General features: G+C 37.2%; 1 protein-coding gene across 1 annotated transcript; it reads right to left on the reverse strand.

Moving 5' to 3' along the window:
• Window positions 1–10,150: 10,150 nt before the first annotated feature.
• EPYC (epiphycan) lies at window positions 10,151–53,934 on the reverse strand. The gene is made up of 7 exons (XM_036252414.1): window positions 53,900–53,934; window positions 51,475–51,652; window positions 28,628–28,799; window positions 22,339–22,497; window positions 21,276–21,478; window positions 19,906–20,001; window positions 10,151–10,668 (listed from the first exon to the last, which is right to left on the reverse strand). Exons 2-7 carry the CDS (start codon window positions 51,637–51,639, stop codon window positions 10,498–10,500), a joined length of 966 nt encoding a protein of 321 aa, XP_036108307.1. The 5' UTR covers window positions 51,640–51,652; window positions 53,900–53,934; the 3' UTR covers window positions 10,151–10,497.
• Between the last annotated feature and the right edge of the window lie 18,155 nt (window positions 53,935–72,089).

A 72,089-nucleotide genomic window follows, 5' to 3' on the forward strand; every position in this document is an offset into this window, starting at 1 on the left:
TTATCCAACTCCAAAGAATGTACATCAAGAGTGCACCCTAATGAAAACTATGGGGTTTGAAAGACAATGGTGTTTCCATGTAGGTCATCATTGTAACAATGTACCACTTTAATGGGGGTGTTTATAATGGGGAGGCATGAATGAGTGGGGGGAGGAGGTACAGAGGAAATCTCTGTACCCTGTGCTTGATTTTGCCATGAACCTAAAACTGCTCTAAAAAGTAAGGGGTTTGGACGGTTTGACTCAGCAGTTAGAGCATTGACCTGCGGTCCAGAGACACCCAGGTTTGGTTCCTGCTAAGGGCACGTACCTCGGTTGCAGTTTGTCCCCGGCCCTGGTTGGTCATGCAACTGGCAGCCACTCAATGTGTCCCTGTCACATCAATATTTCTCTCTTCCTCTCTCTCCCTCCCACTCTACATGAACAAAAAATGAAAAATGTCCTCGGGTGAGGAAAAAAAAAAAAAAGTAAGGGGTATTAAACAATAGAAGTGCTTCAACTTCAACTCACCAATTATTAACCTCTGTCGGTTTCCAGCTCCTTACCCATGCTGTGAATATAGTTATAATATCTATCCCACAGGGTTGTGTACAGATTAAATAAGATACCACATTAAAGCACTTAAGGCAGGTGCTCAGTAAGCACTCAGTAACCGTGAAGTTATCATTATCATATTTAAATACTCTAGGACTTTTAAAGAAGTTGATATAGTGTACATGAAAATAACCCTGTGCATGATGCAAATTAGGCATCCCCACACCTGTGTCCTTTTCCCGTCCCCCTTTTTAGAAATATAAAACAAGTACTACCAGGCTTGATTATAGACAAAACTGCCCCAGATTATATTCCCCCTTATTTACCTTCCTGCAGTGAGTCAAACTGTGCAAAATGGAACACTTCCTACTGGGGACCTGAGTCTACACATGCCTCCGTTAAAGGACAGAAAAAGTAAAATGTGGGGAAGCCCTGAAGCTTGCAGAGGTCATCTGTGCATTCCTGGTTGAAAACAGAGAACAGTGTGGGGTGGCAGTCCTGCATCAGGACTCCAGCCATCCCTATGAGGCCTGTAGAAGCCACAGGCTTCATTCAACTGTACTTGCTCTGTGCTCTGCTGAAGTCAAGCCTGCTTGACTCCAAATGCAGCGTGTTAACGCCTTCAGCCTCCGGGGTCCCTTTCTGGATGTAGACTCACGCCTTGGCAGTTATGCTCTGCCTACTCTGCTTAACTCAGAACTGACTGGTGATATTCCAGATTTATTTTTCTAAGGACGTGACATATACAAGATTGGGTTTTAATTGAGGGTTTTAGAAACTGACCATGTTGCTATAGTGGAATTCCCATCAGTTTCTTTGTTTTAAAATAGATGATTAACTGACAGATAATTAAGGGCATCGTTTTTTTGATAAGTTGATGTGAACTTTATACTACAAATAACATTGGCTTTCTACATTTTTTGCATGGTGATATGTGTATATATATATATATATATATATATATCTTTAATTTTCATTCTATAAAAACATTAATGCAGTATTGCCTCACCCATTCTTTCTCTTTGTAAGAGAAGCAGCAAATTGCAATTTATGATTTTTCATTTTTTAAGGTATTGGCATTATAATACAAGTTATTCATGTATGTTTAAGAAAATTAGCACCAGAACATGTCACATACACCCTTCAGAAATATAGTTTAGGTATTTTTAAGACATATTTTAATTGAACCATATTCTTTACACACCGCAAAATGAAATGGTCTGATTCAACATTAAAATATAACACATTTACCATGATTTCATATATTGTATTAGTTTTCTGTTGCTTCTTTTAAAAATTCCCACAATCTTAGTTACTTAAAACAGATTTATTATCTCGAACTTTCCAAGCGTCATGGGTGCAGGAACAGCTTACTTGTGTCCTTTGCTTAGGAGCTCACCAGGCTGTGATCAGGGTATTCAGCAGTTTGGTTTCTCATCCTGGGGCTCAACTCGGGAAAATCTACTCCCAAGATGATTTATGTTATTGGCAGAATGTGTTTCCTTGTGGCTGAATAATGGAGGGCCCTGCCTTTTAGCTGCCTGTTGGCTGGAGGATGCCTTCCGGTGTAGAGGCCGCCCACAGGTCCTGGGGAACAATCGTGGTCCCTAGAGGCTGCCTGCTGATCATTGCCACCAGCTTCCTCAACACAGCTGCTTACTCCGTCAGACCAGCAAAGAGGATTGCCTTAGAGCTTTCTATTACAATAAACACACACACACACACACACGTATGTATCATAACCATGGGCTTGACATTTGTACATCCATCACCTTTGCCATATCCTGTTGGTTAGAAGCAAAGCCCAGGTCCTACCAGCACACCAGGAGAGAGAATTAAGAAAAGGGATGAACACCAAGAGGCTGGAAATAATGTGGAATCAACTTCGAGTCTGTTTGCCATACACATCAATACATTTATCAAAATTTGTCCTTCATATTTACTGGTTACAACTTTATTTGGTAAACTTTGATGTCATTGTTGCATTTGAAATTCTGATAAGTGTCGTATGATGGGATGATTTTGCTAAATACCTTGCAATCTTGGAGTTGGTTTCTGTGCATTTGTGTGACTTGAATGCATTCTAACACTTGATGGCAGTAGTAAGTCATTCAAAATTTAGTCAGCAGGACTATTAAGCATACCATATTTAAACAATTCCAGGCTGCCAATATTAATTGCTATGTATTCTAGTTCAGTGGAATTGGGTATATTTGTTAGATTTTAATATTTTTTCATTGGGTTTTGGAAAGCAAACATCAGCTAATTAAACTTGTACATAGAATTTTTTAGAAACAAGTTGCATATACTTGATATATTTGGTCAGAGAAATGAAGTACAACAAATATTTTTAGATTCATCTGTGTAAGCAATGCACTGCTATGTACACAAATAAATGGGATATGCTATGGGATACAAATAAATACCAATAATATAAATAGAATTCATTTCATGCACTCCTAAAGACTTATCTTTTTCTACCCCCAATATATTTACCTATAACAATGATTTTCTACTTTTTTTCATATCATTGTACACATAAACTAATTACTAAAATTTTTCAGCACACCAAAAAATATTTGTTTTTGCCAGTCTGTCAAAAAAAATAGGTATGATTTTGATCCATTCACACTAGATGGTTACATTGTATTGGTTGCTGTCATTTTTTAATTTGACAATTAAGGGAAAAGAGAGTAGTGCCCCCAACTAAATAGTGAAGCATTGCATGTTTTAAACATTCTTGGGGCACACCAGTGTGCTTCTCACAGGGCACTGGTTGAAAATTGCTGACCTATAGTAATTGAAACCAAAAAGGTCGGTGCCATCTAATGGTCACAGAGGCTAAGCACAGGTATTAACCTTTCAGACTTTTCCATAGTGAGATAAAAGGATTTAAAAGTACTCATTCCTTTTTCTGGATAATTTGGGAAACTGTGGGGTTAGTTTCCACATTAGTGAAGTGTGTTGTAGATCAGGAAATACCCATTTTGGTATTTTTTATTTATAAATATAAACCCTCATATTATTATAGCAAATTACAAAAGAAGGTTAACTTTGTAATGAGATAACTGTAAAGACAATGTTTCTACAGATTTAAAGAGAAAGGAGGATATGAAATTTACACTCATAATAGTACTATGTGTAAATATTTTTCACTATTATTCTTGGAAAATATAATTAATCCTCTAACAAGTCAGAATTTTCACAGGATTCACACAACATGTACTCATGTCATCTGAAAAATGTGTACTCGGTAGTAATTACTTAGGAATTTTAACATGGAAATGTTTGCTTATCAATAGTTTTAAAATACACTACATTATAGGGCAAGAATGAAGTGTACTTCCACATAGAAGATAACCTATAATATATAGAGAAAATAAATGTGTGTAACAAATAAATAGAGAAAAAAATGTTATTTTAAGAAAGACTGTATTCAATCAGGGATCAGTTTTAGAATTACAGATATTAATTAAGAATGTGAGACATTTGAAAGGGTCCTTTAAATAACATACATTTAGCAGGAATACTAAGTTGTTACCACATTTTCAGGGTTATAGCAAGCACTTTGTCCTAGAGTTCATGGTAAGTTATACCTGCATAGTAGCCTTATCAGCAGGCAGTCATAATGCATGTGAGAATGTCAATTGGTGCTATAGATTTGCATAATAATACTCCTTCTGGTATTTTTATCATTTATTTATTTTTTTACTACAACTCTGTTCCCCCCACCCCCATGATTTTAAAATAATGGTGTCCTGAGAAGGCTGTGAGAAGAGAGGTATTCTTTGTTATTTGCTGAGGGAAACTGACATCATCGATAATGTGCCTGTAGGGTAGGTTATGATGACTTTCATGGTCCCTTTCCTCCATAAAAATAAAATAAAATAAAAATTATAGTTTATGTCTTGTTGTTATAAAGATTAATATATTCTAGCCTAGATTCTTTATTGCATGTACATTGTTATTATTGTCATTATTGAAAAAAAAATGAAGATATTTGCATAGGTCCCTAAAATTATCATGGGCCACAGGCATGATGCTTACTGTGCTTAATGAGGACATCAGCCCTGCCTGCTGGAGTTCTCCCTTTACCCTCATGGTCCTAAGCATCTCATTTCATCCCTCTGATCTCCCAGAAGCTGGGTATCTGGAGGACTACTCTCAACCCCAGCAACATTTACTCAAACGTGACTGAAAGGTCCTTGGCCATTTGAAAGGCACAATGATATGCAAAAAGATAATACTGAGCATGGCGTGTATATCTATTAGTCTATTTGAACTGCCATAACACAATATTATGGTCTTGTGGCTTCAACAATAGAACTTCATTTCCCCAAGTTCTGGAAGCTGGGAAGTTCAAGATCAAGGTCGTAGCTGATTTCCTTCCTGGTGGCAACTTTCTTCCTGGCTTCCAGAGGCTGCCTTCTCATGATGGCCTCAGATGGCCTTTCTTTAGTGTACACACACACACACACACACACACACACCATCTCTTTTTCTTCCTCTTCATATGAGTCCACTAACCCCATCATGAAAACCCCATCCTCATCACTTCGTCTAACCCTAGTTGAACTTCCAAAAGCCCCATCTCCAAATACCATCACATCGGTGGGTAGGGCTTCAACACAGGAACTTCGGGGAAACACAAACATTCAGTCCTTAGTAGCTTTTCTGTCCAGTCTGTACACCATTTTCTTGTATTACAAAACAGAAACAAGTCATGTCTAGGGTATTTGAGGCAGAACAATGGAGTGGAATAAAGTAGGACTTTGACATCAGCCCTTAAGCCCTTAAGAGAACTTAACTTCCTTAAGTTCTCTCTCTCTGGTCTGTGACTTGAAATAGTTGTTTGTATCCCCAACTTCTAGGCTAGGATGTTGTGAATAAATATATGCAGAACACCCTAGCAGATGCCTGATATATAGTTTGTGTCCAAAAATTGGTTGCTATTATAACAATGTATGTAAATTTATGGACTAGTTTTTTTGTTTGTTTGTTTTTTTATCCTCACCCGAGGATATTTTTCCATTTTTTGTACAGATAGAGTGGGAGGGAGAGAGAGGAAGGGAGAAAGAGAGAGAAACATCGACGTGAAGGGACACATTGAGTGGCACGACCAACCAGGGCCGGGGACAAACTGCAACCGAAGTACGTGCCCTTAGCGGGAACCGAACCCAGGTCTCTCCGGACCGCAGGCCGACGCTCTAACCTCTGAGCCAAACTGGCCAGGGCTATGGACTAGCTTTAAAACAACATTTAGTATGCTTCAAAGTTAAACTCTAGGCCTAAAAATCATTTGGGACACTACTGGCCAAGATATATGCTCCTATAGTCTCCTGTGCGTTACCATCTTCTTCTTTATAGCCATGGTAGTCTGTATCTCTTAATATTTTAAATAACTTAACACTGTGCAGAGTTGCCATAATAACTCTGTGGGCATTCTGAGAGCTACCAATTTGTCTGTTGTCCATGTTAATCATTTAACCTCATTAAAATACATAAATGGTGATACCTAGCACATGATTTTTCTTTCCTCCATATTATTTTCCCCAAATGCAAGTAAAAGTAACACTAGAAGATAGTTTTGACTAGAACTGTATGTTTGTATGTTAAAAATAACTTAGCAATATGTTAGCATAGAGAATTTTGCTAAAGATGTATACAGTTTCTTTTCTTAACCTATAACAAATGATTCAAAAGCAAATCGCCTATTTGGCTGCCTCCTTGGCATACAGAACTGGCAAAGTTACTGATGCTCTTAGTCTATCCTTTTGTTCATATTGGAGAATAACTTATTTTAGAAATATAATAGTAAAATGACCTTGTTAAATGTTACTAATGTTTTATTATTATTATAAATGCCACTGTTGATATTTTCTATATATTTCTAGGAAGAGTTAAAGATAGAGAAAGAAGGTCATAGCCTATGGGGAGTCACCATTTGCTTGATTGTACTAGGATTTCAAGAGAGTGGTGGGCAGAATTTTCAAGATCTGTTTTCTAGATCTGTGCTCTATGGTTATTTAAACCTTTATTGAGGTACAAGAGCAATACCTAAAGGAATGTTCGAATAACGAGTGAGCGGGGATCTTGGAGAGCATAGTGGTACAGCCACTATGGTAAACAATATGGAGGTTTCCTCAAAAAATTAAGAGTAGAATTACCACATGACCCTGCAATTCCTCGTTTGAGTATCTACCTGAAAAATGTGAAAACAAGCATTCATAACAATATACGTATCCCTATGTTCACTGCAGCAGATGTGGAAACAACTTAAGTGTCCCTCAGTAGATCACTGGATAAAGAAGATGTGTACACAAACAATGGAGTACTACTCAGCCCTAGGAAGGAATGAAATACCGCCATTGGCAACAGCATGGATGGACCTTGAAAACACCATGCTAAGTGAAACAAGTCAGATGGAAAAAGTCAAGAACCATATGACTTCTCTCATGTGTCATATATAAAACTGGAAGCAACAGACAAATGATAAGCAAACAAAAACTTAGAGGCAACAATATGGTGGTTAGCTGAGGGAAAGTGGGGATAGGGGAGGTAGAAAATGGTAAAGTGGATCAAAAATATGATGATGGAAAGAAATTTGACTTTGGGTGGTAAACACACAATGCAATATACAGGTGATGTATTATAGACTGTATACTTGAAACCTATATAATTTATTAACCAACGTCATCCCAAAACATTTAATGAAGTTTTTTAAAAATTGCAGGTATACTTAAAGTCTAAAACCAGTTGACTTTAAAATATGGAGACTGTCCAGGTGGACATGACTCTATCAAATGGGCAGTGGAATAGTAGAGAGGTTTCTCTGGGTAGCACAAGAGGACATTAGAAGCACAGGTGAGATTCAACACGCTACACTGCTGACTTTGAAGATGGAAAGCCATGTGATGAGTGTGTGCCTCCTCTAGAAGATAAGAGGTACCCTCGGCTAGCAGCCTATGACTGCAAGAAACAAAGTCTTCCAACAAACTGAACGAGCTAGTGGAGGTGGGTCATTTTTCATATCTGCCATGAAGAGCCCAGATGACACTTTGATTTTCTAAGCAGAGAACCCAGGGGATGAGTCATGACGGATTTCTGACCCACACACACTGTGAGAAAATAAATGGATGTTGTTTAAGCTGCTAATTTTATGGGCATTTTTTTTTAGACAGATATAAAAAATGAATATAAAGACACAATGTTAGAATTAAAGACTGATTTTAGTCTGATTCACAATAATGTAGTTATGAGGGAGTTTATCTAAAAAATTAGAGCAAAAACTCTTTCAATTTCTAAATGTCACCAGATTGCAGAGCTTGATGACTTGATGGTTATTCTAAGATTTTTTTTTAACTTTTGGGGTATATAAATTATGATTAAATGCATGATTAGTTTTTCTCCATATTTCCCAAGCTAATTAACACATACTTTTTGTTATTTAATATATATTTGTGTTCATACTTTTAAATTGAAACAAGGAAATTCTAATGCAACTAAAGTAGAGACACATCAGAACAATTCTCTTTAATTGCTACATTACAGAACTTATATAGATTTAGTTATTTTGTCTACAAATAATGGCATATGCTGAATGATAAGGAGCAATGAAAAAAATTTAGATAACTTAGATGCAGAAATATATTTGCCTAATAGAGATAGTTGAAAATAAAATTATTGTGCCCTTCTAAATGTTGACGATGTATTGCCAATTAATTGTCTGATTTTTACTTTATTAATTCAGAAAGAGATTATATAATAATAAAAATTGTTTATTCATTCATTTTTTTTTTTTTTTTTATCCTCACCCAAGGACATTTTTCCATTTTTTGTTCAGATAGAGTGGGAGGGAGAGAGAGAAACATCGACGTGAAAGGGACACATCAAGTGGCTGCCACCCACACAACCAACCAGGGCCGGGGACAAACTGCAACTGAGGTACATGCCCTTAGTGGGAACTGAACCCAGGTCTCTCTGGACCACAGGCCGACGCTCTAACCACCAAGCCAAACAGGCCAGGGCATACAATGATAAAAATTGTTTAGCTTGAACCATTTTAGCAAGGTTGTAGATGATGGTGCACCCTCCCACACTGTTGCTAAAAATGTAACTGGACATAACATTCTTAAGGGCAATTTAGTGACACTTATTAAATGTAAAATAATATACTCTTTGAAACAGAATTTCACTTCTATGGATTTATTTGTAGAGAGACTCTCACATGCACACAAAGATATTTATATTCACACAAGAAAATTCTTTGCAATTTTAGTGTAAATACAAGGAAATAAAATGCATATCTGTGTAACAGGCTGGTAAGTAACTTTCAGAATTGGTAGCGCTGCATGTGATGATAAGGAAAAAAAATCACTGAGAAATATTGAGTGAAACAAGCAAGGTTAAGAATAGTGATTATCTTTCATACTTAAAAATCCACGTTTAACCTTGGCCAGTTTTCTCAGTGGTTACAGAGTCAGCTGATGGACCAAAGAATCACAAATTTGATTCTGATCCAGGGCATGTACCTCGGTTGCAGTTCGGTCCCAGCCCTGGTTGGTGTTGTGCAGAAGCCAGCCAGTAGATCTCTCTCTCTCTCTCTCTCTCTCTCTCTCTCTCTCTCTCTCTCTCTCCCCCCCCCCACTCTATCTGAAGATAAATGAAAAAGTATCCTCCAGTGAGGATTTAAAAAAAAATCCAGTGTACGTAGATAGATACATAATGGTGATATGTATATACATGTAGTATATGAATATGTATATTTGTGTAAAAAGGGGGACATTATTGATATGCAAGTACTTGTTCCTCATGGAAAACTTCATAAACGTGTGCAGGAAACCACTGACCAGTTGTTATTTCTAGGAAGTGGAACTTGGGGTTTGCCACTGGAAGTAAACACGCCTTTCATGGTATGTTCTTTGTTTTCTTTCACTTTTTCACTATATGCCTGTGCTACGGTCATGCACTACAGAAAGATCACCTTTCCTTGGAGGGAGTTCCTCACTTCTTCCCCAGGGTGGTTGTCATACCATCATCTCTAGTCTCCATTTTTATATTTCATCTTTTCCCAGGAACAGAAATACAGCAAGTAACTAGTCGTTTAGCAAAGTCAGTCAGTTACTTACTCACTAGCAAGTAACTAGTCCGTCTAAAACAAGTTGACAGGTCTGTAAGATGATAAAGTATTATTATTCAAAAACTGAAGCTCTGTATTATCATTGTGATTATTTGCATGTTGTAATTATAGTGAATATTTTTGCACAAGACCATTATAATTTTTAAATACTTTTATTATTTTCTTCTATAAATTTTGAAATAGAAACATAAGCTAGTGAAAAAAAAGTAGAAAAGTTTACTTAATAACATCTAAATCTTGGTAATAAACCTAAAGTGTTCATTTAAAACAATTTTTAAATACATGTTTTTATTGATTTTAGAGAGAGAGAGAGAGAAACATCAATGTGAAACAGAAACATTGATCGATTGCCTCCTGTACACACCCAGACTGGGAGCGGAACCTGCAACCTGGGTATGTGATGTGCCCTGACCAGGAATCGAACTGGCAACCTTTTGGTACATGGAATGATGCTCAACCAACTGAGCCACACTGGCCTGGGCTGTTCATTTTTAATTTTTATTTCTTATATGCTTAATTTGAAATTACACAAGGTATGAATGCCTAAAACTTGCAAATTACACATGATGTATAGGAATGACTATATAATATTTTTTATCATTTCTGTTGCCCTTTCTGTATATCTTTTGGGTTATTCCTGACTCGTGGTGTTTGCTAAGATTACCTAACTGCCATCGTATCTTAAAACCTTGAGTTGTACTTTAATGATATCACCTGTCAGGACACAATGTGAACGTATTGTTATGCTGAGTTTTGTTTGTGACGAGAGAGCAGTACCCATTGTTTGGTTAAAGGAGGCATCATGATGCTAACCATTGCCTGATTTAGACAAGACTCCCAATAGGCAAACGAGGTAGGCATATATATGCTTGAGGAGTTTTGCTGAGATTGATGGGGTTTCCATCCAACCGGATATCTTCTAGAGCCTTACGGATATAAGTCACATTTTTCACGTTGCAGAAGGTATCTTCGTGCATCTCCAGAATGTTGTTATTCTAAAAGAGATGAAAGTGAACAATAAAACAAGATACAATATATTCTTAGTACTGACTAATAACAGAACAGTTTGCTTCACCCTGTTTTTATGTCTTTGTTTATTGTTTCACCCAAAAATCCATGTTATGTGATTATTATACATCAAGCACTTTGTAGGCAACGGGGATAAATCAATGAACAAAATAGACATGTACTTGTCCCTATGGAACTTATACTTCAGTAAGGGGACTATAAGATAAGGAAGTGAAAAAACAAATGTACAGAAAAAATTATTTTCAAAAAGACTAGAACTATGGGGGAAAAAAGAATGGTGATGGAAAAGTTATCTTAAGGGATAGCAGTGGAGCTCCGAATGGAACGACAAGAAGACATGGGCACGAAAGCGCCGAGGTGAGAATGACCCAGGCGCAGAGAACACCAATTACAATTGATTTTTTTTTTTTTTTTTAGAGAGGGGAAAGGAGAGGGAGAGAGAGATGGAAACATCAATGAGAGAGAACATCGATTGGCCACATCCTGCATGCCCCCCACTGGGGACTGGACCCACAACCTGGACATGCACCCTGACCAGAAATCAAACTGGCGACCTCTTGGTGCCTGGGTCGACGCTCAACCACCAAGCCACACCGGCCAGGCAAGAACACCAATTTCAAATTCTGAGTAATTAGCATAGAATGCTCAAGAGTGAGAAAAGGTCAACATGACTGAACTGAAGTGTAGGAGAGAGTGAGCAAATATCAGGAAGATAGGAGGCCCAGAACTCGGGTGGCTCAGTTGGTTGAAGTGCCGTCCCGTGCACCAAAGGTTGTGGGTTCGGTTCCTAGTCAGGTTACAAGATTAGATTTCGAGTTCAATCTCAGTTTGGAAGGCTATGAGAGGCCAACCAATTGATGTTTCTCACATTGATATTTCTCTGTATGTGTGTGTCTCTCTCTCCCTCTCTTTTTAAAATCAGTAAAAAAAACAAACATATCCTCAGGTAACAATAAAAAATATCTTTGTTGTCCGGCTGGTGTGGCTCAGTGGCTGAGCATTGACCCATGCACCAAGAGATCTCTGGTTCCATTCCTGGTCAGGGCACATGCCCAGGTGGTGGCCCCATCCCCAGTGGGGGACATGCAGGAGGCAGCCAAATGATGTTCTCTCTCATCAATGTTTCTCTCTCTCTCTCCCTCTCACTTCCTCTCTAAAATCAATAAAGGAAACAAATATTTAAAAATAGTTTTGTTGAATATATTTCACAAACCATAAAATTCACCCATTTTAGGTGTACAGTCTAGTGATTTTTAATATATTTACAGACTTGTATAAGCACCTCCACAATTTAACTTCAGAACAGTTTAAATATCACCCAAAGAAACCTCATCGATATTAACAATAACTGCCCCCATTCTCCTACCTCTAGCACTGACAGTTTCTAAACTACTTTCTGTTTCTATGAAGTTTTCTAATTCGGACATTTTGCATAAATGAAATCATGTACCACCTTTGTAACTGGGTTCTTTCATTATCAATTGTATTTTCAAGGTTCATACATGTTGTAACATGAATGAGTGCTGTTTTGTGAATTGCTCAATTATTTCCCATTCATCAGTTAATGGGAATTTGAACTGTTTCCACTCTTTGGCTCTCATGAATAATGCTTCAATGAGTATTTGTACACAAATTTTGTGGGGACATACATTCTCAGTTTTCTTGGCTATATACCTAAGAGGTGAATTGCTGGGTCATATAGTAAGTCTGTGTTTAACATTCTGAAGTTCTGTCAAACTGTTTTTCATAGCTGCACTATTTTACACTTCTACCAACAATGTATGAGAGTTCCATTTTTTTCTGTATCCTAAACAACACTTGTGATGTCTCTCTTATTTTAGACAATGAGCGGAGGTGATGTGGTATCTCATTGTGGTTTAGTTCATTCCTACTGTACAGAGGTTGGCAAAAGTAGGTTTATTGTTGTATGTAAAACACAGAGTTTATTCTTGTATTATCATTTATTAACTATCATATCATTTATTTGTTTTGTTTATTTGTTTGTTTGTTTTTATTCTCACCCGAGGACACTTTTTCATTTTTTGTTCAGACAGAGCAGGAGGGAGAGAGAGAGAGAGAAACATCGATGTGAAAGGGACACATCGAGTGGCTGCCACCCGCACAACCCAACCAGGGCCGGGGACAAACTGCAACCGAAGTACGTGCACTTAGCGGGAACCGAACCCGGGTCTCTCCGGACCACAGGCTGACGCTCTAACCGCTGAGCCAAACCAGCCTGGGCTCGTATCATTTGTTTGTATTGCAACTGTAAACCTACTTTTGCCCAGCCCTGTACAGAAATACAATTGATATTTTATATTGACTTTGTAACCTGCTACATTGCTGAACTCATTTATTAGTTCAAGTAGTTTAGTGAATTCTTTATGACTTTCTATATAAAATATTTGTAGATCAATTTGGGGAGTATATTTATCTAAATATAGTCTTTTACCCATGAATATAGGAATAGCACCCCTTTATTTAGATCTTTTTCTCCCCAGCTATACTGAGGTACAATTGACAAATCAAATGATATATATTTAATGTTCGCAGCATAAAGTTTTTTTGCTTTGATTTTCAAAATATGTTTTTATTGATTTGAGAGAGAAAGAGGAAGGGGGAGAGAGAGACATTGATGTGACAGAGAGAGCTGCCTCCCATATGCCTAGTATGTGCCCTGACTGAGAATCAAACCAGAGACCTTTCGGTGCACGGGATGATGCTCAACCAACTGAGCCACACCGACCAGGGCAGTATAATATTTTAATATATATTGTAAAATCAAGCTAATTAACATTTTCTTCACCTCACATAATTCCCTTTTATATGAGTGCATGGTGAGAACACAAGGTCCACTCCTAACAAATTTCAAGTATACGATACAGTATTATTAACTATGGTAGCCATGCTGTGTTACATCCACAGAAATGATTCATCCTAAAGAATTGAAACTGTATACCCTCTATCAACATCTCACCATTTCCCCCATGCCCCAGCTCCCAGCAGCCACCCATGTACTCTCAGCTTCTATGAGTTCCACATATAAGTGAGGTCATACAACATTTGTCTTTGTGTCTGGCCTATTTCACTTAGCATACTGTTCTCCAGTCTTATCCATATCATTGCCACAGGCAGAATTTCCTTATTTTTAAGGCTTCTAAATTATATTTTTACTATATTCTATTGGGTACACATACCATAATTTATTTATTTATTCATCCACTGATGGACACGTGGGCTGTTTGTCTTGGCTGATGTACACAGAGCTTGATTGTGAACACGGGATTGCAGAGACTGATTTCTTTTCCCTTAGACATATACCCAGAATGGGACTGTTGGATCATCTGATAGTTCTGCTTCTAATTTTTTGAAGAACTTCCATGGTGTTTTCATAATGACTGCACCATTTACATTCCTGCCAACAGTGTACAAGGGTTCCCTTTTTTCCACATCCTCGCCAACACTTGTTTTTGGTCTTTTTGATATTCACCGTGCTAAAAAGTGTGAGGTGACATTTCATTGTAGTTTTGATTTGCATTTTCCTGATGACTACTGCTGTTGAGCACCTCTACATATACCAATTGGCTATGTCTTCTTTAAAGGAATGCCTATTCAGGCCCTTCGCCAATATTACAATTGGGTTATTTGTTTTTTTCCCACTGAGTGTTTGAGTTCTGTGTATATTTTAGATATTAGCCCCTTATCAAATGTATGGTTTGCACCTGGCTAATTTGGCTCAGTGGTTAGAGTGTTGGCCTGCAGGTTCAATTCCCAGTCAAGAGCACATACCTGGGTTGCAGATTTGATCCCGACCCAAGGCGGGGTTGTGTGGGAGGCAACCGATTGACAAGTCTTTCTCACATCAATGTTTCTTTCTCTCTCCCTCCCTTCCACTCTATCTAAAAATCAATGGAAAAATATCCTCAGGTGAGGATTACCAATAACAACAACAAAAATGTATGGTTTGCAAATATTTCCTCCCATTCTGTAAGTTATTTCTTCTCTCTGTTGTTTGTTCCTTTGCTATACAGAGTTTTTCAACAGCATGTTATAGCTTTTAGTATAAAAATCTGTATATTTTTTGTTAAAATTATTCCTACGTAATTTATTATTTCTGTGATTATTATAAACATAATTGTTTTCTTAATTTCACTTATTTTTTAGATCTTTTACTTTCTAGTGCATACATTTCTGATGAATATTTATCCATTAATTTTGTAACTTGCCACATTGCCAAAGTCATTTATTAGATTTCTTCTTTGACTTATTTCTTATTAAAAAAAACAATGTATAATATCAACATGTTTATGAATTTCCCAATTTTTCTTTGTGGTTGAATTCTATTTTTGTTTAATTATAATCAGAAAATTAATTTGTATGATTTCAATGTGCTGAGGCCTGTTTTGTTGCTTAACATAGGGTCTATCCTAGCACTATGAAACTGCTTCTGTTATGCTTGTTCACTTTATTTTGTTTTGTAGATTCCACAGAAAAGTGATATGCTATGGAATTTGTCTTTCTCTGCTGACTTACGTCACGCAGCACAACACTCTCTAAGTCCGTCCATGTTGTTGCAGATGGCAAGACTGCGTTCTTCTTTATGGCTGATTCATATTCCCTTTTATAAATGTACCACTTCTTTACTCATTCATGTACTGATGGATGCTTAGGTGCTTCCATGTCTTGGCTATTTTAAATATACCTGCAATAAAAAAATGGAAGTAATTTGTCTTTTTGGTTTAGTGTGGTTTGGGGGGGGGGGATAAATAGCCAGAAGCAGGATTGCTGCGTCCTTTTTTGTCTTTTGTTATAGCCTTTGTTTTAAAGTATATTTTGTCTAGTATAAGTACTGCTACCTCAGATTTTGTTTTCATTTCCATTGTCATGAAATAAACTTTTTTCCATCTCTTTACTTTCGGTCTATGTGTGTCTTTCAATCTGAAGTGAGTCTCTAATAGACAGCATATGTAAGGGTCTTGTCCATTCAGCCACCCTATGTCTTTTGATTGGAGCATTTAATCAATTTTCATTTAGAATAATTTTTGACAGATGTGTATTTATTTCCATTGTTTGATTTATATTTTTATCTTTTCTTTTTCTTCTTACCATTTTATATAGTACTGGTTTGGTGATGATGAGCTCCTTTAGTTTTTTCTTGTCTTGGAAGTTCTTTATCTGTCCTTCGATTCTGAATGATAGCTTTGCTGAGTAGAGCAATCTTGGTTTTAGGCCCTTGTTTTTCATCACTTTGAATATTTTGCACCATCCCTTTCTGGCCTACAAAGTTTCTGTTGAGAAATCATCTGATAGTCTTATGGGAGCTCCCTTACAGGTAACTAACTGCTATCTCTTGCTATTTTTAAGATTCTCTCTGACTTTAACCTTTGGGAATTTAATTATGTATGCTGTGTCTTGGTGTGGGTCTCTTAGGGTTTATCTTGTTTATCTTGTTCTTCCCAGGCTTGTATATCTATTTCCTTTGACAGCATAGGGAAGTTTTATGTCATTATTTCTTCAAATAGTTTTCAACTTATTGCTCTCTCTCTTCTCCTTCCAGTAACCCTGTGATGCAAATGTTGGTATGCTTGGAGTTGTTCCAGAGTTTCCTTAAGATATCTTCATTTTCTGGATTATTTTTTCTCTTTGCTGATTGGGTGTTTTCTGCTACCTTATTTCTAATCACTGATTTGATCCTTTCCTTGAACCAATCTACTATCGATTCCCTCTAATGTATGTTTCATTTCAGTTATTGTAGTCTTTATCCCTGACTGGCTCTTTTTAATGGCTTCTATCTTCATTTTTATGTTTCCTATCTCTTTGTTGAAGTACTCACTGAGATCACTGAGCATCCTTATAATACGTGTTTTGAACTCTGCATCTGGTAGATTGCTTATTTCCATTTTGCTTAGTTCTTTTTCTAAAGTTTTTTTCTCTTATTTTTTTAATTTGAAACATGTTTCTTTGTCTTCTCATTTTAGCTGCCTTCCTGTGTTTGTTTCTGTGTATTAGGTAGAGGTGCTATATTTCTTGGTCTGGGAGAATGGCCTTATGTAGTAGGTGTTCTGTAAGGTCCAGTGGCACAGTATCCTGGTCACCTAAGCTGGGAACTCCATCTGTGCCCTCCCACGCCATCCCCGGTGTGGACTGTGTGCTCCTTCCTTTTGTAGTTGAGCCTTGATTACTGTTGATGTATTAATAGGAGAAATTTATCCCAACGTCAATTGGCTGCAAAGACTGGCTAAAATCATTGTGGAGGATTTGTTGGGCATGAGACAACCCAATGGAACAGGATGCACTAAGGGGGACTCTTGTGCCTGCTGAGCCCACCCCTTGACTGTGTTGTTGTGGAAGTAGTTGGCTTATCCTTCAGCATGGTCTGAAGCTGTCCACCTGATGCACTGGCTCTGGGGCTTCCTGGGAGGTGCAGATCAAGGTCAGCTGTGTTCTGTACCCTGCCTGGGACCGCAAACATGAGCTACAAAGCAATCTGCAGATGGCTGATAGTTGCACTGGTCTTGGAGGTGCCTGGAAGAGGCAAAGCTGTGAACCAGGGCCAGCTGCTTCTAGTGCCAGGCCTGGAGACACTTAGCAAGAATTATAAGGCATACTGAGGACAAATGCTGTTTGTTTGAAAGATTTTAGGGAAGTCTGCAAAATGAGCCAACGCAGGCTGTTTGTATGGAAAGCCACTGGAAATGGCCTGGATGAGCCTCTAAGTTGGGTGGGATGGGATCTTGGTGAGTCACCAAGGTGAGGCAAACAGTGCTAGTAAGGTTTATGAAGACTCAGATGTGGCACCTGCCTGCTGGCACTGTAAGGGGAGGGCTCAACAAAGGAACAATGGCCTGTCGCTGGGAGAGAGCTGCCCTTCTAGCCCTCACTCTGATGCCAGACAATTCATTCCCTCTCTGTATGTCCCTGGCACCTTTCAAGCTGCTGCCCCAGTGTTGGAGCTCAGAGTGAGTGAGGAAGTCAGCAAGCCAGTTGGTGCATGGGCCTCTTAAGTGAAATGCCTGGGACTCTGAGAGCCCTCTGTCTCACTGAGCCACAATTCCCACTGGTTTTCACAGCCAGAAGTTTTGGAGACTTCTCTTCTTAGCACTAGAACACTGATGGGCCTGGTGTGGGGCTGGGACCCCTTACTCCTCAGGGGGAATCCTCTGCAACCAAGATATCCCTCCCAATTTCTAACCACCACATGTGGGTGCAGGACCAGCTCGTTCTGAGACTCCATATCTCCTACCCGTCTCAAAGTGGCTTTTATGTGTATCCTTAGCTATAGGACTTCTGTTCAGCTACATTTCAGATGATTCTGAATGATGGTTGTTCTGTAGTTTAGTTGTAATTTTGATGTGGTTGTGAGAGGATGAGAGTACTGCATTTATGTATTCATAATCTTGACTGGAAGTCCCAAAAGCAATTACTTTTATTTTATTTTATTTCTAAATTTTAAAAAATTTATTGATTTTTAGAGAGAAATAGAAAGGGGGGAGGGAGAGAGAGATCCGTTGTTCCGCCTATCCGTGCATTCATTGATTGATTCTTGTATGTGCCCTGACCAGGGATTGAACCCACAACTTTGGCTCATCAGAATGACACTCCAACCAACTGAACTACCTGGCCAGGGCAGGCAATTATTTTTAAAGAAAGCTCGTATCGTATACTCAAACACATTGCATTTAACTATAACATCAGAGACCTAGTCACTTTGTAGAGTCAATATCATCATAGACAATAATAATAAAATGTAATTCATAATTAGAAAACACATCATAAAATTCCATTAAGGATGTCCTTAAAAATCCTTCTTCCAGTCATACACATTAAAAATCACTCCCAGAAAAAAAAGATACCAAGACAGAGACATCTAAAAACAGGATGAGGACTAGAAAGACAGTGAGGAAGTCTACACACTACCAGAAAAATTCTCAAAAGAGACAGATATCCAATACTCATAGATAGATATACATAAAAGGACAACAAAAATGTATGGGGAAATATATCTTAATAGAATAAAAGAAACAACACAGGGATAAATATTTACAGAATCTTCAGAGAAAAACATAGAGATCAGAGACCTGCACTCACATAGCAAAATTACCTCCTCAAAAAATTGTAATATTATAGTAGGATATTGCTTCTTTGAGCACACAGTGGATGTATTATCCACAGATTTATTCCACCAAACAGATGAAATTATTGCAGAAAGTTGATTATCGCTGAAGACCAAAAGTTAAATCCAAAATATGAATAATGTATCTTTTTTTGTTTTGGCAACAAAAAACTTTTCTTTTAATTGAGCATATTTTTAGTGTGTTTAACTAAAATATATTTAGAAAATATTAGATCATAAGATTTTTTTTTTTTTTATCCTCACCCGAGGACATTTTTCCATTTTTTGTTCAGATAGAGCAGGAGGAAAAGAGAGGAAGAGAGAGAGAGAGAAACATCGATGTGAAAGGGACACATCGAGTGGCTGCCACCCGCACAACCAACCAGGGCCGGGGACAAACTGCAACCAAGGTACACGCCCTTAGCGGGAACTGAACCAGGGTCTCTCTGGACCGCAGGCCGATGCTCCAACCACTGAGCCTAACCTGCCAAGGCAGATCATAAGATTTTTGAAAATGTGTTTTCACTCATTACTTTAAAGATAAAATGTAGCTTAGTGGGATTTAAAATAAAGCAGTTTTTCAAATATATTGGTTTAGGAAAAACTGTATTTTCTTAATCCAGAAAGATGGAAGTCTGTCATCTCTCAGCAGATAACATGCCCTAGGATTGGATTTAATTCAATACATAAAACCTAAAGCTAAAATCAAAAGGCTACACTTGACATTTTCCCCCCTGAAAACTAGAAATCAAATTAGACTTTTTTCTCTTCCATTTCTAACCCTTTCACACTTCTTCAGCAGATAAAACTCCCACTTCTTTTTCAAGAGAAGATTTGTGCATTATTATTTGGCAAAGAATGAAAATAAAAACTAATGTTATTTGAAATAAGCAGTATTAGGGTCATGAATGTACAAATACCGTGTGGTCAGACTGGGAGAGAGAATGACTGAGAGAAAGGAGAAAAAGAAGAAGAAACATTGTCACAGTGTGTCAACATGCCTTTATCAAGAACCCTTGTGACCCAACCTCCTCCTGCCTGCCTTTGTTTTCCATGGAGCTGTTGGGCACACCTTCCTGTAGAAACCTACCTGGAGATGAAGGGCCCGTAGGTTTTCTGGGAGTGGCAGAGGGATGTGGTCCAAGTTGTTATCTGTGAGGTAGAGGTGGTGGAGATCATACATATCCTGGAAACATTCCAAATGTAGGGACTTAATAAAAATTAGTGGTGCCACCGTTATACTTTCCATTCCCTGTCCATGCAATTATTTGTAAAATACCACATGCCTGACTAGGTATCTTTTAGTCAGGTTAAGGTAAATGAGTTTTCTAAGTTACTAGACAATTCAAATGAATTTCGGAAGCATTGAGGACAAGCAGATATATCTTGATGCAAATGAAATGTGTTTCTCAATCTCCAGGAAGAAACTTGCTTTGCCCACTTTCACTTTCTCAATTTAAGCAAGGAACTGACTTCTCATTCTCTATTCCGCAGTAGGATTTTGATTATTTCGGTGAGGCATAGCAAGAATTTCTTTTATGTTATAGGGATGGAGAGAAGAGAATTGGTCCCTAACAAAAGACTTCTCTTTCTAGTCTGAGTTTCAGGGAAAGACAGCCTAGCAAGACAGAAAAAGTTCAGACAACAACAGGTCCACTCTCGCCAAATACCACAGGACAAATTGTGACTCAACACCACCCAGGCCAACAAAAGATGAGTGGAGAGACTAGACTTCTACCCCCTTGCCTGGCTCTAACGAGGTGCCTCAGCTCTCTTGTACAACAGGGTGGCATCACAGGACGGCTGGTAGAGAGAGAGGACTTCCACCATTGCCCAGTGCTAATAGGGCCATAAAACACCTAGTCACCAAGGAAGCAATGTGATATCCCTTCAAACAGTATTTTTAATTTATTTTGTTCAACATATATGTAGAGGAGCAGCTTGAACAGAGTGCAAATGAGTAAGAAATCCCGTTGGTTGCTGTTCTCAGACTGGACACTGTCATTCCAAGCAAGTCACTCTAGCCCCGAGATTGCTTCCTTCACTTAGAAAACAAAACTCTTGGGATTAACCAAATCCACCCTTCTTATAAAGCAATTTAGAAGCCTCCTATCCCCAAGGCACCAACCACATCCTGTAAAAGTTGCTGGCCTTTTAACCACATTAAATGCTCTCCTTGAGCATAGTTTTTGGTAAATACAAATTATCTGCCTAACACTATTTCCAGATAGCCTCCCACTTCTCATTCCATTTCTGCTTTCTGTTCTTGGCGCTTGACCAACCTCAGAATGTAGCAGAGCACAGTGTTTCCCAAAAGCATGATAAGTGGCATTGTAAAGTTTACTTTAGGAGTTTGAAATCTCATCAAAGTGAATTCCTTTATAGAAATAAAAAGGCTAGTCATTGACCGCAAATGGAATGGGAAGAGGAAAGTCTTTGATATCCAAGCTTGAAACTCACTTTAAATGCTTCTTGCTTTATGCCTTTCCTTCCGAGTCTGTTGTTGCTGATGTCAATGAAAGTCAAAGTGGCCGGCAACTCTGGGAGCTGCCTTATTTTGTTGTCACGTAGGACAAGCTCTCGGAGCTGGGGCAGCTTTCTGAATGCATCTTCATCAATCTCAGATATTACATTTGATGTCAGATCAATCTTCCTTAAATCATCTAGAAGGAAAAGTGGAGGAAGTAGTTAAACATTCTTGAAATGTTTTGTTCACATCAAAATACGAATATAAATGTCCTGCATGCAAGCAAAAAGAACCATGAATTTGATTAGCAGTGACCAGTTAATTAAATAATTATTTCTAACTACGTTAGAAAAATGTGTTTCCTCCAAATACTATCCGTATTTATGCAATTATAAGAAAGCACAACTTTAGCAAAGAAACTGGCACATTATATTTAAAATAACTAGTCTTTTCCTGATAGTCTAAATAAACTGTATCTGGATTTTACTATTTAACACGTTTTCCTCAAGGTTGAGAGATTGTTGTATTTTCTTGTAGTCAAAGATACATTAATATATAAAATAAAAAGGCATTAAAAATTTTAGTGATTAAAACACTTTATGTAGACAAGTACAAAAATTCTTCTATGTTGTCAACAATTATAATGTCAGAATTTAGGCTTGCAGTCTTCGATCGTACAGCGATTGTGCTTTAATGTAAGTCTCTTCAAACAAAAAAAAAATCTTCATAAATATATGACCATGACATTTTACTCTTAATGTCATAACATGATAATAAGTTGTAGCCTATAAAATTCAGTTATTCATGATTTTTATTTAGTCGAAAATAGTTTATTTAAAAATATCAACAACTGTATAGTTTCATGATGACCTTTACTTATTCATCTCTTTTCTTATCACAATTAAAACAAATATTTAAATGGTTAAATAAGAAAAAATAATCGATTTATGAGCCATATTTGTATTCAGCTATCATTTTCAACCCAACCTTTTTACAGTGCAAAAAATTTAAGAAAGTCTGTAAAGAAGAGGCGGCCACTAGTGCCATCATACGTACCGAGGCTTGCAAAGTCATTTCTGTTGATCTTTTTAATTCTGTTAAAGCGGGAATAGAAATAAGCAGTGTTCGGGGGCAGTGGAGGAATAGCATCAAGCTCATGGTCATCGCAGTATACAGTGGTACTTATACAGGTACACAGAAGGCAGGTTGGAAAATCTAGAAGATAGAGGCAAATAATTATAGTTAAGTAACAAAAACAATTTCTAGCAGTGTGATTAGCAATATTTGTTAAACAAGAATAGAGTGTCATGCAGACAATTCTGGTATATTTCATATTTTTTATATAGTTTTCTGTAAATGGGATGCTAGTCAAAGGCACCAATTAGGGCTGACCCAATAATGAGCATATTATTTTGTAATGTTTTAAAATTTTGTTTTAAATTACTGAGTGGACACTGCACAGTTGTCGCTTTTATACTTAGAAATTCTATCTTCAAATGCAAACATCAATATTTGGGGCTTTTTAAAAATCAGTTTAAAGCATCACATGCAATGCTTTTATTAGGCCTTTGGTTCAATAATTAAACACCCCACTGAAACTAAATATGTTTCAAGAAAATAGAGGTTAGTAATCCCTAGTATGTATTTCTTAATCTTTTCTCTGTAAATGGTGCTGTGCTAGCTGATGAAACAGTGGTGAGCATGGACAGAGCTGGATTTTATGATCTGCTATGTATGATGACTTAATCACACAAATAAATGAAATGATGACTATGGTAAATTATAAAATATCATAAGAGTACAAAATAGAAACATTTGATCCCATTTGAGAATCGTGGCCTCTGAGAAGGTGATTGACTGAGTAGAGATCTACAACAAGAGGAGGAGCTGATTGTGCTGGTGCGAGGGAAGCACACGCAGACAGAGGAGGCAGCATGTGGCCAGTTCCTTCACGTTGGAGGGACTGCAAGGTGGTCCATGTCGCTATAGCGTAGAGAGCACTGGAATGTGTAGGACATAACATCGATGGCCTGATAGGGTGTGTGATAGATTGTGTTCCTCATCCGAATTATCATCAGATTTGCATGTTAAGATGTCACACTGCTTAAAGGTGTGGTGGCAGTCTGAGGGAAGGCCAGTGGGCGAGTGGAGATGAGTTCTTGTCTATATAAAACATCATGGGCACTTGGATAATTGTGGTAGAAAAGGAAACAGATCCCAAAGGTATTGGACACACACATACACACCCACCTTTCCCTCCTTCATTCCCTACCCAATGATCATGCAGAGGTCGGTAAGCTTCTAAAGGAGACAGAAGCCATGACCCGAAGGAAAAGGATAGGGTAACATTATGGAGGCCAAGTGGAGAAAAAGGATGAAAGAAAAAGAAATAGAAAACAATCAAGGCTCCTGCGATGTCAGGCAAATTAAAATGTCTTGGGTTAGTTATTGTGGTGGTGATAGGAGACATCAATGAGAGCTGTGGAGTGGCGAGGCTGAAAGCCAGATTGCAGTCAATTAAGGAGAATGTTGGAGGTGAGGAAACAATGACAGCAAATATAGACAATGTTATTGAGATACTGGACTGTGGAAAAGGAGGACAGAGAGATGGTGGAAACTATGAAAAGATCATTTGTGTTGTGTATAATGAGGCATGTTGACTAAAGTAGGAGGTTTGCAGAGGAGGAGAGGTTGATGATAAAAAGGATCCTCAGAGAGCAGCAGGACATGAAGTTCCAAACCCGGTGGGGAGAAGGCACAGCCCACGTGCGGGAGGGCGGACAACTCCTCTGCTGCAATAGGAGGTAAATGACATGTCTGAAAACAGAAAGACCAAAGAGCTGGTGACTGGAAGGCTGTATTTTCTTTGTGAAGTAGGAGGCTAAGGGTTCTGAAGAGTGTCAGGAATACAGGGAGGAGGAGAGGAAGGGTTGAGAGAGAAGAGATGAATGGAGAAAGTGAAATAAGTAAACCATGAGAATTCCAGAAGAAAGCGATGGAAGAACTTCCTTGGGATTGCTCATGACCAATCCATCCGGACTTAGCTGAAACTTTCCTGACTTTAGCACTGAAAATCCCCTTTCTTGGGAAACCCCCCACTCCAGGCAAACAGGGACATGCTGTTGCCTTAGTTCAGAGATCAAGAACTACTGATGCAACTAAGATAGAACAGATAATCAGTCATGCTCCATAGTTCTAGCACAAATATACTCCCTACTAAGGCTTTTTTGAATTTTTGTTCAAGCAATGAAAAGTCCCTCATATTCTTCATGTCTTTAGCATATCAGCAGGGGGTTACAGAGAAACACCTTAGCTGTTTAATCTCAACACAGTCAACAAAAGGAAAGAAACTATACCATAAATTATGTGACTGTCTCGACTCTTTTTATACCTCTTGCATATGTTGTGTTTTTTTGTAAATGTATCTTTATTGTTGAAAGTATTACAGTTGTCCTTCCTTGTTTTCCCCCATCGATACCTCCCTCCCCACTCCCCTCCCTCACCTCCAGCATGAACACTGACTATCCCAACTCTTGACTGGTCTCCCTCTTGTTGCCTCTGAGTCTGAATTCCCCAAACAACAGATTTCTAGGGAGCACTGGATTGAAGGAGAGTCGGGACAGCCTCACTCAAAGACCTTACATACTTGACTGATAACTCAGCAGTGAGCTGTTATATGCATTTTGGGAAACTTCCATAATTTTCAACTTACAAACTTTTAAAGACCTTTTTGCATTTTACATGTGTGTGACTTGAGTGGTCACACACTCAAGTTATCAATGTTTTTATAAATATTTACTGTATTTTTTCTATTTAGCTCAATTCGAACAATGTACTTTAATAAAACATTCTAAGCATTGTAACTCCCCCGCTAAAAAAAGAATTAGTAAGGCACCAAGGTCTTATTGTTACCAATAAATAGGAAAATAATTTATAATAACAACTTCAAAAATAAAATCTATTTTAAGAATGGAAAAGCTAGAGAAAAAATTTCACAGAGAGCTGTAAAATATTTAATGCTTACTGATTTCTTTAATCAGTATGAATTAATATTTTCCTTTTATCATAATTGTTAAAATATATCATTTTATTCTTCTATGTATTTATGACTATATTATTTAAGCAATAATTTCTTAAAGTAATTATATATTCACACCAGTTATTAATTTAATTCTAGTTTTTCCATTCATAGCTGAAGCCTACTTTATATGACTTCAGGATATTATTTTTAGAAATTGGTATTAATAGTTAAAAATATGATATTTTGATTTTTGGTGGTATAAATTTTTCTAAACTATTTAACTGATAATTTATAAGATTTAAATTTAATTTTAAAATTTAGAATTTCTGGTGATGCTATCTCTGTTCAAATTAAAATGTTAACTTTATTACACTCAGACTACTTTAGAGACATTTTTTTTTAAGTCATTGATTTTTAAATATTGTCTCAAAACTGACATTATGGATTCATAATTTTTACTAAAAGTTGGCCATTATGCTTTTCTGCTGTTGCTGAAATACTGAACTATAAGTAATGGTGGCAGATCCACCAACTTCTGAAGAATCTTGAAATAACTTTAAAGTAAGTCATATTCCAGGGATAGTTGATTTCCCTATTTTGAGAGCTTTCTGCTGGGTACTCACTCTTCCTTGTCATTGTGCGTGTGTTCATTTCCCTGGGTCTGTTTGTATTCTATTGCTCCATAGAAAGTGAACTATGTGAAAAAAATTGACGACGTGTTTCTTACAGAGTTTGGCTTTCGTGTCTGTTTGTATCCCAGCACCAGGGTGAACCACCTTCGTGACCTTGGACAACTTTTACCGTATGCTAGAATGTTAGTTTTCCCATTCATCAAGCAGAAATAACAATACCTGGTGCGTATCGTCATTGTGGTTCTTAAAAGAGTCAACGTACATAAAACACTTCAGTGGCTGACATCTAGGTAGTATGCCACAGAAGACGGCTTTTTACATGACTTATTGGTGAACAGTCAAAAACTCATAGAATCAGAGAGTAGATATGTTGTTACCAGGGGCTTGGAGAAGGAGGATGGACATCTGTTGTTCAACAGGCATAAAGTTTCAGTTTTGCAAAATGAATAAGTTCTAGAGATCTACTGTACAACACAATGCCTGTGGTTAATGACACTTTATTGTATCGTAAAAAAAAACATGTTGAGTGAACCAAAAATAAACTCTTCTATCAAAAATAGGAAAATGAGAATAACTAACATTTGTTATGTTTACTATGGGCCAGGCACCAAATTCATTCATGTAATCCTTATAAAAACTCTAAGGGGAAAGATTATTTATTATCCCACTTTTTAGATAAGAAAACTGAGGCAAAAAGCAACAGAAACCCTGCATGCCTTGCTCAAGAACGCCGAGAATCCCGCAGGTCTCAAAGCCGATTTGAACGCTCGCTGCTCTCTGTTCTGGCCCAGTATATTCTTACAGACTTTTCTCACATCACCTGTAACACTCGCCTGAGAGCCTCTAAATTTGTTTCCATGTCTGTTTCCCTGTTCTAGACAGATGTTTGTGAGAAAGTAGTCATTTTAAGATGGGTTTTGTAAACCTGCGAAGTGGAAATTCTACTCCTTTTTCTACACTCCTCCCCCTAAGCCATTCTCCCTGTGCGTGTGTGCGAGTGTGTGTTCGAAGTATTTCGGTGTGAGTCCACTTGAATAACCCCAAGGATGCCACTGATGCATTCTAACAAGAGACCTAGACAAATTATAGAAATATTAGTAGGAAATTAGACCTGGGAGGCTGGGGTGGGGCCTGCCCTGGGGTCCTGAGAGGGGCCCCGACCAACATTGCCTTCAGACCACGGCCCTAGGGGTGACCCTGAGGTCAGCAGCTCCTGAAGCTGACCGCCTGTGGGCAGGTTGGGGACTAGCTGGTTTTCTGCACCAGCGAAGGAAAATGACATGACCTCATTTCAACCTTACTAGGGCACAGACTAATTCTATGAAAATTTGCATTGCAGTTTTGACTCCTTCCCTCATCGTGGGATTTTCTGTATGCATTATGGGGAATGACAAGCGCAGAAGAAATATAGTTGTTCAACCCTTTTCTGTCAATCATCCCTGGATGCAAATGAAAGTCTCCACCCAGAAAATCAGAAATCCCTCATTTAAATCAAGTAACCCAGGGAGTTCAGGGTCATTGTCACTCTTTTACTTTCCTTTTTTTTTTTTTTTTTAAACTTTTTTTTCCTTATTGATTTTAGAGAGAGAGGAAGGGAGAAGGAGAAGAGATAGAAACATCGATGAGAGAGAGCATGGATTGGACGCCTCTTGCATGCTCCGCACTGGGGATCGGGCCCACAACCTGGGCATGTGCCCTGACAGGGAATTGAACTGGTGACTTCTTGGTGCCTGGGTCGACGCTGCCACTGAACCACACTGGCCAGGCCCATTGTCACTCTCGACTGGCCATGTCCTCACTTGGAGTGTATTTTCAATAAATCCCACTTTGCTTTACTTTTGTTTTCATTGGCCTTAAATACTTTGCTGTGTGGACCGGAAGAACAGAGGTCCCAGCTGGTAAACCCACACGGTAACAGAATCACATTTAGCACCAGGAATTCCTTCTCGTGAACACAAATGCCCTGGTTTAGATCACCTTTCAGCCATGCAAGATGAAATTCAATGGAATGGACCACTTTCCCGTCTTTTCCTTTCTGTGCTACTTAGTAGGACTGAGTGAGAAAAAGTCTACTTTCCAACAACTACACAGATAAGAATCAGAACAGGCTCACTTCAAACCCAGCATGTAAAACTGAGGGCTCTGTGACCTCTGACAAGTCCCTACCCTTTTGGAGCTAGTTACCTCAATAATAATGGAAAGATTAATGCTAACCCCTTCACAGGGCGTTTATAATACTCAAATGAGATCATGTAAAGTGCTGAGCATTATGGCCCACAGGTATGTGCTCAGTAAATATTATTGCTAGTATCATTATTATCACTCATCATCAGTAACCTTATCACTTGGAACTGCTGTGGCCTAATCTCTCAGACACAGATTCTATTCTTGCAAATAGTGTATTCTTTGTTCAAGAAATGCATTCCATCCATCACAATAGTTTTGAGTAATGATGTCAGACAAATATTTTCACTCCAAATCTTTGGTTATTTGAAAATTTGCATCATGCCCGAGCTAAATTATTAAAACTTGATATTTGAATACAAAATACATGTGTATCACCTGCATCACACCTAGCCTATTGCAAAACTTTCTCCTTGGGTCATGTGGGTTCCTTGGGGACTTGGAGCTTTGGCAGTCTAGAAGGATGACCAAATGGACTTAATTGCAATTCAACATTGATGGACCTGACCTTCATTGGTGTGTGGACCCAGAACCCTGGTGAATTCAGGCTCCTGTGGAGAAGAACCATCAATCAACCTGGGTGTGGACTCTTCCTCCTCTTCCTCTTCAGCCTCCTCGGGCTGTGGGGGTGGGGTGAGGAGCTCTCTGTTGCCTGAAGGCATCATTGTGGCTATTTCAATCTGAAAGAGAAGCAGAAATTGATCAGGCAAAGTCAATCATTCCGGGGCAGTGAAACAAATTTCACATGTATCCAGGTTTGCCACAAGAGGGCACTCATGGTCTGAAGTTCAACACTGATTGGCCTGCTTGTGGGACACCTGGTTCCATTTACTACTATTGTTTTAAATTAGTTTTGCTTCTCAAATCTTAGTAAGTAGTTTCCAATGCCTTTTGGGGGGAGATTTTCTTACACTTTTAAACATTTTTTTAAATTTATTTTTGTTACAGATATTTCTCCTCCACCCCTCCCAGGCACCCTCCTCTCAATTCTCCCCCTCCCCCAAGCATTGTTGTTTATGTCCATTGGTTCCGCATACGTGCATATAAATTCTTTGGTTTATCTGATCCCTTCCCCCCAGCCCCTCTTTATATGTTTGTTCATTCCATAAGTTTTTTTAAAAACCTCATTTATTGTTTTCTAAATACACAGTATTGCAAGAATGCATAATTGTGCCAGATTCAGATGAACCCAGAAGTGTGCAGAGTTGCCTTCACCCTGACACCCTAATTCCACTCCCCCGGAAGATAATAGCCAGTTAAAATGTGCCATGTACATTTTAGTCCTTTTAATCCTTGGTCCTCTGGATTCAAATATTCTGTTCCTTTACAACAACACACACTTCTTCAACTAAGTTTTACTGAAAAGTATTATTTCTACTAAAATACAATATGTGCAGACTATAGGATTTGATGATGAAATACCATTTCTCATATATTTTCAATATTATTTTGAATAACAAGTGTTATGAACAATGGTTGGGAAATGTTCAAATCCACCTTTCTGAGAGTTTTGACAATAGGAGGCATTTATGAAATTGGGAAAATACTCATAATTTTTTAGGGACTGTGTTTTAGATTACACTTGCTTTTCTCTTCTTACGTGCATTTTTTAAGTAATGTTATTTTGTCTAAGACCACTGTTTGCATTTAGAATAAACCCTTATTCTCAACTCCCTTCTCTGGTCTCAATGTCTTCTTTGTATCAATAAATGTCTACTTCCCTGATGACCTTGTGACCTAGGGCAGGAAATTTGTTCAAAATAATTGGTTGGTAACTTGCCAGACTCACCCACTATGATCTAGTTTCCTCATGATATCCCCAGAAATCCCAGATTTCCTCTTTACCGGACTAATATGAACCCCTGAGCTTCCCATCCTTCTTTATTCACTTTTATTCAACAAGCAAAAAAAAAAGAGAGAAAAAAAACCCAAGCAAACAAAAAACACTACCAATTACTTTCTAACTTATTTAATGTTAAAATAATATGCTAGCTATGACTTTCATTAGTAAAATATGCCCATAATTAGGCCAGATTTTGTTTGATATTTTAGATAACTGTTTTAGATATCAATAACATTTTAAAGGTACACTTATTTAGTGTCACTTACAATAAAATTTAATCCATTGCTTCACAAGTGAAGATTACCTAAACGCTCTTTTGTCAGTAGGCATTTCTGACCTGTGTCTAACCTCTGGGCTGCTGCAGTCTCCTTCTTTCAGCCCTTCCTACACTGTGCTATAGCGGTTCCTACACTGTGTTAGAGTGGTTCCTACACTGTGTTAGAGTGGTTCCTACACTGTGTTATAGTGGTTCTTACAGTGTGTTATAGTGGTTCCTACAGTGTGTTGTAGTGGTTCCTACAGTGTGTTATAGTGGTTCCTACAGCGTGTTATAGTGGTTCCTACAGCGTGTTATAGTGGTTCCTACAGAGTGTTATAGTGGTTTCTACACTGTTATAGTGGTTCCTATAGTGTATTATAGTGGTTCTTACAGTGTGTTATAGTGGTTCCTACAGTGTGTTGTAGTGGTTTCTACAGCGTGTTATAGTGATTCCTACAGTGTGTTATAGTGATTCCTATACTGTTATAGTGGTTCCTACAGTGTGTTATAGTGGTTCCTACAGCATGTTATAGTGGTTCCTACACAGTTATAGTGCTTCCTACACTGTTATAGTGGTTCCTACAGTATATTATAGTGGTTCCTACAGTGTGTTATAGTGATTCCTATACTGTTATAGTGGTTCCTACAGTGTGTTATAGTGGTTCCTACAGCATGTTATAGTGGTTCCTACACTGTTATAGTGGTTCCTACAGTGTGTTATAGTGATTCCTACAGTGTGTTATAGTGATTCCTATACTGTTATAGTGGTTCCTACAGTGTGTTATAGTGGTTCCTACAGCATGTTATAGTGGTTCCTACACAGTTATAGTGCTTCCTACACTGTTATAGTGGTTCCTACAGTATGTTATAGTGGTTCCTACAGTGTGTTATAGTGATTCCTACAGCATGTTATAGTGGTTCCTACAGTGTGTTATAGTGGTTTCTACACTGTTATAGTGGTTCCTACAGTATGTTATAGTGGTTCCTACAGTGTGTTATAGTGATTCCTACAGCATGTTATAGTGGTTCCTACACTGTTATAGTGGTTCCTACAGTGTGTTATAGTGGTTTTTACAGTGTGTTATAGTGATTCCTACAGCATGTTATAGTGGTTTCTACACTGTTATAGTGGTTCCTACAGTGTGTTATAGTGATTCCTAAACTGTTATAGTGGTTCCTACAGTGGGTTATAGTGGTTCCTAGACTGTGTTATAGTGGTTCCTACAGCATGTTATAGTGGTTCCTACACTGTTATAGTGGTTCCTACACTGTTATAGTGGTTCCTACACTGTTATAGTGTGGTTCCATCCATTCTCTGCTTCCTCAAACCTACTAGGTGGTACAGTGTCAGTTACATTGTATATCTTTATACTTCCAGGCTCTAGCATAATATACAATCAACAAGTACTTTTTGAATACCATGCAAAATGTTTGCTTGTCCAAAATATATCTAATCCATAGCCCTATGCCTGATTTGAGAGATTTTGCTGAGAAAAATCAATGAATATATTAATGCTTACTTGAGTGCATTTAGAGCATAAAATCAAACCCAAAGCAAACCCTACTGTATTTGATGCATTACTAAGCCATACGTGAAGCTATCACGGCCAAAATTCTCCACTTGAGAAGATTGGGCACACCTCTTTAAGCCGAGAGACATACGGGCTCCATCTGCAGCGTCAGAATGAGTCAGATCCAGAAGAAATGGATACGCAGAGAGACCAAAAGGAGGCTCCAGGAAGAGCGGAAATTGAGACAGATGTTTCATGGAATGGAGGCAGCCTAAAGGGAGAAACACATTCCAGACACGTTGCCTTGACTCTTTGGCTTTATAGGAAAAATGTTTGCACATATTTTTTACAGATAATTGTTTTTCCACTGATTTGATGTGAAGCTGTAAGATTTCACTTGTCATCCACCGTAATGAGGCGAAACAGCTTTTGTGTTGATCAGAAATTGTTTTGTTCGTGCTTACTTGCTATTGAAATGGGAATGGTGAGCGATTATTTTAAGACCAAGGAAAAGGAATGTCTTTTTGGTTCAGCAAATAGCAGAACTGTAACTTCAAAGTACTGTGCCTGGAGAGACTTTTGGGGACACATTAGTTGTCACTACGGAATCGAAGTGATCCCAGCTTTCTGTCTTCTTTCCCTCTGCCCAGTTTTCACAATGTGATATGGAACTGTGAGGCAAAGCATGCAAGGAAATGAGGCCAGGGAGACAGGACCACCTGCCCTTCCCTGTGGCAGACTTTTATGCTTATGCAGCAGAAACTTACATTTGGGAATAGACACAAATGGCCAGAGAGTCGTCCCTGCCCCTTCTTCTCAAGCTGCAATCAATAACATGCAAACGCAACATATGTAACTGAGCCTCTGATACAAATTTCCAATTCGTTTAGGTTTTCTCCGTTCTTCTTTACACCTCCTCTTTGACTCTGACTTGCTTCCCAAGGAACTGACTTTTTAATTGGCTCATTATGTTTCCTTGAAGTTTAAAAACACAATATAAAGGGTCAGTCCTCCAGGTGACCTTGCGCTTAGTCATTACTGTACTTGCCTGTCTTCTTGGCCTCCGATCAGCAGGGTGCATGCTTGTGGTGCTTGTGGTTGGCAGTAAGTTGTGTATTTCTATTGTCTTGTTCACCTGGCCTTAGATCGTTTATGTCCAGATAGACTGTGCTCAGCCATGTACTTCATGTCCATGAAAGAGTCTACTGACGCCAGAGATAAAAACTGCTTCGTCCACAGGGAGTGACAGGGTAGAGTGAGCTCTAACCTCCCCAGGAAGGTCCATGTCAGTCTGGAGAGAGAGCAGTGCCAGGAAGAGTCTTCGGGCCTGCCTCAGTCTCCTGACCATGCACAGCCTTGACCCTCCGTAAACAAGCAGTGCCTCAGGATTTCTTAGGGTAAAGGGGACTGAAATGACCTTGAAGTGTCTCAAAATCCTTCTCCCTGAGAAATAAGGACTCTCAGTAGAAAATAATTGTCACATTTCTTTCTCCTTTTTTTTTTTAAATCCTCACCAGAGGATATTTTTCCATTTATTTTCAGATAGAGTGGGAGGGAGGGGGAGAGAGAGAGAAAAATAAACACTGATGTGAGAGAGACACATCAATTGGTTGCCTCCCACATGACCCTGATCAGGGACAGGGACCCAACTGAAACCCTGGAATGTGCCCTTGTCTGGAATCGAACCCACAACTTTTTGATCCTCAGGCCCATGCTCTGACCACTGAGCAAAACCAGCCATGGTGACAATTGTCACATTTCATATACCAGATTATGTGTACTCACATTTTCCCCAGTGATATTTACATTGTTATTAGTAATACTGCAAACAAGTGAAGACTTCCATTCGCCCATAATCTGTAGAGTTGTCCATAGAAGAATCTTCCTGTCCAAGTACTCAGACCCATTTTAAGTGACAAAAATATTTGGTTAAAAATAATTTTTACCAAATCCATTTGTCCCTTAGCAAAAAAACACATCTAAATGATTTGTATCACCACCCTGCTACCATTACATCTACTTAATTTATTTCAGAGTAAAAATATGAAAAAATAGTGTGTTCAGGAACAGCGGTCCTACTTCTTCCTTATTACCCTTTGCCACAGAATGCCTTCACTACAGACTTCTTGTTGAATGTGCTGACCAAGCCTGTTTAGGGTGATCACAAACCATCTGCTACCATTAAGCCTTGTGTTTAAGCTAATAAAACTTACTGCATTTTATTTATTTATTTATTTATTTATTTATTTATTTATTTATTTATTTAGGTTCTTTGATATTTTTAAATGTTAGCACTTAATCTGCAGCTAAGTTTCTAAGGAGGGACTCCAGAAAAATATAATGTATGTGTGATGGAAAGAATGCTATGAAAGAATTCAAGTTACTCGGGATTAATTCCTACCTTCATGTAGGAATGAAGAGATCACTGAATGAAAAGCTGAATTTGTACACGGTGGAAGGTTGGCTTCTTTTTATAAGTATTTAATCAACTACATCTGTACCAAGCATTACACTTGAGTTGTGATCAACTGTCCATTTTTCCTGTCCATATTATTGTTATCACTATTCTTTCTCTCTGTCTGCTACCATCACCATAGTCAATGTTATTATGCTCTCTTGCCTGGAATAGGACAACAATCCACTTACAGGAAGTTGGAATCTCCTTCAGTAGATACTCACCCTGAAGTGAGAATAAACTCTGAAAAAGACAAAACTATTAGCTGTTTCTTAATTCTTCCTTTAATGGTTTTTGATTGTTCTCAATAACCATGAGAACAATGGCCCTGCAAAAGCCCTGTAACATAAAGGGTAAGAGGAAGGATTCAGACTGGATGATTTGACATTACTCTAGCTGTGATGTTTCTCTGTTTGTAAAACCCTGGTATAAACTATACAGCTGTGTTAAGATGACAATGTAAATACACACAAAACTCTTAGAATAATGCCAGACACATAGTAAGTGCCACAGAAGTGTTTGCTATTACTTTTAGAATAAACTCAAAATTCTTTTACTTATAAGGTCCTCATGGGTTTAGCATTTCTAGTGTCCTCTTCCTCAATGTCACACCAACTGTGCTCTTTGGTGCACTGACCATCTTTAGCTCCGTATAAGCTGCATGCTGCTTCTTCTATAGGGCATCTGTATGCACTAATATTTCTGCTTAGAGTTTCTTCCACTTCCCATCTTTTAAAAAGTTGTATATTCTTTTCATTTCAGCAGCTTTATTGAAGGATAACTGATAATTTTGCATACTTAGTGTATACAGTCAGATGACTTTGAACATATGCAAACATCTGTGATAAGCCATCATCACATTTAAGGTAATAGACTTATCCAACATCTCCCAAAGTTTTCTTGTAATTGACTGTTTATTTAGCCCTCATATCCAGTTTAAGTCTTACTTTCTCAGGGAATCTACTCCTGATCTCCCTGAATAAGACACATATGCTTGCTGGCCATCAGAATATTGTATACTTCTCTTTGGCACATCAACCATTACATCTGTGAGAGATTTTTTTTAATTGTTGCAATTATCCCTTCCTTAGATTCATGCCCCTTTGCAATACAATTTTTTCAACTCCTGCAATCAAAACTGGATGCTAGTTTCTCATCCCTTGAATTTAGACTGGTCTCCTGATTCATTTCGGTGAACAGTGTCAGTTTTGAAGGTTCTCCAGAAATATTTGCTCCCTAGCAACTCTGCCCTGTCATCATGTGACCAAACTTGGACCAGCTGTTGGAAGATAAGACAGCACATGGAGCAGAAGAAAGCCATACAGGACAACAGAGTCTCACCGAACCCAAACCAGCGCAGCGCTGGCTGCAGACACACGCGTGAGCCCAGTGCACACTGAGAGCACAGAGCAGCACACGGTGCTGAACTCCAGAAGGGTGAGCGAAGTAAATAGTGTTCTAAGCCACCAAAATTTGCAATTATTTGTTACACAACAAAAGATAACCGATACTGATAACTGATACTGATTTTTATGTTGTATATCTGAATATTTGATTAATACGTTTCTCCCCACAAAGGTAAATATATATCTTATGATTGTGTTTTTCACCATTATATTCCCAGCTTCTACCTCATTAAGTCTAGCAATTAGTAGGCTGATAACTATTGTTGAATCAGTACAGGTAAACTATGACAAATTTTAATACTTTAAGAGGTGCTTTGGATATCGGAGTAAGAACTTTTACTGTAAGTGCATGAGAGAGCAGGTGTGGAAAGAGATTAGTTATGGCTCCACATCTCTGTGTCTGCAGTGGACATTCCCTGAGGCGCAGACAAATATAATCACTCAAGAGATCATGTCTGACATGGAGAAAAGAGATTTCACTTGATGTCATCATGAGCTAGCTGAAAATAATTGTCATGGGTTGAATACTCACTACAAAGGCGAAACTGTCATACTCTTTGCATGGACTGGAACGTCACTCTCAGAACAACTCTATGTACAGGTGCAATAATTGTGCACGTCTGGTCGATTTGTAAGGGGAAGATGAGAGGTGGAAGGGCTGATAAAATTGCCTGAGGTCACACAGTTTCTAAGCAGTTAAGACTACAGCTTGAATTGGATCAGTCCTGCCACAAGACTACTTCACTTCCTTAATTGTGATTCTGTACTCAGCCAAATAAAATTCTTCTGAATAATTCAGCCTTTTAGGCACCTTTAGTCTGAGAAAGAGATGCTCTGAATAGGGAAAGGGAGCATTATCATTACTGGGAACTGCTATTCATATTATAAACCCATCAATGGGCTTTCTCGTTCATATTTTAAGCCTCATATGGTTTTCGCTAGGCACGATTCATCAACCTACAGTCTGATCTGATCACAGCTGATTATATAGGAACCTGAAGGCTGAAGACCATCCCAAAGCCATGAGGTCCAGTAGGAGCACTTGGTTGTCAATCATTCCTCCCCTGAAATTGACAAGGATGAAAATATCCCATAACATTCATGGAGATGGGTTGTAAAATTTTTTTTTTTCCTCATTCGAGGACATTTTTCCATTCTTTGTACAGACAGAGTGGGAGGGAGAGAGAGGAAGAGAGAGAGAGGGAAACATCGATGTGAAAGGGACACATCGAGTGGCTGCCACCCGCAGGACCAACCAGGGCCAGGGACAAACTGCAACTGAGGTACGTGCCCTTAGTGGGAACCGAACCCGGGTCTCTCCGGACTGCAGGTGGACGCTCTAACTGCTGAGCCAAACCGGCCAGGGCTGGGTTGTAAAATTTAAGCAGCATTTATTATTATATCCTCTCACTTTAGTGAGAAAAAAGTATTATGTCAGGATGAAACTGTAGCCTGGTTACACATGATGATGGAGACAAACCCATGTATTCGCCAAACTGATTTATTTTCCTCCTGGGGGTAAAGCTGAAATATATTTTTCACTTTCTCTGAATCTGGATCGAGTCGTGTGGCTAGTTCTGGCCAATGGAATGAGGGTTCCCCAGAGACACCTGGGAGAGACAGTAATGTGCCCCATACGGTCCTCATCAGTACAAAGCAAGTGCACTTTCTACACATTCTTTCCTTCCCTCAACCTGTCAACAGAAGATCCCACTGTGAACCCGAAGTCCTGACGTGGAGATGGTGACGCTCTAGCCTGAAAGAAGCCTGAACCCCTGAATAAACTACTTGGAGGACAGTAAACTTGTTGACTTGCACTGGACAATCCTGTCAGCAAGATATATATTTTTATTGTGTTAAACCATTGGGATTTTGGAATTGTTTGATACAGCTGCTAATATAATTTTCCCTAATATAGACACTGACAATTTTGGGTTTCTTATCTATTTTCTAATTATACTGAGAGAACAATTTTAAATAGTTTATGGGTTGATTTACCTAGTTCATATCATTAACATTAGAAAAAAAATAAATGTACTTTTTTTTGTCTCTCTTATTTTCTCTGATTTCTCTTTTACAAACAATTGTTCTTTGATCATAGTTTCTTGGTGTAGTACCTTCTGAAATATTATACCACTAAATTTGAGTAAATTTACCATATTTTAACTTTTTTATTTTTAAACATCAGTATTTTATTAAACTTAAGTCAAAATGAATAAATCTATATAACTAATAAATGTCTTAGGTCAAATACCAAAATTAGTGGTTTTCTGCTTAAATCAAAATAGTATTAAACCATGACATTTGATATTGACCTACTAGAATATTATGTATGTATTTATGAAAAAATATGTATATTAAAAAAAAAAATTAAAAACGTACCCTAAAGTATGGTTATTCTTTATACATTCATAGCTCTACAGGTGGTAATGCTACTTTGTCTTTAATGCAATGTTTAAGAGAAAAATTCAGTGCAGAAGGAATAAGAACTGATAGTTTAAAGGTTTCATTTCACCATATTCTCTCTGGTCTGTGTTTTCTTCAGCAACCTCAGCACCCTTTTGTCATTGTTGTTCACATGTTTATATTGTCTTTTCTTGTTACCAGAAAATGACAATATTCTATTTTTACTCATCAAAAAGAGTTTCCACTTCAGTCCTACCCTGGTTTATTCAGGATTTCATTCATTATCATCCCCGTGGACTCCAGAAACTTAATAGGTCTCCAATATCCAGTTCTCACAAATGTATCATCTAGTTCTACTGAAAGTCCCCACGTAATATTGGTAAGAAACTTTGGCAAAGGCATTAGCAACATTATCTAACAGCTGAGTGAATTCATATTCCCTTTACCCCTATTGCCCGTGTTCCCCAAGTAAGAATGCCAGAAGGTCGATTTGGTGTAGGCTGAAATCAGTAATCTCATGAGGATGGGATAGGGGGAAGGAGGAAATTTCAGTAATTGCAACAAAGCAGTTGAACTGAAAAACAAGAAATTTGAAACTTCCAAGCTCTAACTCTTTATTTTATAATGGAGTAATTTAGTATTATTTTTTTTAAGTTTTAATCTTTTTTATCCTAACACAACCCAAATTGTTCCTTCTAATACAGTCTTTATTGAGGCACGGAGTATAATAAACCATGCCTTTTAATATGCAGAACTTGTCTGCATAAAACTGCTATTCACTGGTGATAATGATGATAGTGATGATGATGATGATGATGTTGATAATGTATATATTATCATGGAGTGTTTTGAATAGAAAAACATGTGCATTTATGGAGGATGCTCCAGGGAGGACTAGCTTATAGCCAATCGTCTTTGGAAGAGATAATTATTACATTAAATTTTTTTCTACTGCTCATATCAGTGCTAAAGCCTTGCCAAATTTCACAAATTTAGAAGCCTGACTTTATCTCTTCGAGGCAGAATTACTTTAAACAAATTCAAAAGAATGCTAACCTGAACCCTCTTGTTGCCACCGCCGTATGCTCTGTGGTCTCTGCGCTCTCGCTTGGGAGACTGGTTAATAAAAGGCTCTCGTTCCCTTTGCAACAACATGGACGAATCTGGAGATTATTATGCTGAGCAAAATAAGCCAGACAGAGAAAGACAAATACCATATGATCTTACTTAAATGTGGAATCTAATGAACAAAATAAACCGACGAACAAAATAGAAACAGAGTTATGGATGCATGGAACAGACAGACAGAGGTCAGAGGGGTGGAGGGTGGAGGGACTGGATGAAAGGAAGTGAAGATATTAACCAAAGAATATTTATGCTTAGTCCATGGGCACAGACAACAGTGTGGTGATGGAGGTGAGGGGGCTGGGTGGAGGTGGGTAAAGAGGAAAGAAGTGGAAGACATCTGTAATAAATTTTTTAAAAGAAAAAGATTGTTGATGACCGTAGAACCAGGGCAAAGGACTCTAGGCTAATCAGCCCTATTATAGCATAGGGAGGACTACCAAAGGAGGGGCTGATTTTTAAGGGTCAAATCTCTAAATTTGACCTGGCAGTTATGACTCAGTTGGTTGGGCATTGTCCTGTGCCCCAAAAGGTTGTCAGTTCAATTCCCAGTCAGGGCACATGCCCAGGTTGTGCGTTTGATCCCCGCCAAGTAGGGGGCGTGCTCTCTCCCTCTCTCTCCCTTCCTCTCTCTCTAAAAATCAATGAAGTATTCTTTCCAAAAAAATCTCTGAATTTGTTGTCTATCATGCTTTGTTCTCTCAATACTAAACATATTGATCCCCTTGAATCTTCCTTCTATATATGTTATAGATTCCATATAGTTATAGTGAGAGGTTTTACCTTAAATGTCCTAGATTTATTTTTTTCATATTTACATCTTTAATTAGAGTTTTGATAATACCAAAGAGAACACACAAATATATTTGACCTAGCTGCAACATCTGTTAGATCTATTTTATTTCTTCTTCTCATGTGTTTTATAGGAATAATATGTATTTGCTTACATACAATTTACCTCTTTAAAGACCACATTGAATGTGAACAGAGAGATTAGATTAATGTCACTGTGATTACCCTTTGGGGCCCACCTATCTGCATCTTATATTGTACAATGGGATGGTTGACATCTTGACCAAGCAATGCTTTATGAACGATTTTCATGCCTGCCTATGTGGACCTAAACAAACACAGTGTGAGCCTCTCTGTTGCCAGCACACTCCAGACAGGGTTTACTGTACCTTACTTAGAAGTGTTAGAATAAAAACAAATCTGTGGAATTAAGAAAGACCCAGTGAAAACTGGGCAGTTTATAGGAGGACAAGGCAGGACAATGACAGGCCGAGTCCAGTCCCGTAGAAATTAGTACGGTGGGAGATAACCTAACTGAAAAATATGAAGATGTCTACAATTTTCTTGAACAACGTTACTTTTGGCAAATTTATAATTTACTGATTTTTTAACAATCCTATCTGACTCTATAAAAGATGCTACAAAACAAAATCTAGAGGACTATGTTAGAAAAACAAACGCCCAGACCAGAGAGAAAAGAGAAGGCTCCCTTTCAGCACACGTACTAGGGAAGTAAATGGACCAAATGGAAAAGCATATTAAGCTGGTTAAACAGAAACAGTATGTGACTCACCCTGAAAGAATAGCTGAGGGATGTCACACGCTAAGCTGGGCCCACCCGCAGAGATTCGGATTTCAATCGTCTGGGTGAATCCCAGGCACTGGGGTTTTTAAAAGCTCTATAAATTATTAAAATAAATGGCCAAGGTTGAGAAGCACCACACTAGAGGGAAAACTTATTCTGCAGAATAGGATGTGTGAGGCAGATATGCTAATTAAGCCCCAGAACTTTGAAATGTTAAGTCTTGAGGGGAATCCAGTAGAAGGATTGTTTTTCATTAGGCTCCCAAGGGCCACAGGCTTCAGAAACATCAACATCAGTGTCAGTTCAGGAATCTGCTGAGGTTGATTCTTCAGCTGAAAAAAAAAACAACAACAACACATGGGGAAGAGGAAACTCCCTGGGAGGTAAATTTCCTGAATTCCATAGCAGGAAGCAGGGGTAGAAGAAGCCAGTGGGACACAGAGTTTCCAGGCTGGGGAACCCCCTGGGTGAAGTCTTGCCCCCAAGAGAGCCTGTCACCTGACAGACACAAACCCCGGGCAGCATCAGGTGCCAGAAACCCAGGGCTGCAGACAAGTGGGGATGGAAAAGTTTCGAGCATGCAGGAAAGACACAGAAAGGAGCTTCAAGTAGACAAGGCGACTGGGCCTGCCAGCACTGTCCACTTAAAAATTGTGCTAGAAAACAGGAACATCGCACATGCTACCCTGGGATGCAAGCCATGAGGTTTCTGAACTCAGCGTGGCTCGGATCCTCAGGGCATCAGGATGAGCCGAGGGTTTGTTAAATGCCCCGATGGCTGGTCCCTCCTCTAGAGTTTCTGATTCCTTACGTCTGGAGTGCCATCTGAGAAATTTGTATTCCTGGCAAGTTCCCAGGTGATGCAGATGCTGTCAGTTCAGGTACCACACTTTGAGAACAACTCCTCGAATAATGGTGAAACAGTGCCGTCACTGAACTCCTGGTGGAAAATGTCTCCAGACTGGGTTTGAGCTCCAAGTATGCAGACGAGGAACAACGAACATAAGCTGACCAACATCTGGATGAGGCTGTACCAAGACTTCTTCCATCTTCTAAGTTCTCAGTTACCACCAAACCTCTTCTTGGGTCTCTTGCAGCACTATGTACTGACTTGGGGACTGTACTTTTGCCTAGACTAACTACGTTAGGGACTCAGAATTGATTTGTTTTTAAATTTGATGGAAGTTAAAGTCAGTGTTGTGATCATAATATGCGTGCAATTAATGCTTCATTCTCTTCAAATGTCAAGGTCACGGGAAACTTTGCAATGAACTAATAATGTTTGTACTTCTGAAGGGAATACATTTGTATCTGGAAAAGTCCACTCAAGCTGCAGTTATTGGGAGAATCCAGCTTGACCCAAGCACTAAGAATTTGTCTAGCTGAGATGAAGCAAAGGGAAATGGCGAAGGGGCATTTGAACTGCATATTCTTTGGACTTTAAAATCAAAAGGCAAACAATTCTGAATTTGTACTGCAATCTCTTTGGACCTAAATAAGTTTCAACTCTAATCTGTAGTCTTTTATTTTTCCTCAAAAACTTCAGAGAAGTAAAGGAGTTACACATAAATTTGTGTCATCTTTATGTTTCTGGAATTGTATTATTGGAGTATAGTTCCTTAGCATTTAATTTCATTGCACAACATCTCTTACGCACTGTTATGAAATCACGTGGCTTGATATAATTTGAGATAGAGCATAGAACTGAGAGTGAAAGTTCAATCTCCGGTACAGAGAGGACTTTGAGATAAATTCATTGATGCTCTCAGATCCATTTCAGAGCCTTCTGGGGTCAAAATCTATAGATTTCCAGAGGATATCTAAGAGTGGTGGTTGGCATGGGGGTGGGTCTCAGGTGGGTATGAGCACGACTGTCCAATAAAGAGGTTGATTTTCTCTCTTAAAGGTGAGAACTATATTGGAAGTAATGGTTAAGCCTGTTGGCTTGAAATGCCACCCTCCCGGGGGGTGGGTACGTCCTGTGTGGGTTCCTTTACTCACCCTTCCTGGGAGATGAAGAGTTACTAGGGTCATGGTGAGGGAAGAAGGAACTGGGCCTAGGTGGTTCATCTTCCCTACTGGGGGATTGCCTGCCTACGAAGAACGTGCTCTCTCTTCTGTCCCACCATGAATGCACTGAGATTTCCTGAACCAGGCTGTTCTGAGGCCTGTGGTTGATCAACCTTGTCTGCAACCAAGGACCTGGTCTGTTTCTGGAGCCCTGTGGCAGGAGTCTCATAGTTGCTTCGGATCTAAGTCATGCATTTCAATCTGGGTTTTATCAGTAATAAAGAGGATATTTTGAACTCATTTGTCTGAGTCCCATTTCTATTTCTCAATTGATTCTTAAGTTACATAGGGTAGAGGAGGAGCATGTCTCTTAAAACCTCACACGTATTGTCTTCAATATACATATCTATATGTATTAGAATACAAAATATTATGTATTCTCATATCTTCCTGACTCTTGGTTTCTATTATGTTCCCCACTTATTTTTACCTTGCCTCACTTTCTTAATTTATATTTTCATACCATAATGCAGTATAACAAATAATAATAAAGAATACAAGATATAATATTGTGGAGAATGCAATATACTCTATATTTTTTGTATTATACAATGAGATATTATTGCATGTAGATATCTTATCTATATTCAAATCTATGTTCATTTACATCTCTATTTTTGTGCACATTATAGCCTTTAGTTATGTAAGTAGCCTTAAATATTGTTCAGAAAAGATGGTGGATAAACACATGAATAAAATAATTTGTATTTCACATTTGTTGTCAGGACTGTGACTGATGACAGATGGGGACATAATTTCTCAGTATATGTATGTATTTTGTGACTGAACTCATAAAAATCTTATGTCCCAATGGATAACTACAGATCTTGTTCACATTATGTGTCTATATAGGACACACATAAAAATATTTATATATATCACACATATATGTGTGTATATGTGTGTGTGTGTATGTGTATATATATATATATATATATATTTTTTTTTTTTTTACTTCCTTTATTGTATTGAGATTGTGTTTATGAGATGACTAGACTGGGAGGTCCTGAGGTACAAGGAGGGACTTGGTCTAATTTCCCTGCCCCTATACCTGGTTCTCAACAAACAATTGGTAGGTGGCTCTAAAGTGAACCCATGCCCAGTGAAATTAGCCTTTACTACAGCTCAGATCCCACCTCTCCCATGAAGACTTCCTGGTCCCCAGTGGATAAGCTTCAGTGACTATTTGTTGAATAGGTGATTTGATGGCAAAGCTAACATTTAATAAATATCTGCTCTGTGCCAGGCTATAAGTTAAACAGTAAACGCTTCTCTTATTTAATTTTCACTAGGTACCTTCTAAATAGGAAGCTGAGGCTCAGAGGCATTGTTTGACTATCCGGGCCACACGGATGCTGGGATGGACTTAGGACTCACACGGGGGTCTGACTCCAGAGCCCACGTCACTCAGCACTGTGAAGACCGCCCTTCCAGTGTAGAGTGGGTGCATGCGTGAGCAACAGCGGAGGCCAGTGGTTTTGTCCACCAACTCTGCAGTGTGTGTGCATTAATGGTGTAAGTGCCCAGGCAATATGTTCTCACCTATTTATTTATTTATTTATTTATTTATTTATTTATTTATTTATTTAGCTTAGGATCCCCACTGTGCTAGTAAATGCCTCACCAGTGAGTCCAGATCTTCAACAGATATTTAAATTATAAGCCTTTCTCTCTCTCTCTCTCTTTTTTAAGCATTTGAAATCCAGAACGTTATCTGGATTTTCACTCTAGCCTAGATGAAGGTTTTTATTAAACAAACAGAATTAAAAATTTATCTTTCCTCTAAATTATCCCACCAGTTGATAGTAAAACTTGAAGCTGTTCTGTGTTGTTACTATTATGTCAACAATTGGTTTCCAAACATATTAAAAGCCTCCGAGTTGTTCAGCCTGGATAACTGAGGAATATCCTTACAGGTTTCACACACTGGCATGTAGCTACGTTAAGCCCAGTGGAATTCTGCCTTAAACATAAGTCCAGTGCTCAAATTGATTTAAGTGATCCATATTAATTATCTAAAAGAATGTGACCACGAACACTGGCAATGAAAGCTGTATCTTATTTTGTATTTTATCTTGAAAATGGATGAGGAAGAAGTGTGTTTGGCAAAGATCGCTCAGTCCCCATATTTCTGACAAAGCAGCCTTCAGTTCGGAAGGGTCGTCTTACCTCTCTCCTTTAAATACTTTGACAGCTCAGAGAGCTGCTTGGATATTATGTTCATTGTAATCACTTAAAAATTCTTGTTTTTTTCTGATTCCTATTAATCAAATTACTTAATTTCAAAGAAAAGAAACCTCAATATTGGACACAGCTAGCAAAACTAAAGATTAAAGAGAAGAGGCAGAAAAATAATGGAGGTGTTTGGTGCCAAAGTCCCTGTGGTTTGGCATCAAAAGAATCTGGTTTAAATTTTACCCTGAAACTTTCTAGGCTGAATAACCTTGGACAAAACTCTGATCCTCAGTTGCTCATAAAATAATAATAGTAATAATAATCATCATGTCTTATTTCAAGGGATAGTTATAAGAATTAACTTAGGTGTGTGGTCTCATAAATAATGTGTGATACAAACTCAAACACAAAACAAGTCACTGGCAGATTCTATCAGTGTGCTTTTCTTTTGTCCTGATGATCTTACATGATTGTATATTTTTGTATCTTCACCTTTCTTAAGGTTTTCAAATACCTTAAACTAAGAATCAAATGGTTTATCACTGCTTTTATTTTATTTTTAGTACGTGCCCCTAGTGGGAGCCGAACCTAGAACTCTCTGGTCCGCAGGCCGGCGCTCCAACCGCTGAGCCAAACCGGCCACGGCTGTTTATCACTGTTTTTAAAAGAAGCATATGGAAAGTCAATCAGACAACCATATTGAAAGCTTGTCAGCAAAATTCTTCCTTCTTGTCCTCCAGAGCATCTTCCATGAAGAAGGATGAAGGGAAAGATTAGCTTTTTTTCACCATATCCTGAAAATAATATTTATTTCAGGTTGACTAAAACTTTAACAAGTTAGTTTTTCTAATAAGTGATGTTATATGTGCAAAGCATATGTTTAAAAGTTTGAAACATACTGTATAAATTGTCCAAAGTGAGATCCTTGTTATATGTCATTATCTAAAGTAGACATTGATTTCTGTAAGTTGCCCAAGATTAGTTTGCATCTACTTAATGATGTTAAGGGCATCAACATATATCATAAAATTATTTTGCATGGTACCAAAGCATCATGATGACAAGAGAAAAGAAATCATTGCTCAATTGTTCATTGATACAGCTGCCTTCGCTGAGTTCTCTCTCATCCCTACAACTCCACTAAATTTACATTTAATTCTTTTGATGAAGCCTATAGCTTCTTTATCTATAAATGATATTTTAAAGCTGAATTTATTTATTTCAATGGAAATTTTCTTTATAAGGATGGTTTTAAACAATCTATCTGCTTGTTCTCTCTATGAAAGAGAAAAATTTACCTTAATTTTAAAAGCAATTGTGAGTTATAAAAAAGAAAGCATTTAGTATTCAAGAAGTTTCCTATTGATCAATTATTACTCATGGCTTTTTTTTTTAATAGTTATGTGTTTTTATTTATGAATGCATACCCTGTCTCATTCCACATCTACTTCAGAAATGTATAAGAGGAGGAGAGGATCATAGGAGAAGAAAGGTAGGGAAAGTAATATGAAATCAGGGGAAAATGAGGCAAAAATCAAGCTCCAGGATTCTGAGCAAAATGACAACCATACTAAGGTACAAGATGTAGATCACAGAAAAGCAAAAAAAAAAAAAAAAAAATTCCATAAAAGTTGCAGCCCACTCTGACACTGAGGTATGGGGGGCATTTGTCCTCCACATCCTCATCGAAAATGCCCTCCACACCATCCTGCAGCAATAAGTGTGCTCCATGGACTCTATAGCATAACATCCTTGATGTTCCTTGAAAATTGAGACACCGCAGGTGCAGTGAAGTATAAGTAATTATGTAAGACTAGAGTAATATAGTATAGGTGAGCAGAAGTCTAATTGTGTGAATGGAGCCAAGGACATTTTCCTGGAGGAATGGAAGTTTAATTCCTTCAGCAGAGTCACTGAGAACTTTTCTGGGTAAAAGAAATTATGAGTGGGCAGGGATAATGTTTTTCCTAGACCTCAGAGAAATGGACAATCAATAACCCCCAAATTATGCCATGAAAATGAAGACACCAAATACCTACCTTGGTCAAAACACAGTCTCAATTAAATCACTCAAAAAACACTAAATTTTAAACTATGTAGTTTTCTGATAAACTAAAGCTAATAGCAAAACGTTCCCCTGGGTCCTAGACATCAAACATGTAGCATATACAGGATGGGGCAAAAGCAGGTTTACCGTTGTTCTTACGGAAAATAAAATATGATAATTAATAAGTAATAATACAAGAATAAACTCTGTTACACATACTCACATCTGTAAACCTACATTTGGTCCATCATGTAGATATGCTATTATATATGTAAGTATAATAAAATAATATATATTTATGTTTTGCCCAGAACTTAGATATATGTTGGAGAATGCCTATTCACAATTATTCTTTAAAGTAGTGAGTTTTAAGCTCTTCTTTCTAATAGTAATTAGATAACAGTGAGTTGTCTAATTATTAGTAGTAAAGGTTACTTCTAGTTCACATTATAAGCCCATAGAAGAATGGTTCTCTTTCTCTTTTAAGGGTGTTGGAGCACTTGACATTCAGCTCATCTAAAACCAATATCAAGTCAAAAGAACAATTTAGAAAATGGTAGAAAACTAAGGGAGGTAATACAATCCTTTATTAACTTGCTGAAGATTATTTTCTGATATGAGAAGATACCATCAAGAGGATTATATACCCATGCAATCTTAGTCAAGTTACTTACCTGCTCTTTGTCTCTGTATCTATTCATTGGAAATAACAGCATAACTTCATAGTTTTGTTGTGAGAAATCAAGGAGACAGTACATGTGAAATGCCTAGAACAGTACCTGGCACATAATTAGTGCTCATACAGGGTTAACTATTATTCATCAGGAAGCAAAAAAAAATCTATATTTAGTCTTATGCAACAACTTAATGTTATAATGACAAATGTACCTATCCACTGAGTAAGATACAGCATTATGATAGAATTGCTGGACTTAAAGTTTGTTCCTAACATAGAGTCCAGTGGGTCCTAGATATTCTAGATCATCAGAAATCACGTCATCAGTCTGGAATACTATTACTTCATATAATTTTTAAAAACAGAAATACTTTCATGACCCTTTTCCAACCACAAAAGAAGTAATGAATATACTACCACTAGTAAATATCAATTAAGTTCTATTGAGATTCCAAACCTGAGGAGCAAGAATGGTTTGGCTCATTGAGCAGATAAACCACTGGGCTCACAAACACAAGCCTTGCTGCAGCAAATTCAAATTTGATTTTCAGGGGAAAAAAAAAAAAAAGAAAGTGTAATTATTTCATATTTTATTGGTTTTCTGTTGCTGCATAAGAAATTCTGGAAACTGAACAGCTTCAAACTATACCCCTTTTTTTTTAACTGACAGTCTGTGTGTAGAAATCCAGGACTGGTCTGACTGGGTTCTCTGTTCAGGGTCGACAAGGTCAAAATTAAGGTGATGCCCAAGTCTGTGACTTCATGTGGAGCTCAGAGGTTCTTGTACCCACAGGACTCAGGTTCCTATAAGCTCGCTGGCTGTCACTTTCCCTTAGCATCTGGAGATCCCTGCATTCCTTCTTATGTGGACCCATCTGTCCTTAAATCCAGCAACATTCACTTGCATTGAATTTCTCTTATGCTTCAAATTTTGTCCTTAACCTCAAGACACTGATTTAAAGGGCTCATGAGTTTAGGTCAGGCTGACCAAGATACTCTCCTTTTTATAGGAGATTATATAATATGGCCTAATTACAGGAGTGATATCCAAATGAATTCATGATGTTGAGAATTATAGAGGCCATGGACATATCAGGGGATGGGCCCTTTAAGGGACATTTTAGAATCCTGCTTATCACATATAGCAAAAGCCTCAGGGATTACTCATTCAAAATCTGGACCAAAAGGTCTACTCTATTGGCCCAGGATGTCACGCCTCAGAATTTATAAGACAGAAATTGGTATTGGAAGTATTGGTTAGTTATCTCATAAATGCAGAGTTTTAGAATATAAATTTTCTTTTCTATAGATAAAATAAAGTTTAGGCTAAAATAAGCAGAACCGTAGTTTTGGCATTGAGGACAAAAAGTGAAGAACCTGATCCCACCCTTTACCATGTGCGTTATTTATCATCAATTTTTTCATCAACTGTATCCTATATAGATATAAAACCAGTGTTCATTCAAAAAGTGTCACATAGGATCAAGAACATGTAGAACAACTGCTCTTAGTATTAAATATGAGATAAATAATCTTACCAGGAGTCACCAGAGTATGAACTTCCAAGACTGCATTCAAGAAGTTAATGTCACGAGTACTTATATTTTAGAATCCATTCACATGACTAGATCTATTGACTTTATCTCATATCTTCCCATGAGGAATTATATACCAGTTCTTTGTTTGTTTGTAAAGCAATGTATATTAATAATTTGTTAATATCTAAGCTGAAGTTCTTTGGAATTTTGTTGTTTGTGTCATGTTATTTATCATATTGTTTTTAGGTTTTTTTTATCATAGGTGGTGTTGAATGGGTTGATTAATTTTTGCTACTGGGCAAACCTTGTGTTATTAAAAATTATGTATAGTTTATGTCTTCAAATGTGTTATATTGTCAAAGCACATATATATGTATATCTATATATCTCATCGATGTATAAATTGGTTTTCTAATGTGACTTTACCACAAAGAATTGTTAAATCAGGGATGACTGTACATTTTGATCAACCCCAAGGGACTATCAGCGGCTCTCTGGAGCCCTTAGTTGTTGTGATACTGAGCTTGGCGAGGCCCCTGTGAAAATCAAGGATGTTTGCATGAGGTAAGGGCTGGGTGTAGCAGGATGCAATGTCACCTATTTGGTACCTCAAAGGAAGGCTGTTACTCCAGAATAAAAGAATACTAAGGAAAGGTTGTATATTAAATCATCTTTATATAGCTATATCTATTAGCTTAAATTTTTTGGTGGCAGGAAGAGTTTCAGAATCTCATGCGAATGTGTAGAGCCTCTTGAGCAGCCAAAGGCATCCTGACAGCAGGGAACGGCTTAGAAGATATCTGCAGATCGAGCTCCTTGGTGTCATGTTTTTGCCCAAGGCAGCCTTGGTTTTACTCAGTATTTCTTTTATTGTGCCTTTTTCTTCTGAAGGCAATAAGTAGTTCCTTGAATCCAATCCACTACTCAAAATAAAGGATTCACTTTTCCTACTCACCAAACCTCTTAGGTTCTATAAAATACTTTTTGGATAAATGACAATTAAGTTTACATTGAAATATTTAATTTGGTTGACAGCTGCAGATAGGCACTGATAGGTGTTTTTTAATATTTATGCAAGGTGGAAAAAAGTTAAGCACTAGAAAATTTTCCTCTCCTACTTTACCTTGATAAGTAAAGACATCACAGACAGCAAGACAGGTCATTAATGACCATAAACTCTTAACAGAAAGCTTCCTTAACATAACAAAGCCATACAGGAAAATGAATCAAACTGATTATTAATAAAGACTTAGAAAATAGAGTCATATCTAATGTGCAGAAGAAAAGTGATTTGCTGTCAAGACTAAAACTTCACTAAAAAGTGGGAGAGTGAAAGAGAGGAAAGGGGTGCTAAAATTTTTTTTAAAAAGAAAAGAAAAAAGTAGCAAGTCAAAAATAGGGTGAGGGGAGAAGATGTGAGAACTATTGTATTGTGAAATTCTGATTCCTATATTTCATAAGACTACATGAACAATTAAGGTCTACCCAATTAAGTTCCATACAATTTAAATATATGCTTTTGTCTAAATATTTCATTTTCCTAGTTATCGAAAGTAATTATTCTAAGAATATTTATACTTGAATGACTGCCCAAAATATGTTATGATCCTGTAAAGATGATGTAATTTCCCTTTTGGTTTATTTATACTTAATTAGTTTTTGTCAATGTTGTACATTAATTACACTGCAGCATTTCAAGGTCTGCTTGTTTTCTGATTTAGAAAAATTAATCTGTAGACTTTAGTTATGCAAAAAGCCTAGAATTTAATTAGAAACATGTCATATCAGATTTAGAAAATGTGGGCTGTACCCTTGCCAAGGCCTACATTGCTGCTGAGAGATAATCAGTTATTTAGAAAAGCACATTTGCTCTTGGAATACTGTGCTGTTCCAAACCATTGTCCTTTATATTTTTTTTACTTCCTGATTTATTATAATTTCACATTTTTTCCTTACAGTAAACTTCCCAATGTTCTTCATCATTGTATATGTATTATTTTTACTTCCCCTTACCAACTATGGCTCTTTCCTTTAATTTTCACTGTTGTAACTTGATAATTATAGAAGAAATAAGGCAAAGCATAAGAGAGCAAAAGAGTTCGACATTAATCTCTAACATTGAACATGTTTTGGAGAAAAGGTTCATATGAAATTATTAAGACAGAATATCTCAATTTATAAATAAACAAAAGCCTATGTGAAGAGAACAATCCCCAATAATTCCTCATGCAATGTTTTTAAAGGTACCTCAGCTTGGTCAATAGGTATGTTTTCATAGTTGTATAAATTATCCAGGTCTTCCAAGGTGGCATCATAAGCTTCTGAGTCATAGTTGATGGGCTCTAAGGTTGGAGCAGTCACAACAGCATCAAAGATGACAAGTCCCAGAACAAGTCTTGCTAATGCTTTCATTTTCCAAACTTTCCTAATCATAAAATATTAAAATGAATAAATATTTAATTGCTAAGACTGCATGAATAGTGTGCACTAAACAGGAAGGGTAGATAAATCAATGTTAACACTGAGGCACTCAAGCTGGTAGCTTTCTTCCCATGGACAATTTCTAAACATCACACAAGCCCTCGTATGGCTTCTGGTGACTATTGATACCAGGTGCTCAAATTAAGGCACAGACCTATCCATATATTTGCAGTAGACGCTATAATTACAGTGCAATTGATTTTATTTTATAGAGAAACATGGGGAAAATGGAATGAAGAAAGATTGTAATATATTTATTCACAACAGCCTTTACTTTACTAAGCATTAAGAGTATTTCATCAACTCTGGAATGGAGGAATGATGGTGATGATGTTGATCAATACAATGTCACACTGTTTTACTGATGAGAAAACCAAGACCGAGTTAGCTAGTCATACACCTAGGACTCATAACTGCTTTTTGTATATTCAAGTCTAAGGTCTTTTCAGACAAAATGATATTCTTTTTTCTTTTTACTTCTTTGTTGCTGCTGGGTAGTATTAAAATATAGATCATTTAGTATGCATATATATTAATATTTCATGCAATATTTTTCAAAACTTGTTCCTAACTAAATGGAGCAGAACAGAAAGTTATATTTCTTTTAGTCCTTTTTTTTTAATTTCAATTCTTAATAGCTACCTAAGGTTTAAAGTCAGAAGCAATAGGAATGCATGTCCAAAAGGCACATTTCAGAGGGGGATTTGTATCCATACAGGACTAAAGAAATCTTTGTTTTGTAATTCTATAATAAGCACAATTCTTATATCCTATGAGAACATTATGTTTTCTGGGACATTATTTTAGTTGCCTATGTGCTCCTTTACATATATTTTAATTTATAAAATCTATAATGTTTAACTTTAAACATTTAAGTTGGGCCTATCAAAAACGTTACCTAGTGACTATTTATTGAGGAAGCAAAGTATTTTCAAAACTTTTTATCAAAGACGTCTAATATTAAAGGTTTTGTGTTTTAGATTCACTTCTTGGGTCTAAAAACAGAATCTATGGTGTTTGTACCTATGTACATATATGAAAGAGAATTCATGGTAAACATTACTTTAAACTTGAATGCACTGGCAGACACACTGACCTTCAGTTATTTGAAAGAAAGTCTTTATGGAGCAGGTTCAGGCAGAAGGATATGCAGTTCCTCTGGGAATCAGAAGCAGTACAAGGAGCTCCTTTTTATCCCCTTCTACGCTTTCTTCAAATACATTTTTTTATTCACCCTGGATAAACTAAGCCTCTGTTTTACCTGCTTTTGAAGAGATCTTTGCAGGATTGAAGATTTGGAACTGTTGTGTGTGCTTACGAACAAACCCTACTTATAAACAGTGTGGTTTGCAGATCTCCCAGGACCATTCTCCCATAGGCAAGCGGGAAGCCTTCACAGTGGCCACCACAACCTAAACAAATGCAATTTTCTTGTATATTTCTAGCAACTTGCATTGTTCAAAGAGATGATGCACTTGCTGGTTCCTTTTCTCGCTTTACTCTGTATTTGATTATAAATATCTACATATTAGAGTTTCCCTGCATTTGGCACATGCCCTAAAGCTACCAGCAATAAGGTAGTCTGTGTGGATCTTAGAAATAGGAAGAACCTATAGCCATGTTTAGTTAAAAATATGTTTCTTCCTTCAAGTCATTTTATCACTATTTAATGTAGTGTCTTTGTTGAAACTTTGAAATTGCTGCCCACTTGAATCCATTTCCTAATATTTTGAAAATGTATGCTTAAATAAGATTTTAAAATAAGTAACTGAAAAAGACATTCTAAATGTATAATTCTAGTATGATCATTATATATTTTTAAACACCTAAAATCTCGTCATTTTCTTCTTTTGCATAGTATTTCAATCAATAGTACCTCTTTATACTGGCAAAGAATGTGATCTGTCAGGCACTTCATTTAAGAAACTTATTGGAAACTGCTGTAGTTTTATTGGCATCTGTCATGACTATTAAGATCAAGTATTTTGCTGAATGTTATTAATTCCTAAGCTAATTCAGAATTTTGGATTTTCCAAGAATAACATAAATATAAATATAAAAAAAACTAACCCCATCCATTGAATCAAAGTTCACCAGGAAATATCAAAGCAAGTTGAACTATTTTTTTAAAGGTTGCTATAGTAGGAAAAAAGGTCTCTAATCCAAGAAGAAAGCAAGTGTAAAAACTTACCTTTGGCTCCTACTTGCTGCAATGGCACGAAGCGACTGAGGACACAGAGCCAGTGTATTTGCCCCTGACCAATGCTGGTGAATTCTGGTCTGTGGGAGGTGGAATCTGTAACACTCAATTTTCTGTTTGAGAAAGCTAACCTTGAGAAATGCTTCTCCGTCTTTAAAAACCCCAACTGCTTTCTAGTCACTCAAATGAAGCAGTAGAATCAAATTATATAGCATGCAACACTCTTGATTCTGTTAAAGGAGTTATAATTGCCAATGTGTCACCTTAGAGTTTTTTCATGGAAAAATTGTTTTTAATATATCTCCTCTACAACAAATTTGCCCATTACGAAGTTAATGTATGCAGTGATACTAGGCATGGATATCTCAGAAATATTCTAATAAGAAATAGTTTTCCTAAACCTTGCATGTCTTGAATTTCTTTCTTCACTTTTTATTAATGTTAACTGAAATTCATTAAATGTTGCAAAGCCTTACCTGTTTCATGTTGGGTAAGTGTGTGTATATATTATCCAAATTATTTTATTATTTTGATTGCTTGGAATGCTTTGAAAGCAATAAAGTAATGAAAGTTTTGCATGAATGTATTTTTTAAAATATATCCAGAAATAATCATAAATATGATCTGAGTGTTTTGGGGGGAAAGTCTCCTTTTCCTCTCTTTTATCTATCAGAGCCAAAATGATCAAATTACATATATGAGATTTATTTTAGGTTCTTGAAACCTGGCATAGTTTGTGAACCTGAATTTAATTGCAGGTGTGAAGATAAACTATATCTGTATAAAATGTCCATTCTTCACTTCCATTGACACTGCAAATGTTCCAGAGAAGACTGAAACTTGCGTTTTGTGTTCTGTATGCTTTACATACATCTAGGTGTCTGGTTCCCACCTGTGTGTCAGGAGGCCCCTCCAAGACCAGGCGTGAATACTGTATTAGACTTTGAAAGCAGCTTTGGTCCCGGACAAACTGCTAGAGTGACAACCCACAATCTCCTTTCTGCTTCACTCCCATCCTTTCTTCCCCAAAACTTCTTTGCCCATCTAGGCAGGGCCCTCAGTCATTAACCCCACCACCCACACCTGCTTCCAAGTGACTTGTTCTCTGTGTGCATTGTTTTCCTCCAGACCGATTTTACCTATAACAGAAGCAGTGATACTAGGTCAAGTACAGCACCTGCCAAGACTGCTCAAGCAGGGAGGAAGCCGTCTTGGAGGTAGGGGCATCTCCTGGCATACCACCACATCGTACAGAGGCTACTAGCAGAAACGTTTCTGAAAAGGGGCCTGAATCTGAGTTCCTTTGCTGCCTCTGTTAAGCACCATTGGCCCCATTAAGTGTCAGGTGATTTCATATATTGTTAATTCTCTCAACACATTTTCCATGAGAGTGATTTTCGCTATTCACAAATGAGTAAACTGACGCTCAGATGTTACATCGCCCAGTGTCACATGTGACATGAAGAGAAAAAAACAAATCAGGTTATGATTCCGGATAGTATTGAGCCCATCTGAGGGCTACTGGTGAAGGTAAAGAGGCAGTGGTATCTCTCAGTTTCTTAGATGCTAAGTCTGTTTACCTGTCACTAATTTTTAGGCTCTTTCAGATGCTTTAGAATAAAATTAAATGAATACGTATCCATGAAAATACTCAACATCTCTGCTCCTTCCTGCGTTATTTAACCAAGTACGTTGCACACTGTCAGAGAGGTGGCTCTCCCTAGTCCCTTGCTTTCTGGAGGGTTCCGGCTGAACCTGTAAGACTCTATATCCAGAAATAACACTTGCACACTCTGACTGAACCTATACAATTCTATTTCCAGAAATAACACCTTCACACCATCCTTTGAACTATTAGTGTTTAAGTGATGTCTTCTTTAGGCTTCAGAACACTCTCTACTAAATGCAGTTGTTTTATGACAAGTTAATAACTAAATTATTTATTTTAATATAGAATTGAAAGCAGAAACAATCATTCCTGAGTTTTCTTCACAATAACTAAGCCTTTCATCTGTCTTTATAATATAAAAATCATTTCTCTTGATTTTATTTGGACCCTCTCCAAAATTTTCAAATCTGTTTCAAAATGTAGGAGCTCAAATTTGTAACAATCTCCTGAGGACCTAATCTCTGTTGAACAGTGAGGAAGGATTAGTTACCAGTTCCAGCCTTTCTTATCCCTCGTAAATATCTTCTAGTTTCATGATAATTTTCTTAATAGTGAACTTGGTTATTGGACACCCTCAGGGGATCAGTTATTAAGACAACTTGCGTTATCTAATAAATGAGGCTTTGTGGCTTTATCCCTTAAAAAACCCAAACATTGTACTAATCCTTCTGGCTACCACTCTTCACAAAATTAATTAAATACAGTTGTGTTTGCCTAAACAGACTTAATTTCAAGTAGAATGGTTTTATCTTAATGATTGCCTTCTCTCTCTTCTGTAGCGGTGGTGAGCAGAGAAGAGAGGTCACTCTGACTGTTCAACACTTTCTGTTCTTGTTCTACTCCAAAAGGCCACATCTGAAAGAGCTGCAGGAGGGTATACATATCCTATCCAATCAGAAGAAACGAAACTATTGCCTGAAATCATTACCTAAGTTCCTGTGAAGAATTTTCATGTTGCCTCAGAGACCTACATGAGAAGCTTCAGGTCTTCCAGCATCACCATAAACCCATGTACACTGTACGGTCTGTAACCTCTAATTGTATCCAAACTCCTCCTCCCGAATCTTTGAAGCTTGCTGTACATGCTGAAAACTCTCCTCTGTCCTTGGCTTCTTTGGGAAAATGTGCCCTTGCTTCAAGTGGAACCTCAGTTCTGGAACTTAATTCATTCCAGAAGGCTGTTCGAAAACTGAGTCATTTGTTTCCAATTAGAAGTAACGTAAATTGAATTACTTCATTGCAGACCCCCAACTGATTCCCCATTTCAACCTTTCTTATATACAGTACATGTCTAATGTACTGTTTATTCCATAAACGAGACTTGAAAATCAGAAAGGACATGAAATGTAAATGAAAGTTTAACAAAAAGGAAAGGAAATATACAGTAAATATGAAACTGTAATAATAATAAGCAGCAACAAAAGCAAACAAAACATGACAATATTCATAGCACAGTTTCCTGAGATGGTAACAATATGAGGTTTATCAGGGTAAACTGACTCACACTTGAACATTCTTTCTTGAGAGACATGTGACTGATCAGACGGGTCTCAGCATGAAATGGTTGTCGGGTTGAGAAGTGAACTGTTTGAGAAGGAGACATTTAATAATTGAGCTTTGACCATATAAGAATCTAGCTGTCTCCTGACAAATGTTTTTTACTGCAATCTTTTAATATAGTGGGTGTTTTTCCTTTCTTTTGTCATATAACTCAAAGGTGGAGAGATTTTTTTTTTCTCTACATATTCTCTTCCAAATGATTTAGTTTTTTACTCTTTCAAAAACTTCATCCATTCTGAAACTAATCATTTGGCTTAATTATTTACAAACTCTTCTCTATCATCAACTGCCTGACTCTTTTATATATATATATATTTATTGATTTTTTTTAGAGAGAGAGGAAAGGATAGATAAAAAACATCAATGTGAGAGAGAAACATTGATCAGCTGCTTCCTGCACGCCCCCCACTGGGGATCAAGTCTGCAAGTGGTCACGTGCCCTGACCAGGAATCGAACCAAACTTCTCAGTCTGTGGGATGATGCTCAATCCACTGAGTCGCACCAGCCAGGCTTGATTCTTATTATTGGTGACTTTCACCCTGGGCTCACTCATACCCTCTACTCATATCCCAGTCATAATTTCCAATGATGCTGCCCTCCATTTACATGATCCACCTGTCATGGTGACCTGATAGCTCCTTTAATATTTTTTATGTAAAATTACCTCCTTCTTACCCACCCACCATTATTGTCATACCCTTTAGCTTGTTATCACCAGGTATAACAAACCTATTAGTGGGTAATTTTTATCATTTTTCTATCTCATGAGACCTTTATTTTATAGACTCATTTTTTCACTCTTCATTAAATCTCCTATCTTCAAATCCTTCCTTAGCTTCAGATTTGATAGACCATTACCATAATTACTTCCTTTCAAGCACCTTCTGCTCTTTTTCCTTTTAACATATCTGGAAAAACCTCAACTTTTGTTTAACTCAACTTTTAATTTCCTTCTTTCCTGCACGAGAGCAGTCTGTATATTATGAGTGAAATCACACACAGTGATGACTGGTGTCACTTTAAATTCCTAAAGATACATTCCAACACTAGCCAGGAGATCTATAGTTCTCAGGTCGATTCTCTTCCCAACACTCGAAGATGACTATTTTATAATATTTTCTGTCTTAAAACTACCTGTATTCTTTTTGTCCTTACTGAAAGTCATCAGAGTGATGATAGAAGTCATCAGAGAAATATTCAATTAACTTTCCACTATCAAATTTAACTGCACTTATACGCATCTTCTTTGTCTTCTCTTCTGTGATGGTACAAGAAATTTAAATTCCTATGTCTTCTTCTCAAGGTCTATGGCTCTTTAATAATCTCCCTCTCAGTATCTCCCTATGAGGTCAACTCTATGTGCAGACACATATGCTCTGGACAAAGGTCACCCAGGCATTCTATATAACATAAATGAACCGAATGAAGGTCAATAAACCTAATGGTTTCATGGTATCTGCGAGAGCACAAAAATGGATCTGAAGACCAACAAATCCTCCAATTTTGACTTCTGAGATTATTCCTTATCTTTAAAGATAATAGCCTAACTTAGATTTCACATGTTCATCCTCTTACTATCTTATTTCTACATACCCCTTTAGAAAACAGTTCCCAAACAAAGGGTAGACCTCGGCTCTTTCCTCCTCCAGAGCACTTCCTTTTGGGAGATGCCATTCTCAGTGGGCTCCCACAAAGAGGAGGAGGCTCCACTGGCTCCATAGTTCACATCTGCTCACTTTAAAAACATAGAGGAAAATTCTTTCGTATAGAAAATAAGAACAAGAAAACATTATCCTTTGTGCCGTTAATTCTGATCAAAGCACATGTTCATCACTCAAAAAAGAAAAATGAAGATGGGAGAATTCAGTGTCTATTTGGCTGAATCCTCACCTCATTCATGGCTTTGCTCACATGTTACCTGTTCAGTTACTCTTTCCCTGACCAACAGAAAAGAGGACCAGCTACTTTACAATACTTATAACTATCTGACACCATTTTATAAATTTTTAGACTATTTAATTCCTTCACCAGAATGATATCTCCATAAAAATATGGTTTATCTGTTCGGTTTATTGATGCACTTTCAGTCCTCAGCACATAGTAAGCATCCAATAAATCTTTGTTAAATGAATTAATACACTGACTTGGACTTTAGGCCAAATTTCCACAATCAACTGAAAAAGTAGTGACAAGTGGTTCCCAGCAGAGATGAGGAAAAGAACAGAGAATGAGCATGAGTAGCAAGTCTTTGACGTTAATGCATGGACTTTCCTGAAAACAATTTTGGCTAAGCTGAAGTTTCTTTTGCTGAGTTTCTGATTCTTAGCTGTTTACCAAATGAATCAAATGTAAGATATCAACAAATTAGTAATAAACGACATGTTATGGTTGAATCATTAAATTTCTGCTTCAAGTAAAGCTTATGGTATACAATATTTTTTATATCATTTTCACATTGCCCCCATGATTAATCAATAATAATTAAAATAACAATTATAGACACCATTAATGCTTATTTTATTATTATAATTTGGACTCTACATTGTTACTTTTTACATGAATTTTTTTTATGTTGCATTTTTTTAAAAGTTTTTTTATTTTGGAATAAATAATACTTGTTGACCTTTATAAAAATTCAAGGACTACAACTATTTTGATAAAAAAGAAAAATTATTTCCCAAATGCTTACCCCCTAAAACGTTACTGCAGTCCAGCTGGTGTGACTCAGTGGTTGAGCTTTGACCCATGCACCAAGAGGTCGCTGGTTCGTTCCCAGTAGGGCACATGCCCAGGTTGTGGGCCCAATCCCCAGTGGAGGGCATGCGGAGGTGGCCAATAGATGTTCTGTCTCATCAATGTTTCTATCTCTTTTTCCCTCTCATTTCTTCTCTCTCTAAAATCGATAAAGGAAAAAATAATTTATATGTTACTGCATATTTATGTATATAAAAAAGAAATGAGCCCTGGCCCATTTTGCTCAGTGGTTTTAGAGCATCAGCCTGCAGTCCAGAGAGACCCGGGTTCGGTTCCAGTTAAGGGCATGTACTTCGGTTGCAGTTTGTCCCCGGCCCGGTTGGTTGTGCGGGTGGCAGCCACTCGATGTGTCCCTTTCACGTCAATGTTTCTCTCTTTCTCTTCCTCTCTCTCCCTCCCATTCTGTATGAATAAATTTTAAAAAGAAGAAGAAATGATATAGATAGATGTAAATAATATTACAAAATGATAATGTGACATATTTTATTTAAAATATTTAATTCTACTTATATTTAATAGGGGAAAAATTTATTGAACTATAGGTGAAGGAATTGGTGAAAGTCAGACATTTCATCACAAAAAAATATGAGTTCAAAATTATCCAATTAAAGATTAATATTTGTGACAGGCACTGAGTCAAATCAATTTAAAACATTTCAAATTTATTTGTGCTTATTTACATTTGCATTTCTCCCCACTTTCCAATTCTGTCATGTGTTTACCTTGTAGAAATTAACAATTTTTCTTTTATCTCAATATATACCGTTTGTTTGCTTTAGCAACATATTTTAAGAGGTTCCAATGTTTCCTGCACTTTAACATATCATCACACATTTAATCTTCACAACAACATTATGAAGTAGTTACTATTATTTTATTTTTTAAATATGTTTTTATTGATTTTGAGAGAGAGAGGAAAAGAATGATAGAAATATCAATGAGAGAGAAACATCGATCGGCTGCCTCCGGCACACCTCCTACTGGGGATCGAGCCCACAACCCAGGCATGTGCCCTGACCAGGAATCAAACCAGTACCCTCTTGGTACCTGGGACAATGCCCAACCAACTGAGCCACACCAGCCGGGCAGGAATTACTATTATTAATTTTACCAAGATTATACATGTAAAAAGTGTCAGAACCGAAATTATAAGAATTTGGATGCAGACCATTCTCTTTGTCCCATTACACAAAAATGCTGTTACCAATGTTTGACCTTAGATATACACACAGTGGTTTTTAACGCTCACGGTCTTTTCTTTTTCCCACATCTGCCTCACTTTTTGAATGTATAGTTTTGATACAACTCTTTTTTAGTTCTATTCCTTTTCCAGTACCCTCCCCCTCAATTCACGTGTGTCATATTCTGAGTCTTTGCATGTTTGAAACTGTCTGAACTTTTTACTCCAAGTACAAATAGTTTGGTAGGATATTCTTGGGCCACATTTTTTTTGGAACATGGGACATTGCTCCATTGTCTGCTGGCACTAAAGGTTATAGTGGAAACATCTGAAGCCAGCATAATCACTTCCCACTGTTTAGTGCGCTTGCTGTTCCTCTCTGGAGGCTCAGAAGATGTTTTCTAGACCTTGAACATTGGTAGAATCACCAAATGATGACTTGGCCTTTACGGTTCTGTATCAGTCTTCCTGGACAGGAAGGTGAATTTTTACTTGCAGATTAATTGCTATTTTAAATTTCAGCACAAATCTTTTCTAGTTAATTTTACTAGTTTATTCTTTTCTGTATATTTTCTTAATCCAACATTTATCTGTTTCTAATAAATATTTTGAAATATGTCCAAAGGGAAATAAACTAAATTCTGCCATCCATGGGAAGCTAGTGTACAAGAACCTTCACTGACCAAAAACAAGGGCAATCAGACAATTCCAGCCCCTCTAGCTTTTTGTCTCACAAAAGAGAGATTTTTCAAGTGGGCTAAGAAAGGCTTCTGAAGATTACATCCCAGGAACTGCAGTCTACAAAAAATCTAAGATTTAATCATGAGAGTATAGAATGCTGACCTTCCCCAACGCCTTAGTAGCACATCAACAACTTCAGTATGGAAACAACAGATTACAACTGAGAGTTTCAAGCCACAGATTCTAGTTCAGAAGGAGTTCTTAGGGAAATCCAAAGACAACATGAAGCAAAAAGTCTAACAAGGACCCCTGGCTGGTTTGGCTCAGCAGGTAAGGCATTGGCCCATCAACCTAAGGGTTGCAGGTTCAATTCCGGTCAAGGGCATGTGTCCGGGTTGCAGGTTGGACCCATCGGGTTGATGTGTCTCTCTCACATTGATGAGAACAGCAAGCAAGATAGATATGAAAACTCTACCTTAGACATATCATTTGCAAACTGCAGAAAACCAAAGACAAAGACAATTACTTGCAAGAATCCTTACATGATGGAGGAAACTTCTCTTTAGAGAACAAAAATAAGAATTACTTTGAACTCCTTGTTGGAAACCATGCAAGCAACAGGAAAGTGGAGTGAGGTATTTACAGTATTGGGGGGAAGAAAACAAATCCTACAATTATATATCTATTGAAGGTATCTGTTAAAATAAAGGAGAAATAAAGATTTTGTTCAGACAAACAATCTAGGGAAATTGGTCACCAGTAGATCTGCTTTGCAGATATATTAAAAGAAAATTTTTAGAGAGAAGGAGCATGATATAGGTCAAACACTTGAATTTACATGAAGAAAGAAAGAGCATAAGAGGAGTAAATGAAGTTAAAATATAATCCTTATTTCTCTTATTCTTGATTATTTAATAGATAATGGTTTGTTCAAAATAATGATAGCAACAATGTATTGGGTATTTTCATTACCTAATACAGAACAATATAGCACATGGACAAATACAATGAATGACCACAATCCTAAGGGATGAGAAGGAGGAGTTGAGAATATTCTTTAGCAGTTTTATTCATAATTGCCCAAACCTGGAAGCAATCAAGATATCCTTCAAAAGTGAACTTACCAACATACAGAGGTATATTCATACTGTGGAGTATTATTTTAAAAACCTGAGCTTTCAAGCCACAAAAAGACTTGGAGTAAAATTGAATATATATTGCTAAATGAAAGAAGACAATCTTAAAAGTCTACACATTATAAGATTCCAACCATATGACATTTTGGAAAAGACAGAAAAATAGAGACAGTAGAAAGATTAGCGGTTACCAGGTAACCAGAAGGGGTTGCTAGGGGTCAATAGGTGAAGTGCAAGGGGTATTCTGGACAAGGAAACTACCTGGCACTGTAATGATAGATGTGTGTCATTGTGCATTTGTCAAGACCCATAGAATGAACAACACAAATAGTAAATCTTAATACAAACTACAGACTTTAGTTAACAATAATGTATTAATAATAATTTATTAACTATAACCAATGTTTCATACTAATGCAAGATATTAAGAAAAGAGCTATGTCCAAGGAGGGGAGAGGGTAATATAGATTGAGATCTTAATAATGTTTATCTATGTGTGTTAAAATTTTTCTTTGTTTTATACAATTTCTATTTTTCAAAACTATTGCTTCATAGGTTAAAAAATTGTTATCTGTACTATCTACTCTTTTTTTTTTCTGTAAACCTAAAACTGTTCTAAACATATAATATCCCATTTTAAAATTTTCACACTCAATAAAAAGGTCAATATATTTACTGACTTGCCAATTTGACTTTTTTTTTTTTTTTTTTTAATGTACCTGCTATATACCAAGCACTGTACTTGGGGCATACACCTTTGTGGAATTTTTCTGTTGTAGTGAAAACCTAGACTAGATATACAATATCATACTAGACAAATAATGGTAAGTAGTATTAAGGTTACAGTGCTACAGTTACTACTTCTAATTATGAATGAGTTCCTACACTCATTTTTAAGGATAATCCACACATTGTGTATATTTCATACACATTTGAAAATGTTTGTCTCCTTCAGCCAATATTTTTTACTAAAGGAAAATATTTGAAGTCAAAAGAGGGTTTTATCAGAGCAGGAACTGTATCACACAGTACATCTGTGGTCTTCTTAGTACAGACTGTTTTCTCACTTTCAATTTTATCTGTGGACACAGGCACAGAAATGCCAGCAGTCTTAATGCTTCACTCCCAAGTTTTCTAATTCTGATGTTTGTCGGCTCTGTTACAATTAATATCTAGTCTTCTCTTAGCTGGAGTTACTTTATGTTGTCTAACTTGGTTAAATCACTTGTTCTGAATTGAATAAGTTAATTCATGAACTTGTTTACAAGATGATATGTTTTTCATCTTGGCTTTCACAGCTGGTGTAGGTGAATGGGCTTTTCTGCTCTAAGCTTGATACTGATCCCAAAACATCACCCAACTTGCACTCTTTCTATGCTTCAACTATTCTGCAGTTTGCCACTCAGGACAGCGTTCAATGCAGCTTTTTAAAATTGCTGCTAAGTTTTTCTCTCCTTGTCATGTAAGTGTTCCAGTTATAGTTTTAGTAAGTTTATTAATAATTCATGAACTATCTTGGGTATTGTGGACACCAAACCCAGACATATAATTCTATTTAGTCTTTTTGTTACAATTTAAAACACCAAGTAAATATCTCAGATTCAGAAAGGCTTCTCTCCTACAAGAGAAGACACAGAAACTATGTTGATGACAACCAGGAAACGTTTCCATTTAAGGGACTAGAGGATTTTATATTTCTAGTTAATGCAGTAGGTCTGAAATTGTTTACAGTGTATCATTTTATGTAGTTGCTATTAAAATATCCTTTGATAACATTGTTATCTGTAACAAAGCAAAGATTCTTTCTTCTTCTTAGAATTAGCAAAACATCACTAATGTAGCAAAAATGTATTTTCTGATATGGCCTAGTGACTTTCCAACCTTATCTTATCCTGTCATGTTTCTTGCTCACCAAAGAGCCAGTCACATCCCTCTGTCAGTGGCTCCGACAAACCGAGTTCTTTCTCACTCCAGGTTCTCCCCCTCTGCTGTCTGTACTTTCTTCCCTCCCACAAAACAACACTGGTGATCGCCTGTGTCTCAGAGAGCCTTTCATGACTCCCCTGAGCTAAATCCCTGTTTTTATTATCCTCCTTAGCATTCTGCTTTATGTTGAATATTTAGTGTTTATTTATTACTGAACTTAATTTCCGTAAAACTGGAATTTCAGTGGGGCAACAGTCATAATATTGCCACATTTGGATAGCACTGTCTAGCTCTGTCCCTAGAATAAAAAAGGGCTCCAACCAATGTTGGTTATATAAATAAAATACAGTTTCAAAATGTATTATTTTTTTAAAAAAATTTTTTTCTTTATTGATCTTAGGGAGAGAAAAAGGGAGAGGTAGAGAGAGATGGAAACATCGATGAGAGAGAACATTGATTGGCCGCCTCCTGCATGCCCCCTACTGGGGATTTGGCCCACAACCTGGGCATGGGCCCTGACCGGGAATCAAACTGGAGACCTCTTGGTGTATGGGTCGACACTCAATCACCAAGCCAAATCAGCCAGGCTAGTTTCAAAATTTATATCGTATGGCCTTTCTGGCCATTCAGTTTCATTGAATGTAATTAGTACAAAAATACATAAGATCCAAGGACCACCTGGGGCACTGTTTTCTCATATGGTCTCAGTGATTCTTGGTGGGATCAGTACTTGGTCCTTTTGATTATTCAGTATGTTTTGTGTCAGCCTTGAGCTAATACCACTTACTGAACACTCGGTCGCATGAAGCACTGCTCAGTGGGTGATTATTGTTCAGTTTTCCTAACTTGTATCCTACTTAACATTTCATAAGTAACCACCCATCCCTCATTCAAGAAGTCTTTATTCAGTCCTGATATGCCAGTCACTCATAGGTATTAGGGAATAAATATTAATAAACATGATAAATTTCAAAGCTAGAGAGGTTGAGGGAAGACAACAGTGGGGTTTGATACCAATTCTTCACTCTGTGTGTATCAACACCTCATTCTGTATAAATGTATGTGCATACACACACACATATATATACGCAAGATTGGAGGGAAGTACACTGATATTTTAATAATGTTTACCTATGTGTGTTAAAATTATAGATGATATCATTTTTCTTTGTTTTATACAATTTCTATTTTTCCAAACTATTGCTTCATAAGATAAAAAATTGTTATCTGTCCAATCCTTACTAGCTCTGGGTATAATATTTATTGAACTATATGCTATCTACAAAAGACAAAGCTCTTTAAATCAATTTTTGTGATTATAATTTATCATAGTATTCCTATCAGATTAAAGTCAAAACTGGCAATTATTAATTATTTTATTAATATTATTGATTTTTTAAATTTTTTTTATTTTTAGCAAATGTGATGTTTTGCTTTTCTATTTGGTTTACTCAGTAATTATATCTCTCAACTGCTAGTTAGTGTTCCTAGATTTAGCAATTAAAAATATAGTACACCTGTCTGGCCGGTGTGGCTCAGTGGTTGAGCGTCAACCCATGCACCAAGAGGTCACTGGTTCAATTCCCAGTCAGGACATACGCCTAGGTTGTGGGCCCGATCCCCAATAAGGGGCGTACAGGAGGTGGCCAAATGGTGTTCTCTCTCATTGATGTTTCTATCTCTCTCTCCCTCTCCCTTCCTTTCTCTCTGAAATCAATAAAGAAAAAAAAATTTAAGTAGCATAACTCATTTATTTAAAATATATATATATATATGTAGTACACCCAATGAAATTTGAATTTCAAATAAATGACAATTTCAAACTATAAGTGTGTCTTATGCAGCATTTGGGATATAGTTATACTAAAACAAACAAAAAAAATTGCTCCTTCATTAACTGAAATCAAGCCAAGTGTTTTGCATGTTACCGTCAAGCCTTGAGCAGGAAAGAGGAAAAGCGGGTCTCTTCAAACCCCAACAAATTATTACAACATTTCCCCTCAGAACCTTCGAATCTCCACAATGGTGGGGAATGTAAAAGCCATCTAGGGAAGTAAAATATACAACACTTAAATTCCTCTCCTGGGTATTCCAGTGAGCTTTCAAGGAAGGAAACTAGACCCAACTAGTGTGCCGAGCCTGGGGCAGTGAGCAGGTGAGGTTTACTTGTCCTTCGAAATCTCCGGTGACATCCTTGAAGTTGCCTGCGCTCTTAAAGGCATGTGCCATTTCGAGGCATAGAGGGAGCCTAGGATTTCTGTAACGATGAATGAAGACACTTCTTTGGTGTACAATGGCCAGAATGAGTCAGCATGTAACATGAGAAGCTGTCGTTTATGGGTTCTTTTATAGCAGTCTCTTGTAAGCAAGTCTGTGACCAACACCTGGCCATGTGTTACTATGCACATGACCTCATGCCCCATATATCAGCCAGGGTTCCCCAAAGAAACAGAGCCTGGGACCATTAATTCCACAGAGATTTGTTTTAAGGAATTGGCCCACAAAATTAGACTGACAAGTCCAAAATTCCTAGGGCAGGCTAGCAAACTGGAAATTCGGGCAGTAGACACTGTCCTAGCCATGAGTGTGAATTCTGCAGGGCAGGAAGGCAAGCTGAACACGGAGGCAGGATTTCTAGATTACATTCCTGAGGCAGAACTTTTTTGCGCCTTGTAACCCTCACTTTCCCTCTAGGCCCTCCGATGATTAGCTGAGCGTCATCCACATTTTCAAGGTTGATCTCTTTCACTTAAAGCCAACTGATTGTACATGTTCATCGCATTCATAAATTATCTTCACAGAAACATCAAGACATCCAGAAAAATCACTGGATAGCATAGCCTAGCCAAGTTGACATATAAAGTTACTATCCCACCCCTTTTTGACTGATACTCATTTAAAGGTTTCAAAGCATTTCATTCCTAACGCGGAGTGAAGAGCCTTGGTTTTGGAGTTAGACGGTCCCCTGAGTTCAACACGTATTGGCTATGTACCCCTGTAAATCTCTCTTTACTTCAGATTATTGTTCTGCAAAACAGGTTAAACAATACACTTCTAGGATTAACAAGAAGATTGCATATTTAAGTGATATATCTCACGTAAAAGTGTATAGCATGATTTCTAACGCACATGAAGCTTTGAAAAACAGTAATTTCTGTTTACATTGATAGCTATTGTTATTCTTCTAATAACTTGCAACCAGTGTTATGAGAATTAATGCTATCTTTTGGGTTATTTAGCTAGACATCCAAGGAATGCCGACATTCTGCCTTCCCACTCTTCTTCTTGGTGGATTTTCCGGAGCTCCACACACAATGAACAATATGAAATAAGAAAATAAGTGCAACTTTATTATCAACTGGTCTTCCTGACTCCTTAAGGAAGATCTTTTTGGTAAGTCTTTTGGGTAAACACAGTCATTATTCTGAAGCGTGACTGTTCAGAGAAGTAATTGATCCTGGGAAGGAAGGAGGTGTGGGAGAAAGTGTGGGGAAAGTTTCAGAGGCCTGGCATTCGCAGAAATACCTGAGAATAGGTCTCACCAGGAGAATGGGAACTTGTACCTGTAGGGAAAACAGGTTGCCCCTCCCCCCAAAAAAACCCTCACAGACACAAACAACAGTGTGGTGACTACCAGAGGAAAATAGGGGTGAGGAGAGGGAGAAGAAGGTAAAAGGAGAATAAGTGGTGATGAAAAGAGACTTGACTTGGGATGGTGAACACACAATACAATATACAGAGGATGTGTTGTAGAATTGTGCACCTGGAACTTACACACTTTTATTAACCAATGTCACCCCAATAAATTCAATACAATTTTTTTGAAAAAGAAACATTTAAAATCCAACTCATCTCAGCCTATCTTTCTCAAGCCTGCCATTCCCTTAAAAAAGAAACTACTCCTGGCCAGTTTTGCTCAATGGTGGGACAGTCCGCCCAAAGACCAAAGGGTCACAGGTTTCAATCCGGATCAAGGGCACATACCTGGGTTGTAGGTTCGATCCCTGGCTCTGGTCAGGGTGTTTGCAGGAGGCAACCAATTGATGTGTCTCTCTCACATCGATGTTTCCCCCTGCCCCCCAACTCCATTCCTCCTTTCTAGTCTCTGTAAAAAAAAAAAATCAATAGAAAAAATATCCTTGGTGAGAATTTAAAAGAAAAAGTTCCGTGGTTGATATTCCCAGGCTGATGAGGGACTGTATGAATCAATGCAGTATTTTCCAAACTTCTAGTGTTTCCAGACTACTTTATTGAACTTATCATATCTGTATAAACCCATTTGATTACTTAGTATTTTTATTAAATCAAATGCAACTTGATTCTTTAAAAGTCTAACTTCATACTATCTCATGATTTCATGATATCATGAGTGTTTTTGTTGTATGTATGTGTATCACATTAAAATAAATTTTAAAACTACCTATGTAAACTGCTGAAATCTGTATCTCCTACAACCAATTGGGAATGTATCATGTTTGTAGGGAAAATAAAATAGTTTTCTGTAAATATAGGTTTTAAACAGGTTATTTCCTGAACTAGAGTTTTTCAACAAAGGTCTTTCAATAATAATGGCAGGAGTTATTCTACACACTGTGAATGCAGAAATAATTGAGGCCTTCAAAACGACTGCTTTCATTGAGTTTACTTTCAACTGAGAGCAGCAGACAAAAAAAAAAATTTTAATAATGATGCACATTATAAAGAAAATAAAACTGGCGAAGAGGGGAAAAGGTTACTGGGAGGATAAACGTATATTCTGATATGGGTGAGTACACCCAGCATCCCCTTCTTTTCCTTACCAATCATCCAGGGGCAACAAGAAGGCCAGGAAACAGGAACATAAGTCTATTATGAAGTCAATGAAAACAACCTGGCTGCTGTGGCTCAGTGGTTGAGCATAGATCCATGCACTAAGAGGTCACTGGTTCGATTCCCAGTCAGGGCACATACTCAGGTTGTGGGCCCAATCCCCAGTGGGGGGCATGCAGGAGGTCGCCAGTCAATGTTCTCTCTCATCAATGTTTCTATCTCTCTCTCCCTCTTCCTTCTTCTCTCTCTAAGAATCAATAAAGAAAAAAAAAATTTTTTTAAGTAAATGAAAATAAATTAATATAATCTCAGCTGTATCAGCAAGCAACCCTGAATATTAAAAAGGAGAGAGGATTGTCCAGACAGTGAAGATTAACAGGGGTATAGAGAAAGGATTCGTGTGGTCTCAGAACTCAAAATTAACACTGCTTATTCTTAGCCACATACAATCTTGAGATTCCAAAGCAATAGTTTCTTGTTTGCAAAAATAGAAACAGAGTGTCTGGACTGATGGCTGGAGTTTCCTTAGGTAGAGCTCTATTTTGAGAAAAAGAAGGTGGAGAAGAATAAATAGGAAATCATACAGACAACCTACACTGCAGGTGAGTCCAAAGAGAGATGCGATACGATGCACTACAAGTCATTGTGAGTTGCCTGCTAATTGCTAACCTCAATTTTTAGGTAAGTAAAAGCTAATAAATTTCTTTCACACGCCAACCTAGGCCATAAAAACCCTTTTCTGCAGCCTGGAATAAAACACTAGCCCATCCTTCAGGGCAACTTCCTTCAAATAATTAGGCAAGAAAAAAAAAATCATGTTATTCAAGCATAAGTAATCAAAATGGAACTAGCAACAACGTAATTTCAAAATAGACTAAGAAAATTCTAGGCTACATAGTCTAATTCCTAAAGTAATTTTGAAAAATATAACAAAAGGGAATATAAAAGTAAAAATATAAATTAATATAGATTTCTAAAGCACACTCAAATAATAAAAATTTAAAAAAATAAGGGAAAAAAGGATAATAGAACAGAGTAGGAAGTGAAAACAGATGATAGTACATTTATAGATCTAACATTTATGAACATCGATAATTTCATCACACATTAGTGAACTAAACAAACATAAAACAAAAACAATGATTAGGAATATTACACAATAATGAGAAGAAATGAACTATTGACATACCCACAATGTGGAAGGATCTCAAAAACTTTATTCTAAATGAAGGAAGCTTTATACACATAATATATACTCTATAATTCTTTTTATCCAAATTCTAGAATAGACAAGTGAAATGATAATGAAAAATAGCATTATAGATTTTTTTCAATAGGAGGATGAAGTTACGAGTTGACTTTCTGGACTAACATTGATATTCAGGATCTTGGTAAGAATTTGTTACAGGTGTATGTGTTTGTTAAACTCAGCAGGTGTATGCTAAAGGCTTATATTTTTCATTATATGTAAATTAATTTTGTAATATAAATTTGAAATATAATTGAGCCAACATAGAATCTATAGAAATATAACATTTTGATACATTGATGAATGCAATGACCAATTGCATTTTCTGTGAATTAAATCAATAGGATAAAAAAGACAAATACTAGTAAAGCTGTAGAAGATTTGAACAACATAATTGCAAGAACCCCATAATTCCTTGCAGTCCCTGAAAGGTGTAAGGCTGCTGTTAACTGAATAGAATCTTATGAGCTACATGTCAATGTTTATTTTCTATGGCCTGTTGTTACAATGAAGAGATGGAAATACCTCTTTTTGCCACATTGTTCAAGAAGCAGGCTGAGGTGAAGAGAAAACATGCAAAACTGTTCCTAAAATATCAGTCCTAATTAAAATAAAATCTATTGGTTTGTACACCATTGATCCAATCATTAGCACAGTGTAAGTTATCTGTGAAATGAGTCTTTCATCTTTCACAGAGGAAATTTTTTTTTCATTTAAAATAAATTTAATTTACTTAATTTACTAAAAACACATTTCTTTAAAAATTATTGATTTTTTCAATTAAAATGCACACATAAAATTAAAATAATATAAGAGAATACAGAAATAACAGAAAGAATCAAGAAAATAATAATATAGTATTTGAAAATCTCAAATATTATAAATCTCATGATTTTGGTCAAGGAAAAAAAGAGAGAGGAGACAGTATATGAGGAATAATAAAAGTAATTATAGATCTCATAGTCATTAAAAAGTTAAATGAGGATATTTTAAGAAAATGTATGGCAATACATTTTTGTGTATATCTTTTGTCATTCATTGAGAGCTGACTACTTTACTGTATACCATTATACTCTTATAAAAATGTTTAAGAAATGAAGTAATCAGCTGAGAAATATTGAATGCTGATTTTGTGCCAGTGATTGTTCTAAGTGAATAAAATATATTATATTACTTAATTCTTACAACACTCTACAAAATAGGTAGTTTTATTATT

This window comes from Molossus molossus, unplaced genomic scaffold (assembly GCF_014108415.1).
Source record: "Molossus molossus isolate mMolMol1 unplaced genomic scaffold, mMolMol1.p scaffold_m16_p_10, whole genome shotgun sequence".
Classification (NCBI taxonomy): Eukaryota; Metazoa; Chordata; class Mammalia; order Chiroptera; family Molossidae; genus Molossus; species Molossus molossus.

Bases quoted from the DNA above. Each gene is read 5' to 3' on its own strand.
- EPYC (XM_036252414.1), bottom strand. From the start codon at position 51,639: ATGAAAGCATTAGCAAGACTTGTTCTGGGACTTGTCATCTTTGATGCT. The intron at 21,479-22,338 runs GTACGTATGATG...TTTTCCTTCTAG, and splicing joins AAATGACTTTGCAAGCCTCG to ATGATTTAAGGAAGATTGAT. The intron at 10,669-19,905 runs GTAGGTTTCTAC...CATCTCTTTTAG, and splicing joins TACGGGCCCTTCATCTCCAG to AATAACAACATTCTGGAGAT.